This window comes from Nicotiana tomentosiformis, chromosome 2 (genome assembly GCF_000390325.3).
Source record: "Nicotiana tomentosiformis chromosome 2, ASM39032v3, whole genome shotgun sequence".
Taxonomy (NCBI): Eukaryota; Viridiplantae; Streptophyta; class Magnoliopsida; order Solanales; family Solanaceae; genus Nicotiana; species Nicotiana tomentosiformis.
In genome coordinates, this window is record NC_090813.1 from 25,011,835 (window position 1) to 25,083,923 (window position 72,089).

Here is a 72,089-nt window from a genome sequence, read left to right on the forward strand (position 1 = left end):
CTTGATGTCGAATTGCACATGATTATTGATTTTAGCAGGGTGGCTTGAGGTTTTTTCATATAGACCAGTATTTGGATAGGGTCGCGTATTGCAGCAGAGTGATGTGGAAATATGATCCTTCATGTAAGATTCGTGTGTTATGGTTCTGCGGTGTGTGATGGGTTTTTAGCATTGCGTCGAGATGGTACTCGTCGAGCTTGCGGAATGGTTCTCCTGTTTGGGTCATTGTTATGATTGGGTACATTTGGAATATTTTTATCTGGTGCACGGATTGCATGGGTTGTGGCTTTAGATTGTATTGATGTGTCATGTCATTAGAGTGGTCGTATTGGATGAGACGAGGTCATTGGGCCTAGAATGGATGCTATCAGATTTGATTGTGGTATAATTGGGAGGATAATATCGGAAGTCGCCTAGCTATAGTACTTGTAGAAGGAACGGGAGCTCCATAACCTGTTGGTCTAATGAATGGTTATGAATTCGGTATGTTTCTTTCATCATCGGCAGTGTACGAAGGTTTTAGAATAAGGTTTTGTCTGATATGATGCTTATTACCACCACTAGGTTGATTTGAATCGATACTGTGATTTGAAATCATTGCTTCGAGCATTCGAGCTATGCGGTATTTGAATTTAAGTATTTGAGTTATGGGTACGGCTTTTGGTACAACTTGTTCAGACTTATACGGTATGTAGATGCGAACTTCTGATTTTATAAGAAATTTCGGATGTCGGAAATTTAATTCGAAGGCTTGTGGGCTAGGTTGAATATAGGAATTTCAGTTTTGCTATGCTATCGGACCTGTATGGGATAGGGTGATGTGGGATCACCCCCGGGTATGTGCATGGGAAAGTTACACAGCCATTTCTTGGCTTTTTGGAAAACTCTCGGCACGTTCGAGGACGAACATATGTTTAAGTAAGGGAGGATGTAATGACCCGGACGGTCGTTTCGGGAGTTATAGCCCCGTTTTTCCCATTTCTACTTCTTTTGTGTTATTCAGCTATATTATATTATATCGGGTTAGTTGATTCGGGTATGGGAGGAACTCGGAGTGAAATGAGACACTTAGTCTCATAATTGAAAAATTGAGTTAGAAAAGTGGACCGGATATGGACCTATGTGTAAACGATCTTGTATTCGAATTCTGATAATTCCAATAGCTCCGTATGGTGATTTTGGGTTTAGAAGCGTGTTCGGAATATTATTTGGAAGTCCGTAGAGGAATTAGGCTTGAAATGCCGAAAGTTTTATTTTTGTGAAGTTTGACCGGGGGGTTGACTTTTTGATATCGGGGTCGGAATCCGATTTTGAAAATTAGAATACCTCTGTTATGTCATTTATGACTTGTGTGCAAAATTTGAGGTCAATCGAATGTGATTTGATAGGTTCCGGAGTTGTTTGTAGAAATTAGAAATTTCAAAGTTCATTAGGCTTGAATTGGGATATAACTCATGGTTTTAGTGTTGTTTGAGGTGATTTGAGGGTTCGACTAAGTCCGTAAGATGTTTTAGGACTTGTTGGTATATTTGGTTGAGGTCCCGAGGGGATTGGGTGAGTTTCAGATGGTTAACGGATTGGATTTTGGACTTGGAACTCTGCTGGAATTTTTCTGATGCACCATCTGGTTTCCTTCATCGCGTTCGCGAGTGGAGCCTCGCGTTCGCGAAGAGGAACTGAGAGGCTGGCATATTTGCTCTTCGCGTTCGCGAAGGGTGGACTGGGTGTGCATCGCGAACGCGAGAGGTGTTACGCGTTTGCGAAGAAGAGAGGAAGCAGCCGAAGACCCCCAAGCAATTGGTCTACGCGTTCGCGTAGGGGGTGTCGCGTTCGCGTAGTGAGAGGGAACGAAGCATCGCGTTCACGATGGGTTGAACGCGTTCGCGTAGAAGGCATTGAGGCAGAGGCATTTTTGTGCTTCGGAACGCGAGGGTGATGTCGCGTTCGCGAAGGAGGAATTTGGACGGGAGCTATTTTGTGCTTCGCGAACGCGAGGCACTGACCGCGTTCGCGAAGAAGAAAAGTCTGGGCAGTGAGTTTAAGTTCTGAAGTCCCATTTTCAGTTTTTGGCGATTTGGAGCTCGGAATTGAGGCGATTTTGGGTGATTTTTCAGAGAAAATAACGGGGTAAGTGTTCTTAACTCAATATTGATTAAATTACCCGAATCCGTGGTTGTTTTTATCATTTAATTGGTGAATTGAGTTGTGAAAATTTGAAAACCCTCTTGGTTTAAATTAATGATTTGAGGGTCGAGTTGGGGTCGGATTTTGGTAAAATTGGTATGGTTAGACTCGTGGTTGAATGTGCTTCCGGATTTTATAACTTTTGTCGAGTTCCGAGATGTGGTCCCCACGAGCGATTTTTGAGCTAATTTTTGGATTTTTATGGAAAATCATTTTTATCTTGTGAATTTAATTCCAATAAATTTTATTGACTGAAACGAATTATTTATGACCACATTCGAGGCGTTTGGAGACCAATTCACGAGGAAAGGACATTGCAGAATAAGAATTTCATGGTTTGAGGTAAGTAACGATTGTAAATCTGGTCCTGAGGTATGAAACCCCGGATTTCGTATCATTCTACTATTTTGAAGTGACGCACATGCTAGGTGACGGGCGTGTGGGCGTGCACTGTTGGAGAATTGTGACTTGGTCCGTCCCGTAGCAACTGTAAAGTTGCATACTTTGTTGAAACCATTTGATACTTATATGTTTTAGAAAGAATTTCTATAAATTAGGCCGAATGCCATGTTTGGGCCTTGCGCCAGTGCTGTTTGGACCCTTAGGGGTTGTTTCTTACCATCCTCTCACTATTTTTGATTGAAAATCTATACTCAGTCATGTTTATACTTGTTTACCGCATAACTCAGTTTTATGACTCTATTTTGATGCATATAAATGTTTTGGGTTGAATGCCCTGTTTTACTGAAATGCCCGAGTGGCTTGAGAGGTTTATGACTGAGTGAGGCCAAGGGCCTGATTTGTGAGGATGAGTGTGGATCGGGGCTGCCCGCCTGCAGTATATTTATGACTGAGTGAGGCCGAGGGCCTAATTTGTGAGGATGAGTGTGGATCGGGGCTGCCCGCCTGCAGCATATTTATGACTGAGTGAGGCCGATGGCCTGATTTGTGAGGATGAGTGTGGATCGGGGCTGCCCGCCTGCAGCATACTTTATTATTATAGCACGTGAGTTGTCCGTGCAGATTATAGCGCTTGGGCTAAAGGAGCCCCTCCAGAGTTTGTACACATCCCCAGTGAGCGCCGGTACCTACTGAGTGCGAGTGCCGAGTGACTGGGAGGCATGAGTGATTGTGAGGTATGCCTGAGTGGCAAGAGTGATTGTGAGGTATGCCCGAGTGGCACGAGTAACTGTGAGGTTTGCCCGAGGGGCTGTTATGAGTGATGTTTTGCCCGAGGGACTGTTTATGATTTCATCATTTCTTTTGCTCACCTTTGCATTGAGCCTTGGTTTGAAAAACTGTTAGAAAAATATCTTTAAATGATTTTTACTGGAACCGGGTTTAAACGAGATGATTCGATTCAAACACTGATTTTTAAAGCATGTTGTACTTTACTGAGATTTCATGATATGAATGTTGTATGCTTTATTGCTCGTCACTACTGCTCAGTCTTTATTTATTGTTGTTACTTACTGAGTTGGTGTACTCACGTTACTCCATGCACCTTGTGTGCAGATTCAGGTGTAGCTGGACACAGTAACGGTTATTGAGTGTTCTGGTTGCAGATTTTCTTGGAGATAGCAAGGTAGCTATTTGGCGATCGCAGCCCCTGCTCTTCTCCCTCTTATCTTCCTCTAGTTGTATTTAGCTATTTTCCAGGCTAAGTTAGCCTTGATATTGTTAGACAGATTGTAGTAGATGCTCATGACTAGTGACACCCTGATGTTGGGCTTTTCTTTTCTGCACTTCTATTTTTCTTTGATTTGAACTCTTTAAATGGAGGTTTTATGTTAAATAACCTTGAAATTATCTTTGAAATGAAAATATATCGGTTTGTTTTGGAAATGAGTCGGCTTGCCTAGTTCCATGATAGGCGCCATCACGATAGAGGTTAGTTTTGGGTCGTGATAGAGATAACCCACTTGCTTAGCCTCAAATTGGTATCTTGCTATACCCTTTCACATCCACAATTACCACGGAATCACTTAATATTTCTGAGTTTGAACTCATCAACACGACATGAAAATTTACTTCGCTCCATAATTAAACAGCATGACAGATCCCTCAACGCACTCACAAATCAAAACTGTACGTCACATAAAAATAGGAATCAAGTACCCATTAGCAGACTCTTGAGTGACAAGTAAACTTTATTCGGCTCATTCAACCCACCTGAACACATACCGCATTCACACCATACTCATCATATAGTCATTCAGCTGCCCATCGAGCCTCAAATTCCACTCATAGAGATATTACCGACGCATAAGTCCAAACGCACAAGTTCTTACATCCGAAACTACTGAGCTTAAGCTGCGGTGTAACCTTGGCCTCAAGTCCTCTAGAATGGCCCATAATCAAAACACATAATACTCATCTCGAATCTTGTTCATGAAATCACAAGCCTGTGATGCACAACTGATACCGAGCGCTCACATGCACACACGAATGCGTGGAAGGAATTCAAAGAGTTATGTTTCAAGCTGAATCAATTCCACACGATAGAATACAAGGAAATGAAATTTTTATTAAGGATTCGGTAGCCTCTCGAAGATAAGTACAGATGTCTCTGTACCGATCCGCAAGACTCTACTCAACCTGCTTATGACTCGTGAGACATATGTAACCTAGGCTCTGATACCAACTTGTCACGACCCAAAAATCCTAACCTGTCGTGATGGCACCTATCTCAATAGCAGGCAAGTTGAAAACATCAATAACCTACGATTTCCTTTAAGTTTGAAAACATGATGTTTAAATATAACACCAAAAATCTCGCAAATCCCAATACAAACACTCCCAAAATCTGGTGTCATTGAGTACATGAGCATCTATACATTACAAGTCTGGGAAACACGGTCTATAATAATCTGAGACTAAATACAATAAAGAAAAGGATAGGTAAGGAGAGACAAGGTTTGTGAAATATGACAGCTACCTCTGAATCTCGGAAAAATCAACTTTGTGAAAGAATCAATACCCACTGTGTCCGGGATCACCTGGATCTGCACACGAAGTGCAGGGTGTAGTATGAGTACAACCAACTCAGCAAGTAACAATAATAAATAAGGAACTGAAATTAGTGACGAGCTTCACAACTGAGTCCAGTTACAGTAATTTCCAACATAATAAAGTAGGCATGCTTTCAAGTTTAACAATTAAGGCCAAAACAAAATTTCATGTCAAGTTCAACTGAAACATAAGATAATATCTCTCAGATATTTCAAAAAAAAAACAATGATTTATGCCAGCTGAAGTGCAACAATAATGAAATCAAATGCATCATCTCAGGACCACAGTCACTCAGCCATTCCATTCTACTCAGCACTCAGCACTCGCACTCATGAGATACATGCGCTCACTAGGGAGTATACATACTCCGGAGGGGCTCCTACAGCCCAAGCGCTATAATCCGCACGGATAACTCACGTGTTGCACAGACAACTCACGTGCTATAGTATCAATATTTGGATCCGCATAAACAACTCACGTGTTACACGGACACCACCCATGATATAATATAATATCTGGATCCGCGCGAACAACTCACGTGCTATAGTATAATATATGGATCCGTACGGACAACTCACATGCTATAATATAATATATGGATCCGCACGGACAACTCACGTGCTATAATATAATATCTCACAATCAGGCCATCAGCCTCACTCAGTCATAAATCTCTCTAGTTTCTCGGGCTCTTAATAATCATGAAATCAACCCAAACAACAATGATATGATGCATCAATAATGAACAATAGAGACTGAGATAAAATAAATAAGTAAATTGTGACTGAGTACAAAACAACAGTCAAGTAGATAGTTCAATATGTACACGACCTTTGTGGGTCCCTACAATGCCAACACATAATCTAAACATGATTTGTGGTTCAATTTCTCTACTTACATGGAGAATGTACATATAACAACAAATTATTCAACTACACACGCCTGTCACCTAGTATATGTATCACCTCAAAATTAATCATATAACACATAATCTAGGGTTTCGTACCTATATGACCAAATTTAGAACTTTTACTTACCTCGAACCATGTAATTTTTTATTATGCTATGCCTTTGCCTCGCGAATCAGACTCCGAATGCCTCAAATCCAGCCACAGTTAATTCAATTCAGTCAATGCTAATTATAGGAATTAATTCAATATGAAAATAGTAATTTTCCAACAAAATCAGAAATTTAACTCAAAAATCGCACGTGAGGCCCACGTCTCGGAATCTGACGAAACTCACAAAATTCAACAACTCATTCAATTACGAGTCCAACCATACCAATTTTATCAAATTCCGATAAAAACTCGACCTCCAATTCTAAAATTTTCGTTCTTGAAAAGTTTTGCAAAAATCTTAATTTCTTCCATTTAAATCCGAAATAAATGATGAATCTAACCATGAATTTATGAAATATAATCACTTTTGGATATAGGACACTTACCCAAGTCGAAGTCGTGAAGAAATCCTCAAAATCGCCCAAGAGCCGTGCTCCAAAAATCCAAAATGAAATGAAGGAAATGACCATTTTTGATCCTTAAGTTTCTACCCATCCGTCACTAAAAGCCCATTTTGCGTCACTAAAAGTCCACACTAGAACTTGCTTGCACCAACAATTATTTTTTTACTAAAAAGGCTCTAACTCCATCATACGAACTCGGAATTCGACGACTTTTGTTCCTATGAGTCACAAATAATAATACGAACCTAGTCGTTCAATCAAAACTCAATTCAGAGCTCATTTGCTTAATGCGATACCAATTTTGCTCGTTAAACAATTAACTCATGTTTCGTGCTAAAACGTTAATCGCGACTTGATGAAATTAGACCAAACTTTCCAGATCACTCCTATAATTTATTATCAAAATCCTGGAAGTCTCGAAATCGAATTTCGATCTCTAGAACTAAAAATGGCCCTTTGGATAATGCTTATGCTCAAAACACCAAACTCTTCCAAAAACTCCTCCAAAACTCATCCGAGCCCATGAGACCCCAACCAAGTATACTAACAAGTCCCATAATATGACACAAACTTAGTCGATGCCTCAATTTATATTGAACAACACTGAAACATGAATCACACCCCAATTCAAGCCTAATGAAAAACTAACAATTTTTAACTTCTACCTTCAATGCCGAAACCTATTAAATCAAGACCAATTGACCTCCAATTTTGCACACAAGTCATAAATAACATATTGGAGGTCTTCAAATTTTCAAAATCAGATTCCGGCCCCGATATCAAAAAGTCAACTCCCCGGTCAAATTTCCAAACCTAAATTTCTATTTTAGCCATTTCAAGCCTAATTTAGTTACGAGCTTCCAAATAATTTTTCGGACACGCTCCTAATTTCAAAATCACCATAGAGAGCTATTGAAATCATCAAAACTCTATTTCAGGATTGTTTACACATAAGTCGACATCCGATCACTATTTTTGCATGTATTTATGTATCCCGAAGGTCTGTATTTTTTTAATACAACCAAATATCACAGTGTTTTGTAATTTTTTGTTGTTTGAATACATTCGAATTGAATACAATGTATAATAATGAATAATGAATATATGTGAATTGAATACCATGTATACAGTCGAAATGAATAGAACGGTATAGATCCTATTTCTTGATTACCTCACTGTATTTATAAATACAGTCGCGTAAATACATGGAATACATCACAGTAGCAGCGAAATTTATGTAGAATTGATTTTGTTGAGTTAAATTAGGAGTGGTACACGCTAATTGATCATCTTTCCGTTATTAAACAGCCAGACTCCCTATTTTTAGGCGAATTCTACTAATTGTATTCATGAATACAGTAAAGCGAATATAATGAATACAGTCGCACAGTTGGACTCCTCTATTTTTTAGGCGAATTCCGCTATTGTATTCATAAATATAGTAGCACGAATACATCCAATACAATCGCATAACAACTAAATAGTAGCTATAGAAAGTAATTATATATATAATAGTTATAGAAAGTTAATAACCACTAAACAATAGTGATTTATGAAAAATCCTCTTTAGAACGATTTTTTAGTCATAAAGTATAGTATAAAGGATTATCACCCTTTACTTTGGTTTGTTGTGCTTCTAAAAAGTAATGCGGATGTTCCGAAGAAGTCTTTTTCATTATAGAACAATACTCCCTCCGTTTTACTTTAAGTGATTTTTTGGCGTTTATTTTTTTATGGTCTATAATATTTAATTTTTTCAGATATCAAGAAGAAATTAACTTTTTCTTTTAACATCTGCCCTTAAAGTAAAGAGCCTAGGAGTAGTTTGTTATATTTCAAATGAGCAAATTAAGATTAATATTGTCAATTTTATTGTTAATTAATGCTAAAAGATAAATTTTTTAATGTATGTATAAAGAGCGAAAAAATCACTTAAAATGCACCGGAGAGAATAATATTTTTATTCTACCACAAAAACTTTGTGGAAACTTTGTCCTTGAATTTAAACTAGCTTGATTGGGCGTGCCAAAAAGCAAATTCTGAAAAGTGGAAACGTTTTTGTGGCGTTATCACGTTCTAGCAAATAAATGCCGAGCGAAATTGTGACTAATATTTGTATCTTGATAATATGTAAAGTAGAACTACGAAGTTCTAAAATTCATAATTTATGAAATGCGCAGAATAATTGTATCTAAAAATGAAAGGGTCGAGTGCATGAATATTAGAGAAGGTGCCGTGTGATAAGTACAGATGATCAAAAATTAAAAGCTATTTGCGAATCTCCTGATGAGAGCATCAAAAGAAAGTACGGAGAATTTTCGAAAATAACTATTGTTTGATGCCTTATTGCTGGGCATAACTATAATTTAGTTAATTATATTTCGTAACTACTAATTGCTCGTTATGCGATTTATGTTGTTGTATTCAATTCGATTGTATACACTATATTCAATTAGGATGTATTTATGTTTATATATTTATATTGTATTTAATTTCACTGTATTGAATTCTGTTATATTCGAACAATAAAAAATCAAGAAATAGGGTGTATACCACCACTCTATTCAGTTCGGTTGTATACATTGTATTCAATTTGGTAATATTCATTCTCAACAATTTTATATTGTATTCAATTCAACTGTATTCAAACAACAAAAAATTACAAAACAGTGATATTCGGTTGTATTTAATTCACTGTATTCATCTGTAGCTACTTTTACACTATATTTAATTCGGTTGTATTCGAACAACAAAAATTCAAAAAATACGGAGATATGCCAGAAACAATAACCTTCAGAATAGATAAATACATTCAAAAATATAAGAAAATTAATTGTATTTGCATTGAAAAATACATAATACACTCAAATTTGAGTATATTTGTACAGAATACAATATATTTGTACAAAATATTTCTATCAATGTATGTGACTAGGGGCGGCAAAATGATTAAAAGAAAACAGTTAACCACCCATATTATTCACTAAAAAATAGGTTGAATAATGAATTATTTAAAAACGGGTCAAATATAGATAAGAACAATATTATTCATTTATAAAATATATAACCAATGAATATCTAATTAGTTTAACTTTTATATGTGTAAAGTTTCAAATTGGAGGTCCCTTAAGTTTAATAAATTAGAAATTCTCCCAAAAGTAATCATATTGATGAAGTCATGGATAACTTGGTTACCTATATTATTCGTCGGTTAACCCGTTTTTTATCCGTATCACATATGGGTCGAGTCGGAGAATTTATCTGTTTTTTCATTGACCGCTTTTTATCCGTTCTATATCCGATCCGACCCGCCCATTTGGCACCCCTATATGTGACTCAATAGCAAATAAGAGAAAAAGTTCGCCGGAGATAACGTCTTCCGGCCAAACAAATCACCACCCTGTTCTCTCCACACATCACCAGCCTCCATCGTCTGGATCTAACGCCGGATCTGGATATTAAAACTCTTTCATTTTCAACTGAAAAGAAAAGGCTTCAACAAAAAGAAATTGGGCGTTGAGTACTCAAATAGCATTTGATGCCTGCAGATCTATCATGGCTTATTGCATTTGTAAAAAAAAGGTTCTTATATCCAATCAATCGGCTAAGGTTTCACAGATTTCGTTCTGTTCGGAAAACTTGTTTTAACGCCGGCCAAGCAAATCACCATCTGGATCTGGATCTGACACCGGATCCGGACAGCAGCCTTCGAGGGCGAAGAGAGAGGGAAATGGAGAGTAAGTTGAAGGAGAAGAGGGATAGGGTTGTGGGAAAAAATTGGGGATCAATTTTATATATTTGTGATTTGCTATAAAATATAAAAAATGACTATAATAAATGAAGTGTATTATTTAGCTATAGCACCTAGCCAATTCTACAGTCTTTATAAAAACAATTCTCCTACATAGTTTTTCAAAAAAAAGGTGAATTAACCGAGTGATCTCCCTCTACTAGGAGTTCGTCCACTACCCTATATGATTGATACTTTAGGCGTAAGTTCATTCCATTAGCTAATTGTTATTGCGACATGCACCATTCTGCACCTACAATTAATGTATTATATCCGGATTTGGCTGGATTCAATAAATTTTAATTAGATTCTGTATTTGTATTAAAAAATTAATTAAATATTTAATTATAAATTCAGTAATTAAAATGAACTATGAGTTCGTTGGCAAATATAAAACTCATGAATTATAAATGCCGACTCTGCCACCATAGAAAGTACTCCTTAATATTGTTTCCAGTAAACTGAATGCTTTATCCATTATGCCAATAGCATAAACATGATGAAATATGTAATTGCCCTTCTATGTGCTATCTATTTCAGAAAATAATGGGAACGGGCAATTATTACAAGTATTTTTTTTATATATATTAGAAAAGCTAGTGTTTCGACATGTGTGCTTAAAGTCCTTTAAGGAAAAGTTGAGGATATTGTTGTCTTTTCAGATAAACCGTTGCTCTGGTTCATCTCCCTTCTTCGTGGTCCTCTCCTCTCTTTCTTCATCGCCATGCTCGAACTTAATTAGCTAATCCATCTGTTTTCAACGTCTTTATCTAGAATCCCTCAATGCTTTCCTCGATTTCTTTTGCTAGCACGAATTCACCAGTGCATGGATTTGACGATCCCAACGATTGTAGTTCCGATAAATGGTGATCTTCTGTTTGTTTGCTTATTAGTGAATAATCTTAGGGTTTCGCTTCTTGATATTATTGATAAATAATTTGAAGTTTATAGTGCTGGAGTTTTTTCGGCCATTTTTAGGTAAACCCTACTGAAAAATTTCACCTCTATTAATCCATGCCTAGATCTGACCAAAAATTGGAAGAAAGTGATAAAACATGTGGAAGAGGAACAAAGTTGAGGACTCTTCTATGCCTTTTGTTTAAAGGTTGATATAGCAATCAAATTCGAACTTTTTTTGGTTGGATTTATTTTATTTTGTAAAATCACTGAAATTTGTAGTTACTGTTGAGGTTTTTGTTTTTTAAGATGAAATAGTCTTAAAATGAGGGTGAATGGGAAATGGAGGGAAAATAAAATTTTTGAGTAAAATTTTAAGTTTCCCCCTCTTGACAATGCGGCATTGTCCCATATTGGAATAGGAAGAGATTTTTGGTGGGTATATATATAATTGCTCTTCTTGTAGCTCTTAAAGAGTTAAGAAGAAAGCAAGCCTCGCGCCGTCGTCGTCGTCGCTCGCTCGGCTTCGGCTTCGGATTCGTTAAGATTATCCGCATTTGTAACGGATATTTTCCAATCCGTGTATTGACCATTTGGCAGCCGCCTAATGCTCTTCCCACCATGAATGTGTTTGCTCCACAAACAAGCTAATGCTTGCTCCACCATGGAGGGTGGACGTTTGGTCTTCTTCAACACTGGCTGCTATATATATGTGCAGCAGATGTTGAAGAAAGACACTCAACACTCAACACACAAACTGAAATCCTGAAATCGCTCAACAGATTTGGCTATACATTGCACTCCTTCCTCTCAGCATTTTCATACGATTTTCTGAGTTTCTACTCCTTCGTTCTGCATTATTTTAACTTCAAACAAAGCAACTGTAAGTGTGATTTGCTACCGAACTTTGTGTTCGCTGAAACACTGGGGTTTGAGTACTGCTACACCAGTGCGTGATTCGTTCTATCCTGGGAGGAAATAATCCATTACCTTGGGTACTAGGAGGGGATTAAATTCCTTAAGAAAACACTGTGAATTCAGTGGGCTCGAATTAATTATTGTTTCATTACCCTAACTTATATTTTGCAGAATTATTATTTACAAATACAGTAATATTGGCGGGAATAACAATCTTAAGGAATTTAATATTTATTTCTGTATTTGTGTTATTCTTATTATTCTGCAAACTAAAACCTTTGTGGTTTTGTGTACTCCCGTTTTGGAGAGTAAAGCCTTCGTGGCGTTTTGTTGGAGATTAAAATCTACGTGATTTTTATTCCAGTTTTAAAACGTTTATTTGTGTCATTCTTTTACAGAAAAAATGGCGACTGAAAGCGAAAACCAAGCTGTTCCGATGGTGACTGCCAACGCATCGACAAGCCGAACACCGGCATTGGCACCGGCAGAAAAACCCGAAAAATTTTTCGGGATTGATTTCAAGTGCTGGCAGTAGAAGATGTTCTTCTACTTAACTACGTTATGTCTACAGAAGTTCATCAAGGAAGATGTTCCTGATCTGCCAGATAAAACTCCAGAGAATGAACGCTTTCTCGTGATTGAAGCGTGGAAGCATTCTGATTTTTTATGCAAGAATTATATTCTTAGCGGACTGGATGATAATCTGTATAATGTATACAGTAGCGTGGAGACGTCAAAAGAATTGTGGAATGCGCTTGAAAAGAAATATAAAACTGAAGATGCCGGGATGAAGAAATTCGTTGCCGCAAAATTTTTGGACTACAAAATGGTAGATAGCAAGTCTGTTATTACCCAAGTCCAGGAATTGCAAGTGATTATTCATGATCTACTTGCTGAAGGTCTTGTCATCAATGAAGCATTCCAAGTAGCAGCAATGATTGAGAAGTTGCCTCCGTTGTGGAAGGACTTCAAAAATTATTTGAAACACAAACGAAAGGAAATGTCCCTTGAAGATCTCATTGTTCGGTTGAGAATCGAAGAGGACAATAAAGCTGCTGAAAGGAGAGGCCGTGGAAATTCAACAATAATGGGAGCAAATATTGTTGAAGCTAACAAAAAGAGGAAGAAGGCTTCTGGTCCGAAATACAACCCAAGCAAGAAGCGGTTCAGTGGAAACTGCTACAACTGTGGGAAAACCGGACACAAATCTACGGAGTGTCGTGCTCCGAAGAAAGACAAGAAAAGGGGTCAAGCAAACATGGTAGTAAACCATGATGATGTTGATAACTTGTGTGCCATGCTCTCTGAATGTAACTTGGTGGGAAATCCTAAACTGTGGTGGTTTGATTCAGGAGCCACTCGCCATATTTGTGCAGTTAGAGAAGCTTTTGCTACTTATGCTCCTGCTGGACCCGTAGAGACAGTTTATATGGGAAATGCTTCAACAGCAAAAGTTGAAGGATATGGGAAGATATTTCTGAAAATGACTTCTGGCAAGGTCATGACTTTGAACAATGTCCTTCATATTTCCGAAATGAGAAAGAATTTAGTCTCTACTGGACTTCTTGTTAAGCACGGTTTTAAGTGTGTTTTTTTGTCCAACAAGGTTGTCATTAGTAAGAATAAAATATTTGTAGGAAAAGGCTACATCACCGAGGGCCTTTTCAATCTGAATGTAATGGTTGTGGAAAACAATAATAATATTTCAGCTTCTTCTTACTTACTTGAGTCAAATGATTTATGGCATGTACGTTTGGGTCATGTCAATTATAAAACCTTGCGGAAAATGATTAACTTGGAAGTACTGCCCAAGTTTGAATGCGAAAAATCAAAATGTCAAACATGTGTGGAATCTAAGTATGTTAAACATCCTTATAAGTCAGTTGAAAGGAATTCAAATCCTTTAGACTTAATTCACACAGATATTTGTGACATGAAGTCAATACCATCTCGCGGTGGAAAGAAGTATTTCATAACTTTTATTGACGATGGTACTCGATATTGCTATGTTTACTTACTGAATAGTAAAGATGAAGCAATAGACGCATTCAGGCAATACAAAAATGAAGTTGAAACGCAACTTAACAAGAAAGTAAAAATGATAAGAAGTGATAGGGGTGGTGAATATGAATCTCCTTTTGAAGAAATATGTTTAGAATATGGAATTATTCATCAAACAACAGCCCCTTACACGCCCCAATCTAATGGGATTGCGGAAAGAAAGAATCGCACATTAAAGGAGATGATGAATGCGTTGTTGATAAGTTCTGGTTTGCCACAGAACTTGTGGGGGGAAGCCATTCTTACGGCTAATCGAATATTAAATCGAGTGCCCCATAGCAAAACACAATCCATTCCATATGAAAAATAGAAAGGAAGAAAGCCCAACTTGAATTATTTTAAAGTGTGGGGGTGTTTGGCAAAAGTGCAAGTTCCTAAACCCAAAAGAGTAAAGATATGACCGAAAACCATTGATTGTGTTTTCATAGAATATGCGACAAATAGTAAAGCATATCGATTTCTGATTCATAAATCAGAAAATCCCGACATTCATAATAATACGGTTATAGAATCAGATAATGCTGAGTTTTTAAAAAATATATATCCGTATAAAAAAGAATGTGAGTCATTTGGTAAAGGATCTAAACGACCTCGGGAAGAAACAAAAGAAAGTACATGTAATCAGGAGGATCCAAGACGTAGTAAACGTCAAAGAACGTCTACTTCATTTGGACCAGATTTTGTGACTTTCTTATTGGAGAATGAGCCTCAAACATTTAAAAAAGCTATGATTTCTTCGGAATCATTGTTTTGGAAAGAGGCAGTCAATAGTGAAATAGAATCCATATTGAACAACCATACATGGGAATTGGTTGATCTTCCTCCTGGAAATAAACCTTTGGGTTCTAAATGGATTTTTAAGAGAAAAATCAAAGATGATGGCACTATTGATAAATTCAAGGCAAGACTCGTAGTCAAAGGGTATAGACAACGAGAAGGTCTAGACTACTTTGATACATACTCTCCAGTTACAAGAATTACGTCCATACGGATATTAGTAGCATTAGCTGCAGTGTATGGTCTTGAAATTCATCAAATGGATGTTAAGACGGCCTTCTTAAATGGAGAGTTGGAGGAAAAAATTTACATGGAACAACCTGAAGGGTTTGTGGTTCCAGGTAAAGAAAAGAAGGTATGTAGACTTGTTAAGTCTCTTTACAGACTAAAACAAGCACCCAAACAATGGCATGCGAAATTTGACCAAACAATGTTGTCAAATGGTTTTAAGATAAATGAATGTGATAAATGTGTATACATTAAAAATGTTCCAAATCACATAGTCATTGTTTGCCTATATGTGGATGATATGCTAATAATGAGTAATGATATTGCCAACATAAATGCTACTAAGCGTATGCTCAATAGCAAGTTTGATATGAAAGACTTGGGAGTTGATGATTTAATTCTGGGAATGCTACTCCTCAAGGTCTGGCATTGTCACAATCTCATTATATTAAGACAGTACTTGAAAAATTCAAGCACTTGGGCTTTAAAGTTGCAAAGACTCCAATTGACGTAAATCTTGCATTAGCAAAGAACAAAGGCCAAAGTATATCACAATTGGATTATGCTCGTGTGTTGGGATGCTTAATGTATATCATGAATTGTACACGACCAGATATAGCTTGTGCTATAAGTAAACTGAGTCGATATACGAGCAATCCAGGCCAATCTCATTGGATGGCAATGAAACGAGTTTTGGGATATTTAGAACATACCCAGAACTTTGAATTGCACTACAGTAATTTCCCTGCGGTGATTGAGGGATACTGTGATGCAAATTGGATCACCGGTTCAACTGATTCTAAGTCCACGAGTGGATATGTATTCACTATTGGTGGAGGAGCGGTATCTTGGAAGTCGTCCAAACAAACATGTATTGCCCGCTCTACAATGGAGGCTGAATTCATAGCCTTAGATAAAGCCGGTGAAGAAGCTGAATGGCTCCGGAATTTCTTGAAAGACATTCCATTTTGGCCCAAACCGTTGGCACCAATATGCATACATTGTGATAGTCAAGCGGCAATTGGAAGGGCTGGGAGCGTTATGTATAACGGTAAATCTCATCATATACGACGAAGACATAAAACCGTTAGGCAATTACTCTCTAGAGGAATTATCATGATTGACTATGTAAAGTCAAGTGATAATGTGTCGGATCCACTTACAAAAGGCCTAACTAGAGAGGTAGTTGAGAAATCATCAAGGGGAATGGGGCTATGGCCGAGAACAAGTCATTGTGGCGGTAACTCTACCTAGAAGACTAGAGATCCCAAGATCTAGGTTCAAGGAGATCAAACAAAGTCATTAATGACGGTTCAACATTGTCAAATAAAATTTTAGTCCGTTCTCGTGATGAGACAATGTTCAGTACCAAGGATAAAACATTAAGGCTTTTTAATGATTTCTAAATTTGATACGGGGTATATCAAATAGTGTATCTACAGGATGACACGTTTAGAAATCACCTATGTAAGTGTGAAGTGTTAGCCGCTTCAAGGAGAACTTTGTAAGGCCAGTTCTCTACGCACTTATGAAACCAGGCGGTGTTCATGGCTGAAACGAACACAACAATGAGAACCAAAGACGGTTAAGGGTTGATTGTGTGACTTATGGTTGTCTAGGTATACACCAAAGATCGACGGTTCAAAGATATCAAATCTACCGATTGACCGAGTATATCCGACATAAGTTTACTACGGAAAGTTCAAGGGAAACCTACTTATCCAGATGCGATTAATCCTTGCTTGTAAATCACACAGTTTTTCCATGCATACTTCCGTGATATAGCCATTCCCCATTCATGTGGGGGATTATTGAGGTTTTTATTTTTTAAGATGAAATAGTCTTAAAATGAGGGTGAATGAAAAATGGAGGGAAAATAAAATTTTTGAGTAAAATTTTAAGTTTTCCCCTCTTGACAATGAGACATTGTCCTATATTGGAAGAGGAAGAGATTTTTGGTGGGTATATATATAATTGCTCTTCTTGTAGCTCTTAAAGAGTTAAGAAGAAAGCAAGCCTCGCGCCGTCGTCGTCGTCGCTCGCTCGGCTCGGCTTCGGCTACAGCTACGGCTACGGCTACGGCTTCGGCTTCGGATTTGGATTTGGATTTGGATTTGGATTTGGATTTGGATTTGGTCAAATGATCGATTGATTGATTAATTTTTTGGACCAAATTTATTTGTTAATAGTAAATATTAATGTAAGATTATTCGCATTTGTAACAGATATTTTTCAATCCGTGTATTTGACCATTTGGCAGCCGCCTAATGCTCTTCCCACCATGAATGTGCTTGCTCCACAAATATGAATGTGCTTGCTCCACAAACAAGCTAATGCTTGCTCCATCATGGAGGGTGGACGTTTGGTCTTCTTCAACACTGGCTGCTATATATATGTGCAGCAGATGTTGAAGAAAGACACTCAACACTCAACACTCAACACACAAACTGAAATCCTGAAATCGCTCAACAGATTTGGCTATACATTGCACTCCTTCCTCTCAGCATTTTCATACGATTTTTTGAGTTTCTACTCCTTCGTTCTGCATTGTTTTAACTTCAAACAAAGCAACTGTAAGTGTGATTTGCTACCGAACTTTGTGTTCGCTGAAACACTGGGGTTTAAAGTACCGCTACACCAGTGTGTGATTCGTTCTATCCTGGGAGGAAATAATCCATTACCTTGGGTACTAGGAGGGGATTAAATTCCTTAAGGAAACACTGTGAATTCAGTGGGCTCGAATTAATTATTGTTTCATTACGCTAACTTATATTTTGCAGAATTATTATTTACAAATACAGCAATATTGGCGGGAATAACAGTTACTACTTTGACATTTCAACTAATATGTTATTCAAAGAAATTAATTTTTTCAGTAGCATGTTTGCATGTTTTAAAAAGCCAAAAGTGCTCAATTTTTGTCGGTTTGATATTAGGAAATAGGAATATGTTATTCATAGACACACAGAGAGCATTAGTAGCTGGCCTTTATATACTCTTTAGGTGATAATATTTTTGGTTGCTTTAAATCTGTTTTAAAATTTTTTGAACCAATAAACATTCCGACTAATTTTCTGGGTGCTTGTTCAAGCTTAGTTATCAATGATTTGCCATTTGATAAAGCCGGCAGATTCTTTTATCTCGCAACGCTGAACATAAGAAGGCTACGACATAAAGTTCACATCTCTTTATTTCTTCTTTATAGTACTTTCCCCATCTATGGTAGTTTTAATTGCAAACTTGCATTCTGTCAACATATGATACATTGATTCTTTCTTATTTCGAAATTGATTAATATTTTTTTTTTTCTGGATGCTCTATAGTTTATCTCTTAAGTTATATTTCTCACGGATGTTTAGGTTCCCAGATCTTAGAGACTGTACGAGGACGACAAATATGTCTAATATTATAGCATTTTCAGTTGTGATGCCTACAATTACCTGAGGTGTATGAACAAGGCTTCAAGGTGAGTTTTCTCACCTATTTAAGTTCTTTCTTTCTCTTTCGTGGCTGGATTAATATATCATATGTGTAAGTGTATACTGTGGGATGAACCATTGATAGAACAAGGCCTCAAGCGTGATAATATCATGTGGTTCAATGATTCAAGATTTAAAATTTTGAATACAATCCAGAGACCCAATAAAGCGAGAAGCAAGAACTAGAAAAACTGCCAATAAAGATCTAGATACATTCACAAGTTCTCTCTTCAGTGACACTATACCTATTATAGGAGGTCATTTTTCTTTCTAACAATCTCTTGGCTGTTAAGTGTCTGTGTTATGATTATAGTGGTAATCTTCATCGGCCAATAAAGCTAAGATGGTATGACTGTTGTTGACTATACTTGACAGTATCAAAAGTTCTCCCTGCTCACAATGGAGATGACCCACTACTTCTCGAAGTCAACTAACAATTGGTTTTACCTTGGGCAGAGGTATGTCTTTTGATGCATTTCAAGCATGTTAAATGATTCTGGCGTTTATCTTAGTTTCCCTCTTTGGTTACAGGGAAGATATATACTGAAGAATTAGAAACCTTAGACATGATCTATAAGCAAGCACCCTACGAGTTATGTCAGTTGATGTCTCCACTAAACTATGCCTTCATAATGGAGGCATTTGTAATGTGTCTCGAGAAGAAATCTAGGTTCAGAATGCCCACCATTGTGACGCCTTTTATGTTATACTACATCATGCTTAAAGGGTTTCGACGTGTCTGTTTTTAGTCATTACATTCATAGCTGAGGGTATTTTGGCCATTTAATCTCTTAGCATTTCGGGGTACTTACGTGTCTAGCAATCTGCTAGCCACTGTCATAACGTGGCCTTAATCCCTGTCAGGGTATACTTACGTCCCCCCTTCTCTATAGTCTTCTCCGTCTCTCTCCTTTACTTACTACATCCACTTGTATTTTCTTAGATTCTTTCGCAATTTTGTACAAGATAATTGCTTTCGCTCTGGCTTCTTTTCCTCCTATCATGGATTTCATTGTTCCTGGGTTCTTTTATGGATGTGGGTAGTTGGCTTCAATTTGTTTATAGTTGTGTGTGTTTTTTCTTTCATTCCCTCCATAGCTCTTAATCACAGTAGGAGGAAAATCAAGTCTTACACTCCATTTAGTTAGATTTTCAGGGAATGAATTTCTCCTGCTGGTAGCATCCGGAGTAAGCTCCATTTTGGAAAAAACAAATTGAAGCTTCAATTTTGAGAAAGGTAACAATTTCAGATTCCTCTGAATTTTTTTTTATTCTCACTCTTTTGCTCAAATGTTTTGTTATTTTAGTTTTTTTGGGTTTTCATGTGGTAATTAATTCTTAGTTTTTAATTGTAGTTTATCTGATAGTATTGGTATTATTATCCTCCAGTTTCCTACTTCGTCTTCTTGACTATCCGAACCAAGTAAACGCTCAGAGTGATTTGTCCAAGGTGTAAGCATGTTTGGAGTTTTCAGACCGCTGATTGGCTATTTTGAGATATAATTCTTTCAATTATAGTAATGGGTGGAAGTTTACATGGGTAATACTGAGATGTAGTTTGGAGTTACCTTTTGTAATCTTAAATTATCTGAATTTAGGTAGATAAATAGTGTGTATAAGCTATAAATATGTTAATGGCACCAAATCGGACAATATCAGAAGCTTTGTGAATAAAATTCCTCGAAAGTTATGTTCAAGGCCCTGATACAGTAGAAGCCATGAACTATTTTCAATATATGCAGTGTGGAGCTGCCTCAGGTAAAAGAAAGGGAAAAAGAAGGGGATGTAAGTATACCCTGCACAGCAATATGACTACGTCAACTATTTTGCCTAGGAAATATTAAGAAGGCCATATAGAAAATAATGCCAACTTTATGCATGAACTAACAATCACGTTAAAGACTTCAGTACTAAAGTATTAACGAACAGAAAATTTAAGAAAAACAGTAATTTCTGAGAATGCGTGTATTGGCTGCTAATATCCATACGGCAATGAATAATGATAATGTTGCCAAATAGGATTAGGTGATTGATAAGTATTTTCAAGTGAGAAGTCTCAAAATTAAGAATATCATGCACTTAATTAGACACTGACAAAGTTGCAAATACAACCTGCAACAAGAAATCAAATGTTAACTCAAGACTATTCAACAAGAAGCAAATTGTGGAGTGTAGTATCTGTTCTTTATGTTTACTATCATATCATTTGAATTCAGAACAAAAGGCAGATATTTGCTTAAGAATGAGATTTGTTCTTCAAAGTTATAATATTGTTCTCATTCTGAGCAATTTAGGTGGATTTATATTATTAAACTGATTGTATCTCCATAGTTGGTTTAGGCTTCAAAGAACACATTGACACTTGATTAAAAGCTTACAGAATTTGCTCTGCATTGAGTTCTTGAGAAATCTACGCAGTATAAGTATTCTACAATATTCATTATTTATTTGCCCGACTGTGTAGGAGAATGGTGAGAATATAAGAAAATTAGGTATATGAAATAGATTTAACATCACCTGAACATTTAGTTTGAATATACAAACTTGTGCCTCAAAGCTTGGACCAGTGCTTGCTGAGATCTTACCAATTTTCGGGTTCCTCATAATTATTCATGAAAAATTCTATCCAAGCTTTTGACAGGGTGTTTTTTAGTTGTGTAGTCTGTTAAGTGAATTGTTCTCATGCTTAATACCTCTTCTGTGTTTTTATTTTGAACATTTGATTTGGTTATAATTATGATTATTAAGGAAGACAGTATTACTTATTTCATATCGAATTCGATTATCATTACAGGATAGATAGTGGATAGCAGTATGACTGGATTTGAATTACATGTCACATATGAAGCTCATGTATGCTTGACAAAATGGCTGGTCAATTGAACATATGTGAAAACATGTGAATGTGTTTCCTTATACGGCAAGAGCACAAATAGCGTCTTAAAGAGGTATGTCAGTTACAAGCATAATCTACAATAATTTTTTGAGATTTTCCCAAAATCCAATGTATCTGTCTTATTGGGTATGATACCTTCCTCGGTGATTACCAACTTATTGGGCAGCTTAAGAGACTGGTTTGAGCCTTGAAAGTTTCTTGGATAAAATTAAGTTTTACTTTTACTCTTAATTTTGTTTCACATAAGATGTTGCATATGCATTCTCAATAACTCGCACATTCTTTTTGAACCTCAAAGACACCTCAAGTTCTGGTTCTTCTATGTGCCAGTATCCGTGGTTTATTCTGTTAAGGTAAACACATAAGTGCTATCTAAAGTTTACCACAATAATTTTACAAGTTGCTATGTGCTTTTGATTCTTCAAATTGTATTATTTTTGAAGCATTATACTGGTACTTCGCACCTTTAAAATCCGAAGCAGCCAAATTAAAAAACAACACAGAGAACAAGTTAGCCAAAGAGATATGACTGTAAAATGAAAAGACCTACTAAAGTTAAGGTCGAACATGTTTAATATTTTAAATAACCAAAAGTGTACACGAAGAACTATTTGGTCCCTTTCTTTCTTCTACCTTGAAAACTTCAAAGTCCTGCTCTTTGTTCTTCAGTCATTACTTTGATTATGATTGAAAGCTATGTTACAGCCAACTTCAATGGCTATTTTCTTTCTGGCTTCTTTGACAGAGTTATTATTATTATTACTCTTTGATCTTAGTTGATTAAAGTTCAGGCACAATTAACCATATGCACAAAGATAGACAATATTTGAAAAGGTGTGTAATTGACAAATAAAATCTGCAGTTCCATTATAAAAAATTTAAATTGTCCAATTTAAGACATCTAATGTTTTTCTTATTATGTAATTGACAAGAACTATACCACTAAGACAAGTTTGCGCTTAGTCTAATATATGGATTAACATTTAATCATTACTTCACGATTTTGCAGGTGGTCTTTTTGGTCAAAGATTGCTAAGGAGGACACGAGACACAACGCAAAAAATGAATCACTTTTTGCCAATATGTAAATAGTACTCCTACATGTATGAAAAATGACAAACTTTAGCATCTAATAGTATGATGTTCTCGTGGATGTAAACGATGTATCATTTAGCAACCATGTAATATCCATGAGTGGATATTTTAATCCAAAATGTATGTAAATGATATCTAGCAATTAGTATGTGATATATCGTGTGTGTGTGTGTGTGTCTATATATATATATATATATATATATATACACACACACACGGTTTGATAAATGCTTACATGCATCCATTTCTCTTCTATGCAATTTCATATATATATATATATATATATATATATATATATATACACACACACACAATGCTAATCAAAAGTAGTATTTTCAACTTTTATAATATTGGGCCTGTGCTGGCACAGGCCATCACAACCTAGTATATATAGACAGCCAAGCAGGCTAGCACGGGAAAAAGGTGTCAATATTTGAGATTTCCAACTCCAAGCTTTGATCACATCCATTTACGCGTATCGCTGCTGGGGCTGGCAAATGGGCGGGTGGGGTCGGATAAGGACGAGTAATGTAAAAAACGGATAAATTATCCGATCCGATTCATATTTAATATAGATAAAAAATGTCAAAACAACACAAGCTAGCCAGTTTTTGGACTGGTCATTCAAAAATAGCCAGCGTTTGCCAAGTCATTGAAAATAGCCACTATTTTGCTGCAACAGAGACCGGTCCAGTATAATATATTGGAGTTCCAGCAAAGTATACTGGAACTCCAAACTCCAGTATAATATACTGGAGTTCCAGTATACTTATGCTGGAACTCCAGTATATTATGCTGGAGTATTTTTTTGAATTTTGAACAGTGTTTTCGTTCAGATTAATCTTTACATGAAAAATGGCTAAATTTCGATGACTTTTGAAACTGTGACTATTTTTGAATGACCACTCGTAAATCTGGTTATTTTTGAATTTCTCCCATAAAAAATGGGTTACTGGCGGATAATACGGACATGACTTCTTGAATACGATCACTTTTGGAAGAATTTTCAGCTAGTCTCCTAAACTTGAGGAACCCCCAATTTGAGGCTTTACAAATGTAAAAGCTAAACTAATTAGTTATCTATTTTCTAAGTAGATAATATGGTCTTATCCATTTGATCCGTTTTTAAAAGTTTCATTATCCAATCCATTTTCTAATAAATAATATGGGTGGATAACTATTTTTTTTAAATCCATTTTCCCACCACTAATCACTCATTGGAAATATGTTTATACATGAATGTTATATTTCATCCATCCAAGTAATTTATAGAAACAGATCAGAGAACTTTTAAGACCAATAAAAAAATGCTAATGAAATGCGACTATATATATTTCACAATAGACTATAGAATGATATTTTAATGTAGTCTACAGAAATATTACTATATGTATTGTAAACTCTATATTCATATCATAATATTTTATAGAGTATGTGCATTATAGGAGTAAAATATGATCTATATAGTCAAGTGTGGAAATATCGTTCCTTCAGTTGCATGAATATCAATGTAATACTTAGGTAGATTCCTGTCCCACTTTTTTTTCTTTTTTCTTTCTTCTCCACAAGAATATATGAGAAGATTGTCTTTTAACAATAATAAAGCAAATAGTCTGGCATACTAATAGTAAACATTAAGTATAATGTAGAGACTGAACCTTTAAAGAGCCCCAAGATTTTGGTCTAGACGGGTTTGAATTAGATTTGCACAAATAAAAATCTAATGTATATTTAAAGGAGAAGGATCGTACAAGTTGGACTAATCCATTATCTACCAAATTTAGAATAGTGTCTAAGATCAAAGAACGGATCGAAACTTTCTTATAAATTGCAAAGAAAAAAAAGAGAATTAACATGCATGGAGCATTTTTTCCACCCTCTAAATGGAGGGAATTATTTCAACCTCTCAAAAAAATATTTGTAGGAAAAGTAGTGTAGCTTATAAGCTAGCTTATGGCACTTGTATCTTCACTTCTAAGCTTGTTGAGAAGTGCAGTAATAAGGGCATTTCTCTTCTCAGCTCTTGCTTCTTCTCTCATTTTCCATTGCTCTTCTCTTTCTCTCCATCTCTTTTCCATCATTAGCCTCTCATTTTGTAATGCCTCCATTGTTTGTCTCCATTCCATCTCCTTTATTTTCCTCTCTTCTTCCCTTCTTTCATATTCTTTTTGCCATTGCATTTCCAATTCCATTTGTTTCTTCATAAACTCATCCAAAATTTCCTTTAAATTCCCACTAGCAACATTACTACTGCGACTACTACTTGTGTTTCCCTTAAGCTTTCTTTTCTTTTTATTACTACCTTTTTCTTCTTCACTATCCTCATCATTTTCCTCCTCTTCAGCCTCCATTCTTAGCATTCTCTCCATAAAAATCGCTAGCAACTCGTTGTAAAATGGAAATTGTTGTCTTAGAGCTTCCGCTTCCGTTGTTTCACAACCCTAGAAATACATATAGGACGAATAATAACTTTCATTTAAGAACTTTTAAAAAGTCGTAGAAACTCAACAACCCTATGAATTTATTGAAGTCTCTTTATCAAGATGAAAGTCAAAATGAAATACTAAAATTTAAACTACTTATACTAATGAACATTCTTAGAAAAGAAACATAGTAAAGAATCCATCAATTCTCTTCTTGTTTCTTAATGAAAATCGATCAATGCATACTCCTTTTCCATTCTATATGGAGTAACACTTTTTCATTTTTAGTCTGCCCACGACACTTTTTTATAATTTAATGTTATATAACTTTAACAAATTGTCATATTACTCTTATCACATGCTGTTTATAACCATAAAAATCTCATATCGTGTGCTCAAAATCATAAGTTCTAAAGATACTTTCGATATGTTTTAAAAAGGCCTTTTTTTTTTGTTAAAATTCGCGCAGAGTTAATGTTAAACACGATCATATAAAATGAATGAAAAGAATATCTTATAGCGAGTGACGAGATTCTTCCATTTGCACTTGCACTGCTCAGCACTGCGATTGTAACCCTTTTCTTTCATTTTAGTGGCTATAACTTCCCACAGAAGCTTGTTGCGTTTCGTCTCCATAAAATTCTGGTCCATCTCTCCTCGAATCATCAAAAAATCCTTTGTTTCTTGAATATTCCATTGTGGAAACCTATCTCCAACCCCAACTCCACTTGTATCAATATTCAGTAAATTTTGCTGACTTATAAACTGATACTGATTATAAAGATTAGGTTGACCCTCCATATTATTAACAACCCTAGATGTATAAATTATGTAGTATATGTTTGTTTGAATTAAAAATATGTAGAAAAATAAAAGAGGTAAGTTTTACTTAACAAAATGGCAAGGAAACGAAAAGAAAAGATTAGGGGATAGAGAAGAAAAAAGGTTTTATATGAAGGAGGAAGAAAAGAAAGGGTGATGTGAATCCAATGTGTGCATTTGTCAAACAAAAATAGTACTACTATATATAGTATTTCTTTGTGATGTTACTTCTTTTCAAGATTTCAAAAAGAGTATTTTTTTTTTCCTTCAAGGGACTAGTCTTGATATCCAGTCCTAATCTCTCTACGCGGAAATTTATTCTTTTTCTTTCCCTATTTGCCAAATTAATTAATTACAGTATCTACTAAATTAAGCGAAAACATTAATTAATTACCAAATGATATCCACATTTGTTCATATTGCGTTAAAGTATTGTCAAGCGGACGAAAGAAATAGAGCCCTTAATTCAGGTGGGGCTTTGTCTTTGACCAGTTGTACATACTTTTTCTACGTGCTTTCCATTGTTGATCTCATGCATTTTGGATCGTACTCGTGTATTATTTGGTTGGTATAAAATAAAATACGTAGAAAATTTGTAATGATACCGTGGTATCTTTTTATGTGGTATACAATACGAGTTGTTCGTTGGTTTAAACCTATGACCTAAAGCAATCTTTAATTTAACTCATGTAAAGCTTTAAATAAAACACTTGTACATATTTGGAGATTAAAATTTGTATTTAATTCCGAAAAATATTATGTTAGGATGAGGAGATTTTTTGTTGAGATTAAAAGAGTACCAACTAGAGGATGGACTAGTTTGAAACCCCGTTGCCACTTAATTACTACTAGAAGTTTCCCTCCTGCGTCAAACACTTTTTATCTTTTATCACATAAAACTGGAAAAAATATTTTTTGGGTCATTTTTATTTCTAACATCTAAATAAAAATGAATATGAGAAATGATATTATAGATATATAATAATCAATTGCTATAATAGACAAAAACAGAGCAGGAGAAAGGAAATTTTTATGGAGAAATTTTGATTATATTCCTTTTTTTTTTTCGTTGTGTTCACAATAGAGTAATACTACTAATAAATAGATAGTGTCAGTTGACATAACAACTTCTTTTTTCCATAAAAAATAACTGGATTGGTCACTTTTTGGCCGGCTATTAGAGTTTAGCCATATTTTAAATTGTAATAGCAAAATAGTTATTGGTCTGATTAAATTAACGTTTTTGCCCTCAATAAAAATACGAAATACAACTCCAGCAATCGGTACTAGAGTTGAAGTTTTAACAAGTGGAACCCCGGTAAACTGTGTTGAAATTAAGAAATTTGCTGAAATTTCAAACCCAGGAACGATTCCTAATCTTTGAATCATTACTCGTAAAAAAATCAGGAATGATTCTTAATTTTTGAACCTTTACTAGCGTAAAAATCTAGAAACGATTCCTAATTTTTGAATTCACGTTGTTGTCACGATCCCAATTTTTTTCCGTAGGATGTCGTGATGACACCTAGTCTCTAAGATTAGGTAAGCCTAACATTTATACAGAAATAACTGAATTAATGATTAAAGTCTCAAAAACTCAACAACTAATATAAAGAAACTCCGCAACTCAGTATATACAACTTCCCACAATCCGGTGAATACAAGTCACAAGCTCTATAAGATGGTACTGAACACCTTTATACATCACTGTCTATAAAAGGATAAGGAAATGAAATAGACTAGGTAGATGGGGACTCCAAGGTCTGCGGACGCCGACATGCATATCTTGAAGTCTCCTAAGCTGAGCTTTCGCTAGTGCCTGAATTGGTAAGAGGTACCTGGATCTGCACAAAAAAATGTGCAGAAGCGTAGCATGAGTACACCATAACGGTACCCAATAAGTGCCAAGCCTAACCTCGGTAGAGTAGTGACGAGGTCAGGTCAAGGCCCTACTGGAATAGATAAGAAAACTGAACGAGTAATTTAACAGTGTAATAATAATAACACTGGAAATGAAACAAGTAAGAAATATAATAAGATTGGCTACACTGAACAAGACAAATAATGCATCACGGAAGAAAACACGGAAGCAAGCAACAAAACACAAGTAAAGTAACAAAAGAGTATCAACAAGAATCACTACCGAGGTACTGCCTCGTAATCTCAAATCACAAATTATTTTACAATCTTTTCTTATATCAACCCGAGAGCCTTGCATATAATTTTAAAAATTATTTTTCCGAAATAGCTTCCCGTGTTTTAGCCCATCTTATCACACCCGTGGCTTCAAGTAGTTCCCCTACTAGCAACATGCATATCAAGCCCATCTTATCTCACCGCATGCGTTTCAATCCAAAAATCTTATACCACCGTATGCGTATCAATATCACAACGTATCACAAATCGCATCTCAAGTTTCCAATATCACAACTTGCCAAGAAACCAACAACAATAGAGTTTTCACAACAAGTAGCCTATGGCTCAACCATCATATGCACAAGAGTATCAACAATAACAACCGAAGGTGAATAACACAATAAGAATAGTATTTCACAACTTTACAACTTTGCCTCAAGTGGATTACGGCCTTCATAACTCAATACCAATTTCAATAACAAGATATTCCGAGAATAACAACTTCAGGTAAAGAGCTCAACAATTAAATAATAAATACGGAATAGAGGAGACAATACTTCAACTAAACAGGTAAGAACAATTTAACAAATAAGAGATAAGGCACGTAAGACATGTGAAGTTAGACTAATAATGATGAATATAACATGTTAAGGTAACTCAATTAAAGCATGAAAGGAATCTACATAGCAAAAATCGATAATTTTTACATTTAGCTCGTGTACACACTCGTCACCTTGCGTACACGGCTTTCACATATCACAATTATCACAAAATAATACCAATCCTAAGGGGAAATTCCCCCACACAAAGTTAGGCAAGACACTTACCTCGAAACATGCTAACTCAATCCACTAGTAAGCCTTTCCTTGATTATCCAACTCTGAACGGCTCGAATCTAGCCACAATAACTTCATACCATAAATATAAACTATTGAAAACTATTTCGAACAATAAAGTTACGATATTTACAAAGACACAAAAACTCAAGTCAAAAAGTCAATCCAAGCCTGCCTCTCGGAACCCGACCAAAATTATAAAATCCGAATTCCCATTCGATAACGAGTCCAACCATGCAAGAATTACTCAAATATGACCTCAAATCACCTTTTAATTCCCCAAAATTTAGCCTAAGGAGTTTCACAAATATTTCCCCAAATTTTTAACTCAAAACACTAATTAAATGATGAAAACAACAATAGATTCGTGCAATATAGCGAAAACCGAGTTAGAATTTCTTACCCCAATGATTTTTTTGAAAAACTCTCGAAAAATCGCCACAAACCTAGCTCTCTAAGTCAAAAAAATGAGAATGAGATCAAACCCTCAAAAAATCCCTATTTCTGCCCAGCGATTTCGCTTCTGCGGGCAAGGGGTCGCATCTGTGATGCCACACCTGCAGAAAAACCATCACAAGTGCGGTTCTAACTTAAATCATGACTTTCCTCTTCTGCGAACCAAACACGCTTCTGCGGAGAAAAGGCGCTTCTGCGCACACGCTTCTGAGGACGTTGTCCGCTTTTGTGATCCCAGGCCTTCCTGGCCATGTCCGCATCTGCGACCACAATCCTCACACCAGCGAGCTCGCAAATGCGGAAGGAACATCGCATCTGCGATTCCTGCATGGCCCAAAGCTCCTCACTTCTGTGATCAGCCTCTCGCTTTTGCGTGTCCGCACATGTGGCTAAACCCTCCGCAGGTGCGATGACACTAGAACAACAGTGCTTCAGCAATGCATTAAGTTCAACATTGTTCCGGATTCAATCCGAATTACACCCGGGCTCCCCGGGACCCTGTCCGAATATACCAACAAGTTCCAATATATATAACGGACCTACTCGAGGCCAAAAATTACATCAAACAACATCGATTCTACGAATCGCAACCCAATTCAAGCCTATTGAAACTATGAACTTTCGAATTCTAAAACTAATGCCGATTCATACCAAAACAACTCCGATTGACTTCAAATTTTGTACACAAGTCATAAATGACATGACGGACCTATTCCAACTTCCGAAATCAAAATACGACCCCGATATCATTAAAGTCAATTCGCAATCAAACTTTTCAACCTTCCAAACTTTCAACTTTCTAACTTCCGCCAATTCAAGCCAAAATGACCTACGGACCTCCAAATAAACATTCGGACACACTCCTAAGTTTAAAATACCATACGAAGATATTGGAATTGTCAAAACTCCATTCCAGAGTCGTCTACATAAAGGTCAAACTACAGTCAACTCTTTCAACTTACAGCTCTAACTTAGGGACCATATGTCCCATTTCACTCCGAAACCAAAACCAAAACCAAAACCAAACACCCTCGTAAAGTCACGTAACCATAATAAAACATAGAGGAGGCAGTAAATAGGGGATCAAGACTAAAATACTCCAAATGACCGGCCGAGTCATTACATCATCCCCCTCTTAAAATAAACGTTCGTCCTCGAATGAGTATATAGATATACTTGAAGTGGTGAAAATATGAGGGTAGCGGCTGCGCATATCATGCTTGGTTTCTCAAGTCACTTCTTCGACTGGTTAACCCCTCCACTGAACCTTCACTAAAGCAATGCTCTTCGACCTCAACTTTCGGACCTGCCTGTCCAAAATGGCCACCAGCTACTCAACATAAGACAAATCGTTGTCCAACTGGAATGAGCTGAAGTGTAACACATGAGACGGATCACCGTGATACTTCCAGAGCATAGAGCACATGGAATACTAGATGAACTGTAGCTAGACTAGGTGGCAGTGCAATCTTGTAGGCCACATCTCCAATCCTCTCAAGAATCTCAAAAGGTCTGATATACCTAGGGCTCAACTTGTCCTTCTTCCCGAACCACATAACACCCTTTATGGGCGAAACCCGGAGCAATACCCGCTCCCCAACCATGAAAGCAACGTCACAAACTTTCTGATTCGCATAACCTTTTTATCTAGATTGGGCTGTGCGAAGTCGATCTTGAATCAATTTAACCTTTTCCAAAGCATCCTAAACCAGGTCAGTACCCAATAGCCAAGCCTCGCCCGGCTCAAACCAACCCACTAGAGACCAACACCATCTCCCATACAAGGCCTCATATGGAGCCATCTGAATGCTCGACTGGTAGCTATTATTGTAGGAAAACTCTGCAAGCGGCAAGAACTAATCCCAAGAACCCCCGAACTCCATCACACAGGTACGAAGCATATCCTCTAATATCTGAATAGTGCGGTCGGACTATCCGTCCGTCTGAGGGTGGAATGCTGTACTCAACTCAACCCGTGTGCCTAACTCAAGCTGTACGACCCTATAGAATCACAATGTAAACTGCATACTGATCACTCCCAACTATGCGTTATAAAAAGGACTAAGCGGTAGTTACAAATATAATCCAGTTTACAAGTCCGGAGTCGAATCCCACAGAGAACTAAGGCTTAGCTAAAGCTGTTCAATATTGCTAAGAAACACAGTCCAAACAATTTCCTAATTATAGAGATTATAATATTTATTTCTAACTACTTAACTAACAACTATTATAAAGCAGTAAAATTATCAACTAACAAAGATGAAATTTGAGATAATACTAAGGAGGTCTAGAGTTATGATTTCTCCAATTGTCGGAATTCTTCCCGCTATGGTTTCTATAATTTTGCCTAAGTATTTTCTACCGATCGTGAGTACTTCGGGTGTCATAATTCTCTTCTGAGCAACTACTATAATTTACTAGACATATTCTTCTGAACTACGCTAGCTGGCACTAGTTTACTGCTCACTAAGATCGCACCAAGGTTTCGTTATTCCTAATCCCACCTTTAAACCCTCCGTATTGATTCCTCACATACATCAGGAGTGTTGTTTTTCAACAAATACCTAAATATGTATCCTTTTTCAAGCAATACATACTAAATAGGCACATTCAATTGATGGCCATTTAATCAACAACAATAAACACGTAGTTGAACAAGTAGAGAAATCCAACGACTCAATTATATAGAAATATAACAAGAATTTATCCTACAAAAGATTCTATCAAAACTCTAGATAACAAATTAGCTATTCATAATTGTATGCAAAACTACAATACTATATTTCATAACCAATAATGGAAATAGGAAGAAGGAAGTGAAAAACTCGTAGAAGCATTCCCCGACTTACTTCTAGTGTGTTCTTGACTCCTTAGGTCCAATCCCCCTAAAGTCGGTCTCCCTAAAAAATGGTGTTTAATATATATTTATATGTGTAGGGAAAAGGCCTAGACAAAATAACCAAGTCCAAAACCAATAAGGAGACAAAATAAGCTTTAAAAATCCGAAACACCCTCTCTACAGACCGTACCTCGCGACCTCTATAGCACGCTTCACCTTGCCTCAGGACTTGCCTCGCCAGCTCTGTAGTGAGCCACAAGGCTTTCGTCGCCTGCTCTCTCACGAGCAGAATGGCTCGTGTTGCCTGGAAGCTGCTTCGTTACTTTTCCATTTAATGTTCCTCAATCTGTTCCCTTTTCAATTTTTGATGCTGCCTAACTTTTGCAATTCTTTTCCTTTGCTTTCCAATTCTTCATTCTCTTTTCTTATTTTAATCATCAACCCATCACTATGTCTTCAATCATCAAATCATGACATCATAATATTTCCCATCATCAAATAATCACAAGCCATTCTTGTAGTGCATAAAATACACATAAAATCTCTACTTTGCTCCCAATTTCGTCTTCAACGTATCTACACATACAATAAGCTCAATTAAGCACAAATATAGTATAGTTTAACATTAAAGCCCCAAAATTCAAGGTAAGTAAAACACTAAAAATATGGAATTATAGCCAAACATCACGTACCCTAGTAAGAGATGATGGATAATGACACAACATGAAGTCGGACAATCTCGCTAATATAGACCTGAGCCAACTGCTCTAAAGAATAAGTAATCACCACTGGAATGAAATGTGCCGACTTGGTCAACCTATCCACAATCACCCATACTGCATCGAACATCCTCTGAGCTTGTGGGAGCCTAACAACAAAATCCATAGTAACTCGCTCCCATTTCCACTTTGGAATCTCTAGCCTTTGAAGTAATTCACCTGGCCGCTGATGCTCATACTTCACCTACTGACAATTTAGGAACCGAGCTACATACTCCACTATGTCTTTCTTCATTCTCCTCCACCAATTGTGTTGCCTCAAGTCCTGATACATCTTAGCGGCACACAGATGAATGGAGTACCGCAAACTGTGGGCCTCCTGAAGAATCAACTCACGCAACCCGTCTACATTGGGCACACATAGCCTGCCCTGCATCCATAACACACCGTCATACCCAATAGTGACCTCCTTAGTATCGCCGTGCTGAACCGTGTCCTTGAGGACAAGAAAATAAGGGTCGTCACACTAACGCTCTATCATACGATCATCTAGAGAAGACCGAGAAACCACAAAAGCCAAAACTCGACTCGGATCCGTAACATCCAACCTATCAAACTGGTTGGCCAAGGCCTGGACATCCAATGCTAATGGCCTCTCCATTGCCCGTAGATATTCTAAAATGCCAAGCTCTCCGCCTTTTGACTCAAGGCATCGGCCACCACATTGGCCTTCCCGAAATGATATAGAATGGTGATATCATAGTCCTTAAGCAACTCTAACCATCTCCGTTGATGCAAGTTAAGATCCTTTTGTTTGAACATATGTTGTAGACTCCGGTGGTCGGTATAAACCTCATAAGGGACACCGTACAAATAGTGCCGCCAAACTTTCAAGGCATGAACAATAGCTGCTAACTCAAGGTCATGGACAAGATAATTAGTCTCATGCATCTTCAGTTGTCTAGACGCGTAAGCAATTACCCTACCATCTTGCATCAACACTGCATTGAGGCCAACACGTGATGCATCACAGTAAACAGTGTAAGACCCTGAATCTGTAGGCAACACCAATTCTGGAGCTATAGTCAAAGCAGTCTTGAGCTTTTGAAATCTCTCCTCACACTCCTCGGTCCACCTGAACAGAGTACCCTTCTGGGTCAATCTGGTCATAGGTGTAGCAATAGATGAGAATCCCTCTACGAATCGATGGTAATACCCTACCAACCCAAGAAAACTCCGGATCTTATTGGCTGAAGATGGTCTGGGCCAACTCTGCACTGCTTCAATATTCTTTGGATATACCTTGATCACCTCACTCGACACTACATGACCCAAAAATGCCTCCGAAGTAAGCCAGAATTTACACTTCGAAAATTTTGCATACAACTTCTTTTCTCTCAAGGTCTGAAGCACGATCCTCAGGTGCTGCTCATGATCCTCCCGGCTCCGGGAGTACACCAAGATGTCGTTAATAACATAATAATGAATGAGTAAAGATAGGGCTGGAATACACTGTTCATCAAGTGCATAAATGCTGCTGGGGCGTTGGTCAGCCCAAATGACATCACAAGGAATTCATAATGACCATACCGAGTCTTGAAGGCAGTCTTCAGAGTATCCAGCTCCCGAATCTTCAACTGAAGATAGCCTGACCGCAAATAAATCTTTGAGAACACTCTGACACCTTGTAGCTGATCAAATAGGTCATCAATGCGTGGCAATGGATACCTGTTCTTTAATACAACTTTGTTCAACTGTCGATAATCAATACACATGCGCATAGAACCATCCTTCTTCTTTACAAATAAGACTGGAGCACCCCAAGGTGATACACTGGGCTGAATGAATCCCTTATCAAGCAACTCTTGCAACTGCTCCTTTAACTCCTTCAACTCCGCTGAGGCCATACGATATGGTAGAATAGAAATGGGTTGAGTGCCCAACAATAAATCAATACCAAAATCGATATCCCTATCGGGCGGCATGCCCTGAATATCGACCAAAAATACATCTGGATAATCCCTCACTACCAGAACTGACTCAACGGTAGGAGCAACACTACGTCTCTCACAAAGGTTAGATATGCCTCACATCCCTTCCCAACCATCCGCTGCGCCTTATGGAAGGACACTACCCTTCTAGGAACATAATCTAAAGTACATCTCCACTCCAACCGCAGTAAACCTGGCATAGCCAACGTCACCGTCTTGGCGTGACAATCAAGAATAGCACGATAGGGCGATAACCAGTCCTGCCCAAAATAATATCGAAATCTACCATATTGAGCAACAATAGGTCAGCTCTGGTCTCAAAACAACCAAGAACAACTAAACACGACCGATACACACGGTCAACAATAATGGAATCTCCTACTGGCGTGGACACATAGACAGGAGAACTCAAACAATCATGGGATATACCCAAATATGGAGCAAAGTAAGATAATACATAGGAATAAGTGGAGCCTGGATCAAATAAGATTGATGCATCTATATGACAAACTAGAACAATACTTGTGATAACTGAGTCGGATGCAACCGCCTCCGTCCTAGTAGGAAAAGCATAACCTTTGGCCTGGCCTACCCTTCTAGGGCAACCTCTACCCGCTCGACTTCCACCTCTAGCTGGCTGAGCAGCTGGAGTGGCAACTGGTGCGGTGACCACGACTTGAGAAGACTGAAGACCTTGTGGAATATGTGGGACTTGGGTAGTCTGTGGAGGTGCATCCCTCCTGAGTCTAGGGAAACCCCTCACTATATGACGAGTGTCACCACACTCAAAACAAGCTCTCGGAGGACGTGGCTGCTGGAACTGGCTCCTCTTTGTCTCCCTCTCCTCTCTCCCGACTCCACATACTCTCCAATCTCCTAGCGATCTCTATAATGTGTTGGTATTGGGTATCAGTCTCCAACTCTCAAGCCATGTTGAATCTAATATCGGGGTTGAGCCCCTCGATAAAGCAACGAACTCGCTCTCTGATAGTGGAAACTAATGCAGGTGCATGTATGGACAACTCGTTGAACCGAACTACATACTCTGATACGGTCATAGCACCCTAGCGCAACTGCTCAAACTCTGTGCGCCATGCATCCCGAATACTCTGGGGAACAAAATTCCTCATGAACATCTTTGAGAACTAAGCCTAGGTGAGTGAAGCTGCCTCGACCGAGCTACCCAAATCATACGCTCGCCACCATTAATAAGCCGCTCCCTTAAGCTGGAACGTAGTGAAAGAAATCCCACTCGACTCCACAATACCCATGGTACGGAGGATACAGTAGCACTCCTGAAGGAAACCCTTGCATCCTCTGAAGCCAAACCGCTGAAAGTAGGAGGGTGATACTTCTTGTACCTCTCGAGCCTGAGTTGCTCCCCCTCAGAAGCTGCTGCCCTAACCTCGGGCTGAGCTGGGGCAACCGGCTGCACTGGTATGACCTCTGGGACTTGGTCAACCTGGTCCCGACGCTCTGGGGTATGGGCGGCGGGAGTCTGTTCTCTTCCCCTGGCCTGAGATATGGCAGGAGCAAGTTGAATCAACCCTGCCTGAGCTAGAGAACCAAACATGCTCAAAACCTGGGCGAGAGTCTCCTGAAGTGCAGATGCAGTAACAGGCGTCTCAGGTGCATGCCCTCCAACTAGAGATACTGGTGGCTCCTCTGTAGCACCACGGAAAGGTGCTTTGTCTACACCACATGCATGTCCTTGTCCTCTTCCTCAGCCTCGGCCTCTCGCGGCTCTAGAAAGGGGCCCGAGTATCTGATCATCAGATCCAGCTGTACGTGTCCTCAATATCTGTGAGAGAATAGAAAGATAAAGATTTAGAATTTCGAAGTCAACAGATTCGCACGATAAGGAATCAAAGAAGTGAAGCTTTTCCTAACAGTTCCATAACCTTCCGAAGATAAGTAAAGACATCTCCGCACCGATCCGTGAGACTCTATTAAACCTGCTTGTGACTCATAACACCTATGAACCTAGAGCTCTGATACTAACTTTGTCACGACCCCAATTTTTCTCCGTAGGATATCGTGATGGCACCTAGTCTCTAAGACTAGGTAATCCTAACATTCATACAGAAATAACTGAATTAATGATTAAAGTCTCAAAGCTCAGCAACAAATATAAAGAAACTCTGCAACTTAGTTTATACAACTTCCCAAAACCCAGCGAAGAAAAGTCACAAGCTCTATAAGATGGTACTGAACACCTTTATAAATCACTGTCTATAAAATGATAAGTAAATGTCATAGACTAGGTAGAGGGGGACTCCAAGGCTTGCGGACGCGCGACAGGTATACCTTAAAGTCTCCGAAGCTGAGCTCTCGCTAGTGCCTGGACTGGTAAGAGGTACCTGAATCTGCACAAATAAATATGCTGAAGCGTAGCATGAGTATACCACAATGGTACCCAGTAAGTGCCAAGCCTAACCTCGGTAGAGTAGTGACGAGGTCAGGTCAAGGCCCTACTGGAATAAAAAAAACTGAACGAGTAATTTAATTGTGTAATAATAATAAAAATGGAAATTAAACAAGTAAGAAATATAATAAGATTGGCTACACTGAACAAGACAAATAATTCATCATGGAAAGAAAACACGGAAACAAGCAACAAAACATAAGTGAAGTAATAGAAGAGTATTAATAAGAATCACTACCGAGGTACCGCCTCGTAGTATCGAATCACAAATTATTTCACAATCTTTCCTTATATCACCGCGAGAGACTTGCATTTAGTTTTGAAAATCATGTTTTTGAAATAGCTTCCCGCGTTTTAGACCACCTTATCATACTGCGTGGCTTCAAGTAGTTTCACTACTAGTAACATGCGTATCAAGACCACCTTATCTCACCGCATGCGTTTCAAACCCTAAACCTTATACCAGCACATGCGTATCAATATCACAACGTATCACAAATTGCACCTCAAGTGCCCAATATCACAACTTGCCAATAGACCAACAACAATAGAGTTTTCACAACAAGTATCCTATGGCTCAACCATCATATGCACAAGAGTATCAACAATAACAACCGAAGGTGAATAACTCAACAAGAATGGTATTTTACAACTTTACAACTTTGCCTCAAGTGGATCACGACCTTCATAACTCAATACCAATTTCAACAACAAGATATTCCGAGAATAATAACTTCAGGTAAAGAACTCAACAATTAAATAATAAATACGGAATAGTGGAGACAATACTTCAACTAAACAGGTAAGGAAAATTTAACAAGAGATAAGGCACATAAGGCATATGAAGTTAGACTAATAATGATGAATATAACATGTTAAGGTAACTCAATTAAAGCATGAAAAGAATATATATAGCAAAAACCGATAATTTCTACATTTAACTCGTGTACACACTCGCCACCTTACGTACACGACTTTCACATATCACAATTATCACAAAACAACACCAATCCTAAGGGAAAATTCCTCCCCACAAAGTTAGGCAAGATACTTACCTCTAAACACGCTAACTCAATCCACTAGTAAGCCTTTCCTTGATTATCCAATTCTGAACGGCTCGAATCTAGCCAAAATAAATTCATACCATAAATATAAACTATTGGAAACTATTTCGAACAATAAAGTTACGATCTTTACAAAGACACAAAAACTCAAGTCAAAAAGTCAACCCGAGCCCGCATATCAGAACCCGACCAAAATTACAAAATCTGAATCCCCATTCGATAAGGAGTCCATCCATGAAAGAATTACTCAAATATGACCTCAAATCGCCTTTCAATTCCCCAAAATTTAGCCTAAGGAGTTTCACAAATTTCTCCCAATTTTTCAACTCAAAACACTAATTAAATGATGAAAACAACAATAGATTTGTGTAATATAGCCAAAACCGAATTAGAATTTCTTACCCCAATGATTTCCTTGAAAAACTCTCGAAAAATCACCACAAAATGAGCTTTCTAAGTCAAAAAAATGAGAATGAGATCCTACCCTCGAAAAATCGTTATTTCTTCCCAGCGATTTTGCTTCTGCGGGCAAGGGGTCGCATCTACGACGCCGCACCTGTGAAGAAACCATCGCATGTGCGGTTCTAACTTAAATCATGACTTTCCACTTATGCGAATCAAACGCGCTTCTGTGCAAGCACTTCTGCGGAGAAAAGGCACTTCTGCACACACGTTTCTGAGGACGTTGTCCGCTTCTGTGATCCCAGGCCTTCCTGGTCATGTCCGCATCTGCGGCCACAATCCTTGCATCTGCGAGCTCGCAGATGCGGAAGGAGCCTCACATCTACGATTCCTACATGGCCCAAATCCGATCACTTCTGCTATCTGCCTCTCTCTCTCTTTTTGCGTGTCCGCACCTGCAGCCAAACCCTCCGCAAGTGCGATGACACTCGAACAACAATGCTTCAACAATGCATTAAGTTCAACATTGTTTCAGATTCAATCTGAATCACACCCGGGCCCCCCGAGACCCTTTCTGAGTATACCAACAAGTTCCAATACACATAACGGACCTACTCGAGGACAAATATCACATCAAACAACATCGATTCTACGAATCGCAACCCAATTCAAGCCTATTGAAACTATGAACTTTCGAATTCTAAAACTAATGCCGATTCATACCAAAACAACTCTGATTGACTTTAAATTTTGCACACAAGTCATAAATGACATGACATACATATTCTAACTTCCGAAGTCAGAATCCGACCCAGACTCCGATATCATTAAAGTCAATTTTCGGTCAAACTTTTCAACCTTCCAAACCTTCAACTTTCTAACTTCCGCTAATTCAAGCCGAAACGACCTACAGACCTCCAAATCAACATCCAGACACGCTCCTAAGTGCGAAAATAACATACGTAACTATTGGAATCATCTACACAAAGGTCAAACTACACTCAACTCTTTCAACTTAAAGCTCTAACTTAGGGACCATATGTCATATTTCACTCCAAAACTCACCCGAAACCAAAACCAAACACCCCTTACAAGTCACTAACCATAATAAAATATAGAGGAGATAGTAAATAGGGGATCAAGACTAAAATATTCCAAACAATCGGCCGAGTCGTTACATCATCTCCCTCTTAATACAACCGTTCGTCCTCGAACGAGTATAAAGACATACATGAAGTGGTCAAAAGATGAGGGTAGCGGCTGCACATATCATGCTTGGTCTCTCAAGTCGCCTCCTCGACTGGTTGACCCCTCCACTGAACCTTTACTGAAGAAATTCTCTTCGACCTCAACTTTCGGACCTGCCTGTCTAAATTGGCCACCGGCTACTCAACATAAGACAAATCCTTGTTCAACAGGACTAAGCTGAAGTCTAACACATGAGATGGATCGCCGTGATACTTCTAGATCATAGAAACATGGAATACTAGATGAACGGTAGCTAGACTAGGTGGCAGGGCAATCTTGTAGGCCACTTCTCCAATCCTCTCAAGAATCTCAAAAGGTTCGATATACCTAGGGCTCAACTTGCCCTTCTTCCGAAACGTCATAACACCCTTCATGGGAGAAACTCGGAGCAAGGCCCACTCCCCAACAATGAATGCAACGTCGCGAATCTTCCGATCCGCATAACTCTTTTGTCTAGATTTTGATGTGCGAAGCCGATCTTGAATCAATTTAACCTTTTTCAAAGCATCCTAAACTAGGTCAGTACCCAATAGCCTAGCCTCGCCCGGCTCAAACCAATCTACCGAAGACCGACACCGCCTCCTATACATGGCCTCATATGGAGTCTTCGAATGCTCGACTGGTAGTTGTTGTTGTAGGCAAACTTTGTAAGCGGCAAGGACTAATCCCAAGAACCCCCGAACTCCATCACACAGGAATGAAGCATATCCTCTAATATCAGAATAGTGCGCTCGGACTGTCCGTCCGTCTGAGGGTGGAATGATGTACTCAACTCAACCCATGTGCCTAACTCACACTGTACGACCCTCTAGAATCACGATGTAAATTTAGTACCCTGCTCAGAGATGATGGATTCCGGCACGCCATGATGCCGAAAAATCTCGCGAATATAGACTTGAGCCAGCTGCTATGAAGAATAAGTAGTCACCACTGGAATGAAATGAGCTGACTTGGTCAACCTATCCACAATCACCCATCTCTAGCCTTTGAAGTAATTCACCTGGCCGCTGATGCTCATACTTCACCTACTGACAATTTAGGAACCAAGCTACATACTCCACTATGTCTTTCTTCATTCTCCTCCACTAATTGTGTTGCCTCAAGTCCTGATACATCTTAGCGGCACCCAGATGAATGGAGTACCGCAAACTGTGGGCCTCCTGAAGAATCAACTCACGCAACCCATCTACATTGGGCATACATAGCTTGCCCTGCATCCGTAACACACTGTCATACCCAATAGTGACCTCCTTGGCATTGCCGTGCTGAACCGTGTCCTTGAGGACAAGCAAATGGGGGTCATCATACTGACACTCTTTGATACGATCAGATAGAGAAGACCGAGAAACCACACAAGCCAAAACTCGACTTGGATCCGTAACATCCAACCTATCAAACTGGTTGGCCAAGTCCTGGACATCCAATGCAAATGGCCTCTCCACTGCCGGTAGATATGCTAAACTGCCCAACCTCTCCGACTTTCGACTCAAGGCATCGGCCACCAGATTGGTCTTCCCGGGATGATATAAAATAGTAATATCATAGTCCTTAAGCAACTCTAACCATCTCCGCTGACGCAAGTTAAGATCCTTTTGTTTAAACAGATGTTGTAGACTCCGGTGATCGGTATAGACCTCGTAAGGGACACCGTACAAATAGTGCCGCCAAATCTTCAAGGCATGAACAATAGCTTCTAACTCAAGGTCATGGACATGATAATTCTTCTCATGCATCTTCAGCTGTCTAGACACGTAGGCAATTACCCTATCGTATTGCATCAACACCGCGCCGAGGCCAACACGCGATGCATCATAGTACACAGTGTAAGACCCCGAACCCGTAGGAAACACCGAGACTGGATCTGTAGTCAAAGAAGTCTTGAGCTTTTGAAAGCTCTCCTCAAACTCCTCGGTCCACCTGAATGGAGCACCCTTCTAGGTCAATCTGGTCATAGGTGCATCAATAGATGAGAATTCTTCTACGAATCGATGGTAATACCCTATCAAGCCAAGAAAACTCCAGACCTCAGTGGTTGAAGACAGTCTAGGCCAACTCTACACTGCTTTAATCTTCTTTGGATCTACCTTGATCCCCTCACCGAATCAAGCCAGAATTCACACTTCGTGCATATAACTTCTTTTCTTTCAAGGTCTGAAGCACGATCCTCAGGTTCTGCTCATGATCCTCCCGGCTCCGGGAGTACACCAAGATGTAGTCAATAACATAATAATGAATGAGTCAAGATAGTGCGGGGATACACTGTTCATCAAGTGCATAAATGCTGCTGGGGCGTTGGTCAGCCCATATAACATCACAATGAACTCGTAATGACCATACCGAGTCCTGAAGGCAGTCTTCGGAATATCCGGCTCCCGAATCTTCAACTGAAGATAGCCTGACCGCAAATCAGTATTTGGGAACACTCTGACATCTTATAACTGATCAAATAGGTCATTAATGCGTGGCAATTGATACATGTTCTTCAATGTAACTTTGTTCAACTGTCAGTAATCAATAAACATGTGTATAGAACCATCCTTCTTCTTTACAAACAAGACCGGAGCACCCCAAGGTGATACATTAGGCTGAATGAATCCCTTATCAAACAACTCTTGTAACTGCTCCTTTAACTCCTACAAATCCGCTGAGGCCATACGATATGGTGGAATAAAAATGGGCTGAGTGCCCGGCAATAAATCAATACCAAAATCGATATCCCTATCAGGCGGCATGCTCGAAAGATCTACCGGAAATACATCTAGATTATCCCTCACTACCGAAACTGACTCAACAGTAGGCGCATTAACACTGACGTCTCTCACAAAGGCTAGATATCCTCACATCCCTTCCCAACCATCCACTGCTCCTTAAGGAAGGACACCACCCTTCTAGGCATAGTTATCGTCATCATCTTGGCATGATAATCAATAATAGCATGATAGGGCGACAACCAGTCCATGCCCAAAATAACATCAAAACCTACCATATTGAGCAACAATAGGCCAGCTCTGGTCTCAAAACCACCAAGAACAACTAAACACGACCGATATATACAGTCAACAACAATGGAATCTCCCACTGGCCTGGACACATAGACAGTAGAACTCAAGAAATCGTGGGATATATCCAAATAAGGAGCAAAGTAAGATGATACATAGGAATCAATGGAGCCTGGATCAAATACGATTGATGCATATCTATGACAAACTAGAACAATACATATGATAACTGAGTCGGATGCAATCGTCTTTCTCCTAGTAGGAAGAGCATAACATCTGGCCTGGCCTACCCCTCTAGGGTGACCTCTTCCCGCTCGACTTCCACCTCTAGCTGGATGAGCAGCTGGAGTGGCAACTGGTGCGGTGACCACGACCTGAGAAGCCTGAGGACCCTGTGGAATACGTGGGACCTGAGTAGTTTATGGAGGTGCACCCCTCCTGAGTCTGGGGTAGTCCGTCACCATATGACGAGTGTCACCACACTCAAAACAAGCTCTCGGAGGATGTCGCTGCTGGAACTGGCTTGGTCTTGGTCGGCTGGATTGACTAGTGAAAGCACCTCGTGCAGGAGGTGCACTAGACAATGGCGGTGCATAATGGGCGAATTGAGACCTGGGAGTGGCCGGAATACTGCTGGAAGCTAGAAGTGCTGAATGAACAGGGTAGCTCACATAGCCCCGACCATGACGTGCTACAACTGGGGCACGGGCACCACTATATGTGACAGAATCTCGAGGCCTCTTGGCCTTCCTCTCCTCTCTCTCCTGACTCCACATACCCTCCAATCTCCTAGCGATCTCCACAATGTGTTGGTATGGGGTATCAGTCTCTAACTCTCGAGCCATGTTGAATCTAATACCGGGGTTGAGCCCCTCGATAAAGCGACGAACTCGCTCTTTTATAGTGGAAACTAATGCAGGTGCATGTCTGGACAACTCGTTAAACCGGACTACATGCTTCGATACGGTCATAGCACCCTGGCACAACTGCTCAAACTCTGTGCACCATGCATCTCGAAGACTCTGGGGAATAAACTCCCTCATGAACATCTCTGAGAATTGAGCCCAGGTGAGTGAAGCTGCCTCGGCTGGGCTACCCAACGCATACACTCGCCACCACTAATAACCCGCTCCCTTAAGCTGGAACGTAGTGAAACCAACCCCACTCATCTCGACAATACCATAGTACGGAGGATACGGTGGCACTCCTCAAGGAAACCCTGTACATCCTCTGAAGCCAAATCGCTGAAAGTAGGAGGGTGATACTTCTTGTACCTCTCGAGCCTGAGCTGCTCCCCCTCAAAAGCTGATGCCCTAACCTCGGGCTGAACTAGGGCAACTGACTGCACTGGTATGACCTCTGGTACCTAGTCAACCTGGGCCCACTGCTCTGGGGTACGGGTGGTGGGAGTCTGTACTCCTCCCCCGTCCTGAGATGTGGTAGGAGCAAGTGGACTGGTAAGAGGTCCTTGGATCAGCACAAAACAATATGCAGAAGCGTAGCATTAGTACACCACAACGGTACCCAATAAGTGCCAAGCCTGAGCTCGGTAGAGTAGTGACGACGTCAGGTCAAGACCCTACTGAATAAATAAGAAAACTGAACGATTAATTTAATAGTGTAACAATAATAAAAACGGAAATGAAATAAGTAAGAAATATAATAAGATTGGCTACACTGAACAAGAAAAATAATGCATCATGGCTACACTGAACAAGAAAAATAATGCATCACGGAAGAAAACACGGAAACAAGCAACAAAACACAAGTGAAGAAATAGAAGAGTATCAACAAGAATCACTACCGAGGTACCGCCTCGTAGTCTCAAATCACAAATTATTTCACAATCTTTGCTTATATCACCGCGAGAGCCTTGCATTTAGTTTTGAAAATCATTTTTTTGAAATAGCTTCCCGCGTTTTAGCCCACCTTATCATACCGTGTGGCTTCAAGTAGTTTCACTACTAGCAACACGCGTATCAAGACCACCTTATCTCACCGCATGCATTTCAAATCCAAAATCTTATACCACCGCATGCGTATCAATATCACAACATATCGCAAATCATACCTCAAGTTCCTAAAATCCCAACTTACCAAGAAACCAACAATAATAGAGTTTTCATAACAAGTAGCCCATAGCTCAACCATCATATGAACAAGAGTATCAACAATAACAACTGAAGGTGAATAACTCAACAAGAATAGTATTTCACAACTTTACAACTTTGCCTCAAGTGGATCACGACCTTCATAACTCAATACCAATTTCAACAATAAGATATTCTGAGAATAACAACTTCAGGTAAAGAGCTCAACAATTAAATAATAAATACCGAATAGAGGAGACAATACTTCAACTAAACATGTAAGGACAATTTAACAAGTAAGAGATAAGGCACGTAGGGCATGTGAAGTTAGACTAATAATGATGAATATAACATATTAAGGTAACTCAATTAAAGCATGAAAGGAATTTACATAGCAAAAACCGATAATTTTCACATTTTGCTCGTGTACACACTCGTCACCTTGCGTACACGGCTTTCACATATCACAATTATCACAAAACAACACCAATCCTAAGAAAAAATTCCCCCCTCCCCCCTCACAAAGTTAGGCAAGAGACTTACCTCAAAACACGCTAACTCAATCCACTAGTAAGCCTTCCCCTTAATTATCTAACTCTGAACGGCTCGAATCTAGCCAAAATAACTTCATACCATAAATTACAAAGACATAAAAAGTCAACTCAAAAGTCAACCCGGTCCGTATCTCGAAACCTGACCAAAATTATAAAATTCGAATACCCATTCGATAACGAGTCCATCTATACAAGAATAACTCAAATCCGATATCAAATCGTCTTTCAAATCCCCAAAATTTAGCCTAAGGAGTTTCACAAATGTTTCCCCAAATTTTCAATTCAAAATACTAATTAAATGATGAAAACAATAATAGATTCATGTAATATAGCCAAAATCGAGTTAGAATTTCTTACCCCAATAATTTCTTTGAAAAACGCTCGAAATATCGCTACTAACCGAGCTCTCTAAGTCAAAAAATAATGAGAATGAGATCAAACCCTCGAAAAATCCCTATTTCTGCCTAGCAATTTCGCTTCTGGGGGCAAGGAGTCGCATCTGCGACGTCATACCTGTGGAAAAATCATTGCATGTGCAGTTACAACTTAAATCAGTACTTTCCACTTATGCGAACCAAACACGCTTCTGTGCAAGCACTTCTGCAGAGAAAAGGTGCTTCTGCGCACACGCTTTTGCGGACGTTGTTCGCTTCTGCGATCCCAGGCCTTCCTAGCCATGTCCGTATCTGCAACCACAATCCTCGCACCTACGAGCTCTCAGATGTAGAAGGAGACTCGCATCTGTTATTCCTGCCTGGGCCAAAGCCCCTCGCTTCTGCGATCAGTCTCTCGCTTCTGCGTGTCCGCACTTGCGGCCAAACCCTTCGCATGTGCGATGAGACCAGAATAGTAGTGCTCCGCAATGCATTAAGTTCAACATTGTTTCGGGTTCAATACGAAACACACCCGGGCCTTGGGACCCCATCCGAGTATAACAGCAAGTTCCAATACACATAACGTACCTACTCGGGGCCAAAAATCGCATCAAACAACATCGATTCTACGAATCGCAACCCAATTTAAGCCTGTTAAAACTATGAACTTCCGAATTCCAAAACTAATGCCGATTCATATCAGAACAACTCCGATTGACTTTAAATTTTGCACACAAGTTATAAATGATATGACATACTTATTTCAACTTCCGAAATCAGAATTCGACCCCGATATCAATAAAGTCAACTCCCGGTCAAACTTTCCAACCTTCCAAACCTTCAGTTTTCTAACTTTCGTCAATTCAAGCTAAAATGACCTACGGACCTCCAAATCAACATCCAGACACGCTCCTAAGTCCAAAAATCACCATATGGAGATATTGAAACCGTCAAAACTCTATTTCAGAGTCGTCTACATAAAGGTCAAAGTACGGTAAACTCTTTTAACTTAAAGCTCCAACTTAGGGACTATATGTCCCATTTCACTCTGAAACTCACCCGAAACCAAAACCAAATACCCCCGGCAAGTCACGTAACCATAATACAACATAGAGGAGGCAATAAATAGGGGATCTGGACTAAACTACTCAAAACGACCGGTAGGATCGTTACAGTTGTACTTCAGCATTTTTGAATCTTTACTAATGCAAAATTTAAAATTCAATAATGATTCCTAATTTTTGAACCTTTACTAGCATAAACTCCTTGAAAGATTTTTGATTTTTACATTCACATTGTACTTCAGCAATTTTAAATCTTTACTAGTGCAAAATTTAAAATTAGAGAATGATTCTTGGCTTTTAAACATATACTATTATAAAATCCATGAAAGATTTCTAGTATTTGAATCCACATTGTGCCTCAGCCATTTTGAAAATTTACTAGTGCAAAATCTAAAATCCAGGATAAATTACTATTTTTTAAACCTTTATTAGTGCAAAAATTCAGGAACGACTTATGATTTTTGATTACATATTATGCTTCACTAAATTTTAATCTTTAAACACAAAACCAAGATAGATTATTGATTTTTGAACTTTTACCAGTGCAAAATCCAAAACAATCTAGGAATGATTTATGATTTTTTGAATTCCCATTATACTTCAATAATTCAAAGCTATTGCTTCAGATCATTCAAACTCTAGAAACAATTTTTGAATTTTGAACTTATAAATATTCAAAGTCAAGTAGTCGTTCTTGGAGTTCTTCCGTGTTGTTAAATAGGTGTATTTTTATTCAGACTCGTATTTTCGCATTTGTCAATACAATTTAAAATATGACTAAACTCTAATTCCACACCTAAAAAGTGACAATTTACCAATTTTTAACTTTTTTCTTTTCTTTTTTTCTAGGGAGTGGCTGAAGTATAAAGCATTCGCTACGAGATTGCTCTTTAAATTCTGTTTCCTGTTAACCCATTGTCTGAAAAAAAAGAAAAAAAAAATGTTCAACACCTACTTTTGGCGACAAAATATAGCCCATATGTCTAATAAGGAACATAGTTTAAAGGATGGTCTCAGAAAAGGTCATATGAAACAAATAATCCCAATTCCTTCGGTGACCCAATTTGCTAGTTTGTCAACTCAATGGCCACTTTCTTAGTTGAGAAACATTTCTAATCGCTAATGTGTTTTTGGTCTTCATTTGTTTTATTCTAGGAAACTTTACATAACTCTCCTAATTTAAAAAAAATATAACAAATTCTTAACGGAAAACTCAATATTACAGTTATGGCGGAAAAATATTTATATTTGTAGCATACAATTTCATTAAAATAGAAATATTAATTATTAATCCCTAAACATAATCAATTTGAATGGAAAGTTAATAATTATTTGTACAAAAATCATGCCTTTTTTTTTTCTCTTTATCTATTAGCTTTCCTTCTTTTTCTTCATCTTCTTAATTTTGTTTTCTACCGAAACCAATATATTATCTAAATTTGTTCCATTTATTTTCTTTATAATTATCTTTCTTAAGTTTTTCTCTTCCTTCTTTTTTCCTTTCTTAATATAAAGATCTTACTTTGATTATAATATATGTTAATATATACAAAACGTATATATAAAAAATATACATTGAATTAAAACATATAAAGTATAGAAAAAATATACATAACAAATACATCTTCAATTAAGATGACACTTAAACATGTGAAATATACATAAATATATATATATATTAAATTTAATTAAGATAGAATATAAATATACATAAAAAATATACCCTGAATTAAAATGGCACTTGACATATAAAATATATTTGAAATATACATTAAAAATACATCTTAAAATAAGATGGCACTTCACAAATAAATATACAACAATTATATACATAAAAATATATTTTGAATTAAAGTGATAATTGATATACAAAGTATAAAAGATAATACATCTTGAATTTAGATGGCATTCACATATGCATCAGATTTTCAGAAATGGAGTGAAGGAGATGAATGTTGGAAAGGGAGAATGGAGATAGATAAAAAAAGTACTTCCTGTGATTAGTGAGTCAGTTAACTTATTAAATGTTGAGCTTAATTTTTATAATATGCTAATAATGAAAAAAGTGCTCTTTATGGAATAAATAATAAATGAAGCTATTTTTTAAATAATAGTTAAAAAAGGATGAAGCTTGTAAAAAACCCTTTATTTATTCTATATCCAATTTAGTAACCTCCTGACAAGCACCGATCCAATTAGATCTCTTTTCCTATTGACTCTAAAAAGAAAATGGCAATGTGCTTCCTCAAAATTAATTTCAATATCATTTTGGTGACACAAATTAATGTAGTTAGTAAGTATTTTGAGTATGTTAGCACCAAAATTTGAGTTTCAATTGAGTCGGACATGCAACAAATTTGGGTCGGGTAAATCTTTACCGAATTATTAAAGTTTAATAACCTATGAATGAGTTGGAGAAGTTACACTTTTGGGTCAAATTTGCAGTATAATCTCACAAATGGGGTCTAGGGAAGGTAGTGTTGTATATGGTAAAATTGGTTTATATTAAATGCTCGAATGATTGCGTAACACGTGGAACCGAAGGCGGACGGAAGATAAATCGAGTAAAAACCAATACCGAGGATAACAGCTTCGGTTGGCACCGGGTAGATCCCGAAGGGAACGCGGTCAACGGGGGCAAACGAACGTTTGCTATCAGATGACATTTAATGAAGAATATTCCTCTGTATTAAATATGCAGCAGTTGTAGAGAATTTTGGCATTCATGGCCTGCCGTTACATATTAATCAATGCCCCCCTTTATTGTCATTTAAGAGGAGCATGATCCAAGGATCTTGTTTGCTAGGTATAGTTATAAATAGTGGCTTCAACAACAATTGTAGGACACGAAAATCTCTGATAAAATTTATGCTTCATTACTCTCAAGCTAAATAAAATAACTTTATTTTCTGTCTAATATTGTTCTTATCGTTGTCTTTGGAAGACTCTCTCCCAGAACCAGACTGCTCGCTATTTTTTCGATTCCAACGATAAGTCTTATTTTTTATTTAATTTATTTACCATTTTGGGATCAAATCAGTTCGCGTGTCTATAAACCACGTAACAAATTCAACTGTACCGTTTTACGGATAATTATTTTGGCGCCCACCGAGGGGCTTAGAGAGTTGCGTAATTGAGTTGATCCTTGCATCTATTACTAACTTGTTTGATTCTTTGTTTTGTAGCAAAAATTGAAAAAGATGGCAGCTAACGATGTTAACATCACACACAACGTTGAGGCACATGAAAATCTGCCTCAATATGAGGATTTGATCAGTGATACCCGCAACGAGGGGAACATAACAACTCCAGTCCATGTCGAACAATATCCTCGACATATGCGGGAGACAACTCGTGATGACGCTGAGCACGAGCACGTTGTGAAAACGGTAAGGATCTTGAGGGAACAGTAAAAGGCCATCATGGGTCATCTTTCAAGGCAAGACTAGGCCATGATGGAACTAAAGCAGGCATTGTCAGGCGCTTCCAACAATGCGAATGGAAGAGGCCTTGTTCCTCCCGGTGCTCCTGCAAATCAAACAGATCAAAGAGTTGATAACAATACCCCGAGGGGTGAAGTCGTCTTTGACTGAGCCGGGGGATCGACATTGGATCCTGTAACGAAAATGACAATGATCCCTTCAAAACCGAACGCATGAGATTTATGAGGGCAATGAACGAGCGGATGGATTAAAACGCGAAAGAATTCCACGCTCGAATAAACCAAATTCCGGGCGCACCACCAGTGTTGAAGGGCCCAGACTCGAAGAATTACACCCAATTGCCGTTCAAACAGAGCGCAATACTAGAATTGAATCCGAAATGGTTCTAAATGCCGGACATACCGAAGTATGATAGAACTTTAGACCCCCAGGAACATATCACAACTTATACGACGATAGTGAAAGGAAACGACTTGGCCCAACATGAGATTGAGACAGTCTTACTGAAAAATTCAGAGAAACTCTCAAAGGGGGCCTTGACATGGTATTCACTCCTACACAAACGCTCAATAGATTGCTTTGAGATGCTAGCAGATTCTTTCATCAAGGCCCATGTCAGGGCCAGGAGGGTCCAGCCCCAGAAGGCGGACATATTCAAAATTTTGCAAGGAGAGTCCGAATTGCTGCATGAGTTCGTGATCAGGTTCCAGAAGGAAAGGATGTTGTTACCGGCCGTGCCATATGAATGGGCAGCTGAGGCATTTACTAAGGGGTTGAACTCAAAAATCTCCGACGCCTCCCGAAAGTTGAAAGAAAGCCTGCTTGAGTTCCAAGCAACCACATGGGCGGACGTTCATAACCGTTATGAATCAAAAATAAGGATAGAATGTGATCAACTCGGGTTCTCGGCATTAACCAAGGTTCGGGATCGAGAAAAGAACAAGGAAAAATCAAAAGATAATTTTGATGTAGATCGACGATCTTCTAAGGGCCGATTCTTCCCCTAGGAGAGGGCCAAAGGGCACGACAACAAAGGGTTCTATTCAGTGGATAGGTTCGCCCCCCATAGAAGAGCAGATCGCAACCGAAATAACAGGTCGTTGCCGGACAAAGAGGTATTAGTTCTCGAGATTCCACTTATCCCACTATATCAGAGTATAATTTACATGTTAGCATAGTAGAGCTGGTATAAGCAATGAGAAATATCAAGGAAGCACGGTTCCCGAGGCCAATGAGATACGACCTCAGCTAAAGGGATCCTAATTTATGGTGTGAATATCATAGAACTTATGGCCACCAAACTGGGGACTGTCAGCATCTGCGTGAGGAGGTGGCAATGCTGTTAAAGAATGGCCATCTTAGGGAATTCTTAAGCGAACAGGCCAAGAACAATTACGGCCGCAACCGGGACGACACTGAACCCTCGAAGGTAGGGGAAGACCCTCCTCAGCTAACTATCAACATGATTTTCAGTTGGAACGAGATCAACAGTATAACTTTCTCGGCGGCCAAGAAAACAAATGTATCAGTGACTCATAGCAAGAGACTCTGGGAAGTCGCCGAAGATGACATCACTTTCACGGAAGAAGATGCCGATGGACTTCTTCTGTGGCACAACGATGCCCTGGTAATTTATCTTAACATCTACATCTCAAGATTAAACGTGTTTTGGTTGACCCAGGAAGTTCAACCAACATCATGCAATAGAGGGTGTTGGAAAAAGCCAAACTTACCGGAAGCATCATTCCGATAACAAAGCTCCTCAGCGGTTCAACTTAGCAAGTGTGACAACCCAGGGGGAGATCTTGATGCCTACGGATGCCGAAGGGGTCACGAAAACCACATTATTTGAAGCATGGGCTACAACATAATTCTTGGCAGAGGCTCATGAACAAGATGTTTGAAAAGGAAATAGGTAAAATAATGGAAGTATACATAGATGATATGCTGGTCAAGTCTTTGAATGCAGGTGACCATTTAAAACACCTCCAGGAAATCTTCGATATCCTAAAGAAGCACAACATGAAGCTTAACCCAGAAAAATGCGCGTTCGGAGTTAACTCTGGTAAATTCTTGGGTTTTCTGGTGTCATAATGAGGGATCGAGGTAAATCCTGATAATATCAAAGCCATCGAGGACATCCCAGTCCAGTTGACAAGCGTGAAAGAAGTCCAAAGTCTAACTGGAAGATTGGCTGCTCTAAGCAGGTTCATTTCTCAATCTTCAGAAAAATGTCATCACTTCTTCTCACTAATGAAGAAGAAGAACAAATTCAAATAGACTATAGAATGCCAACAAGCCTTAAGAGACCTAAAATGTTATCTATCAATTCCTTTGCTACTATCAAAACCGGAGGAAGGCGAACAATTGTTGATATACTTACCGGTCTCGGAGGTAGCAGTAAGTGTCGTTCTAGTCCGAGAGGGCGAAGGTACACAATCTTCTATCTATAATGTTAGAAAATTTTGTTTGGAGCGAAAACTCATTATCCACACCTCGAAAAACTGGCCTTAGCACTCGTAGTCGCCTCTCGAAAGCTTAAGCCTTATTTTCAGTGCCACACGATAGCCGCGGTGACAAATTTTCCCTTGCGAAATGTCCTTTACAAACCTGAGTTATCAGGTTAGTTGGTCAAATAGGCAGTTGAAATTAGTGAATTTGATATTGAGTATAAGCCTAGGATTGTGATCAAGTCATAGGTTTTGGCCGACATTTTGGCCGATTTCAATCCCGGGCTATTGACTTTGGCTGCAAAAGAAGTGGTGATGGTGTCAGAAATGATATCGAAAGTTTGGACCTTGTTCACAGATGGAGCTTATAATACGAAGAGGTCCGGTCTCGGGGCATTCTTGATCACGCCCTTGAGAGAAACCCTGAGGCAGACTATCAAAACTGTTCCTTTGACTAACAATGAAGCCGAATATAAGACATTGATTATAGGACTCGAATTGGCCCAAGGGACTTGGCTCCAAAGGCTGAGAGATCAAATGTGATTTGCAGCTGGTGGTAAACTAAGTTTATGGGAATTTTGAGACAAATGAGGAACACATGCAATAATATGTGATTAAAATTCAAACTTTATTCACATAGTTCAAGGAGCGGTCGATCACCCACATCTAGAGAGAAGAAAACGTAGAAGCAGATGCATTGGCCAATTTGGGATCATCCACAGAGATGAAGGGATCAGTTTCCGGTACCATCGTGCAGCTCATGCATTCGTACTGGATGTGGACGGTTTTTGTGAACTAAACACAACCAACCTATTCTGGGACTAGAGGAATGAGTTCATTGATTACCTTCAACATGGCAAGTTTCCTAAAGATCCAAAGGCATCCCGGGCACTCCGCACCAAAGCAGCTCGGTAGAAGGTCATTCCAAGGCCCGTTGGCCCGATATTTAGGAGCCTCGAAGGCAGATTATGTCATGAGAGAGGTTCATAAAGGGATCTGTTGGAATCATTCCTGTGCAGATTCATTGGTGCTAAAATTAGTTAGAGCATGATACTATTGGCCTCGGATGAAGCAAGACACGAAGGCATTCATTCAGAATTGTGACAAGTGTCAGTGCCATGCACCGTTGGGGCATTAAACGGTAGAACTACTACAGGCAGTGCTGCCCCAATGGCCATTCATAAAATGAGGGATGCATATAGTTGGGCTGCTGCCACAGGGTCCCGGGAAGGTAAGATTTCTTTTAATTTTAACTGATTATTTCACTAAATGGGTTAAGGCGGGTCCCTACCAAAAGATCGGTGAGCGCGAAGTTAATTTTCTGTGGGAAAACATAATTTTCCAGTTTGGAATACCGAAGGAGATTGCCTGTGACAACAGACCATAGTTCATAGGATCCAAGGTCACAAAATTTCTTGAAGGCCTGAAAATTAAAAGAATCACATCTTCGCCATACCATCCGAGCGCAAATGGGCAGGCTGAATCAACCAATAAGGTAATTATTCAAAACCTCAAAAAGAGATTAGGAGCAACTGATCCACTCCCAATCCACACAAAATTGAGTAGAAGAGGTCGTTGGAAGAATAGTACCCAACTGTTAGTTGGGGTCTATTTCCACAGGGAGCTAAGAATGGGTGTTAGAGTGTACACTTGATGAGTGTAGAAGAAACAACTTAAATACACTTCCAAACAAGTTTGTGTTACAAATTACTTCTATGAACTACACTATTAATGATTAACTAGAGAGATGAAACTAGAAATTGACTAATTGATTTTGGTTGTTTTCAAAAAAGTAAAAAGCCTAGGAATGTAAACTTCGCCTAGGTGTTCGCCTAATGGGTTAATTACGTTAACACTTGTTTTAGTGATTGGGGTGTATTATAGCTCTCGACTCTAAGTTATCCACTAAATACATATCCGCCATATAGTGATTTTGACCAATTTGGCTTTCTCAAGCCCAAATGGGTATTATGCTAAGTGGTTGATATGAGCTCAATTCGGGTTTTTCCTATCTCTAGTTCAAACCCTTTAACTAGGCTAGTCAAATTCTTAACTAGCCCAATTTCTTGTTAGCCAAGCTTTCCTAGACTAGGTCCCTCTTAAGTCTTTGCTTGTCCTCAAGCAAATAGATTAGTTCCCACATACTCAGAGTGAAATGTCATTTCAGCGAGTCAATGGCAAGCCATTCATACTCAGTTGGGACCAACAATTACCCACACTACTCATGCATTATCAACAGGGTGACAAGTCAAGTATCATGCACATGTAGTTCTAATGTGACATTTAAGCTTTAAGAATTGACTTTACTCATTAAGGACTCTTGTTCTATCATGTAGATCATGGTGGAGTCCAAACTCTTCCTCCTCTACCTTCCATTTGCCAAGCTCACTTCAAAAGTTAGCACTCAATGTTAAGATTCATGAAAGGTTCACTCTTCTCTCACAAGAGAATGTCACAAGTACGGCTTCAAGTACCATAGGCTTGCCCCTCATATAGATCACCACTAATGTAAGCTCACTCAGTTCGAAATCAAGTAGGACTTCTTTTGGGTTGTAATGAAGGCTTTTGGATTGGGGTAAGATACCATATGGGTAAGTGGTTGCACCTTTCCTTAAGCACTCCACATTTTTATTTCTTGGCTCACAATTACTAATTCATAGAGGTATTCTCTTTTTCTTGGGGGCTAGAGAGACTTGGCATCACTCTTTCTTGGTCATTTCATTCTTTTTCTCCCTTGATGTTCATGTTAGGGATAATTACCTCTTTTTGATTCCATCAACCCTTCCTTTTATTTTCCTTGTTGCATTTTCTTTTTGTTCCTTTTCTTTTCTTGCCTTATCTTTTCATAGAGATCATTTCTTTCTCTTTTTGGTGCCTTGATACCTCTTTCAAATTTCTCAACTCTTCCCCCAAACTTATGCTTTAAGCCACTTATTTCACAAGAGTATTAAGGAAGGTCCGGGTGCCAAGAGAGGATCATAACAAAACGGGTAAAGGCTTATATCATGGTTATCAAACGAGAAAGGTTAAAGGCTCAAGGGGGTTAACTAGGGATAACTACATTGGTAGGCCAAAGAAGCTCAAACGAACCAAGGAAAGCCTATAATCACTTCTCAAACCAAGAAACTAGACCGTAAAAGAGGATAGATTCGAGAGACTACAACAACCACAATCAGGTTAAAGATCACTATGGTCCAATAAACCACTCGATGATTACCAAAGTCAACCAAAGAGTCTAAAAGTCACTAACTAGAGCTATTTTTCTTTCTAAAACCTTGTTTCAAACCATAAGCACATAGTTAAGTGTGTTGGTACCAAATGAAGCATAAATAACTCTTTTTCGATAATGACTTGATTAGGCCTTTTATTCATTACTACTTTATTATTATTACCTAGACACAAAAATTGACTCATTCCCTTAAGAAGGTTGTCACTCCATCCATCGTTGGGACGAGCCACCCGGTTCACACAAAAAAAACTACCTTTGGAAAGAACCATGGCATTAAGAAAACCAAAGGCTTATTATCCAACTACTACAAAAAACATAACAAGAAACTACTAACAAACACAAAAACTAAAGTGAAAAATTAATGAATCTAATGAACAATAACTACTAAAGATAGATAAACTACAAATAAGAAAAGGAACATAATTATCCAATTATTACAGTCCAAATGTATCAAATCCCTAAGGATCCTTAGACATCTCAGTGTCCCCAGCAACATCATCTCCCGTTGAGTCAGCCAGCTGTATCTCATCATCATCATATTTGGTTGTGGCGGGAGTGGCAAACATCGCACACACTGCCTCAGCAGTGTCGACAGCAAGGCTTGGCTCATCAAACTGGCCAGCTGGTGCAACCAGTACAGATGGATCTGGGACGGACTTCTGGGTCGAGTAAAATATCAAAAGGTAGATCTCCAGCCGTCGCAAGTCTAGTCACCTCCTTCCTGAGCTTGTCAACCAATCTCTTGCTTGCCTGAGACTTCCTCATCTTCTTTACTTCTTTGGCTAACTCCTCAATAACCGATCCGTATTGTCCATGATCATCATTTGGTTGTCTAGAATATTCTTCAACTTATTATCAAGATCAGTGGAGACCTGTGGTGCCTGCGTAGGTGAGTGCGCTGCAATAGTACTAGATATGTGAGACAGCTTTGAAGTATCTGTCTGCATCAAGTTGTTGAGACTCGCAGAGCAGATAATGGAGCTGTAGGCATGGGCACCGGCCTCGAGGATGTAGTAGGGGATGCCTTGGGGGCTGTGATAGAATATGACAGTGGTGGCGAAGGCATAGTAGCATCACTAGAAGAGGGCTCAGCAGAGGTCGATGGAATGTCAGCTGTCTCAGAGACTACCACTGCCGGCTCATCAGACTGGCCTGTGGTGGTAGAAGGCTGAACTCTCTTCTTTGGATTGGTCGCATCCATCAAGGAGTACCAGTCAAACGGCTTCTTTGGCTTCACCTTAGTGTCATAAGTTCTCGGCTCTACCTTTGCATCAGTAAGGTACTCTGTAATGGTGTTGGGATAAGGTTAGGCCATGTTGGTCTGCTGAGCTACCAATGAAATATTGGCCGACATCACGGCACCCACATTAATTGGGTACCCGGCCATGATAGAAGCCACAAGAACAACACGTGGAAGGGGCAAATGAGTCTCGTTCTAGCACGGATCAAGTCTGTTGCATACAAAAGTCTGCCATCTCTCCGCCTCAAAACTCAATGTGCTCCGATGGATGGGAACTCCAGTAGTGATCCATGGTGGTGGTAGCCATGGTGGTGCTAAGATCTCCGCTAGCCAAGGGCGTACTTCTTCTTTCATATCACATTTCTCCAGATACTCCTTCGGCTCCAAGTCCTCAAACCCCAAGTACACATTTAGTGTGTGTTGATCAAACCACACCTTGAAGTTGCGTACTTTAGTCACCTTCGTCCCCTTCTTGATGTGAGAAACATTGGCGTAGAACTCTCGGATGAGGTACTCCTTGGAATTTTCAACTCTCTTAGTAAACCGAATCCAATCCTTTCTTACTCTAAACTGCCTCAACACTGCCAGGTTGTATCTATCCAAATCCTTCAAGAGAAACTGCCGCTCAAGTGTCAAGGATCTTACCGGCCACCATATACGAAAGTCAGTGGAGGCAGCCAAGCTAACGAACCTATCCTCCTATATATCCTTTTCTTAGATCTCTCCACACCCGTGGATGTACCATCTCCCCCTCTACCATCATCGGGGATGTCCTGTACAATCTGTGCATATGTGTTTGGGACAGCCGCTGGCTTAGAGGTTTGGCTAGCACTTTCTGACCCCTCAGAAGTGCTGTGAGAAGAAGAGGACTCATTTATGGCCTAGACTGTGTGGCTGCCTACTTCTCCTGAATAGAGGCTGAGTTGCCCTCGGAAGATTCCCTAGACGGGACATCGGAACTAGACTTGGAGAGGTTTGCACCTCTCCCTCTGCCAGCTGTGGACTTCTTCCGGATAGTTTTAGGCTGGCTAAGGGGCAAGGTATCTCTACCTCGACCCCTAGAAAATTTACCTCATCATTTTGTAGTTTTGTCACAGCCGCACAATTGAACCATTAACTGTATCAAAGCAAAGAGGATTGTTAGTTGCAATTCATCATTTAACACATTCAAGACTTATGTAGGTAAGGGAGAACATTGGGGACACAGTGAAGTTATGGCAAAACATCAGGCTACTGGAGTTGATTTCTGCGGTCCGCATATTTTTAATGTGCGGCCGCAGAATAGAAGTGCGAATCGCACAATTTCAAGTGCGGCCAAACTTCATACAATGAAACTTCAGAGGCTCAGAAGCCTCTCTCTAACACAGTGCGAGGGCTGTTTTGCAGCCGCATAATAAATCTGCGGTCCGCACATAGGGGTCTCAAAAAGGGTAGACCTCTGATGGCTTAAGTGCAGCCGCTCTTAGAATTCTATGATCCACACATTTTAAGTGCGGCCGCAGAAGCACAAGCCTTCAACAATTCGTTCAAAACACCAAATGGCGGACCGCACAATTTCAAGTGCATCCGTAGATTTCAAACATTACATACATGCTATTTTTTTCTACTTAGATTTTGCAATTACTTGTACAAATCGGTATGGCAACATGGTATAAACATGAAATTTCACTAACCTAACCCCACAAAGCATGGAATATAAACTTTCTGGTACAAATCTACCCCACTTGGATACATGTATGAACTCTAATAACAGATGGCCTAAAAAGAAACTATAATTTTAAAAATTAAACTAACACAAACAAATTTACATGAAATGAAGCATACCAGATAAAGTGAGTGCACTGGGTGTATAAGCACAGTTAAGTCTGTGTGTGGGACAGTGAAATTCTCTTAGGAAACTTGCAGAGTAACAGTGATCGTGAAGAGAGTGAAAAGTGAAAAATGAACTCAAAACTTCTATTTATACTAAAAGCTTTAAGAGAGAAAATGGGTCGAGTGCGGCCACAGATTTCCATGTGCAGTCCGCACTCTATCATCTGGTCTGCCTCCTTTGAACTTAATGTGTGGCCGTAAAAATAATCTTGCGGTCGCAGGTTAGCCCCGCACTGACAGGCTCAAACTTCAAAGAGTTGACATTTTTACACTTTGTCAAGATTCCAATTGTGCGGTCCGCATGAGAAATATGCGACCGTGAATGTACTTCTGCTATGGCACATAGAGTTGTGCGGTCCACACAAATAAAGTACGGTCCGCAGATCCTTGAGCACTTAGCCATTTTTTAGTTCACTCTTACTGCATGTCACACTCAACCCTGTAGTACACTTCAAATCAAGTTATAACACAAATAACTTCTAACTACAAAAGAAAAAGGAAAAGAACATGGGCTGCCTCCCAAAAAGCGTCTGATTTAACATCGCGACATGACGCAGAATCCCTCAAGTGAAGTAAATGACTGCCACTACATTGCTATCTCCAACCTTGCCCAAGTAGTGCTTCACCCGATGACCATTGACTCGGAATACTTCATTATTTTTGTTCTTCAAGTCTAATGCATCAAAAGATGTCACACCAATAATTTCAAATGTACCACTCCACTTGGATTTTAGCTTCCCGTGAACATTCTCAACCTTGAGTTAAACAACAATGCAAGATCGCCCACCTTGAACTCTTTGTTTCAAATGTATTTATCATGAAGATATTTCATATTTTCTTTGTACAAGGACAAACTCGCATAAGCATGGTATCAGAACTCATCCAACTCATTCAAATGTGTCACCCGCAAGTTAGCGGCTACATCCCAATCAAGATTCAACTTCTTTAGAGTCCATATTTCTTTGTGCTCTAGTTCCATCGGAAGATGCCAAGATTTTCCGAACACCAACTGGTATGGATGAATTCCGATAGATGTTTTGTTAATCGTCCGATAAGCCCATAATACATCATCAAGCTTCTTGGACCAATCCGTTCGATTAGCATTCACTGTTTTAGACAAGACACTCTTTATCTACCGGTTGGAGACTTCCACTTGCCTACTAGCTTGTGGGTGATAGGGAGTCGTGACCTTGTGAGTAACACCATACTTGCTAATTAAAGTGTCAAATGCTTTCTTGAAAAAGTGTGACCCCCCATTGCTTATGATTGCACGTGGAGTACCAAATATTGTGAAAATATTCTTCTTCAAGAAAGCCACTACACTTCTCGCCTCGTTGTTGGGTAAAGCGACGGCCTCAACCCATTTGGACACATAATCCACCATGACCAAGATATAGGTGTTTCCACAAGAGCTTACAAAAGGGCCCATGAAGTCAATTCCCCAAACATTAAAAATATTAATCTCCAAGATGGTTGCGAGAGGCATTTCATTTTTATTTGAGATTCTACCAGCCCGTTGACATTCATCACATCTTTTCACCAACTCACTAGCATCAGTGTAAAGAGTAGGCTAATAGAAACCACAACTAAGCGCTTTGGTCGCCGTTCTTGCTCCACCATGATGACCACCATATGGCGAAGAATGACAAGCTCCAAGAATATTACCTTGCTCTTCTTCCGGTACACACCTCCTAATCACCCCATCCATACAAATTCGAAAAAGGTATGGTTCATCCCAATAATAATCTAGACAATCTCTTTTGAGCTTCTTCCTTTAGCTTGAAGAGAACTCATCCGGTATGATTCTACACACAAGAAAATTTGCCAAGTCTGCAAACCAGGCACCTCTTTCATTGAAATGGCCAAAAATTGCTCATCAGAGAAGGAGTCATTGATTTCTAGGCCATCATGCGGCCTCCCCTCCTCCTCCAATCGAGATAAGTGATCTGCCACTTGGCTCTCACTACCTTTCCTATCTTGGATTTCAATATCAACTTCTTGCAACAAGAGCACCCATATCATCAACTTTTTGCTCGTAAGACAACGAAGCGCCGCATGGTCCATGTGGACAATAACTTTGGCACCCATCAAGTACGGGCAGAACTTCTCAATTGTAAACATAATAGCAAGGAGATATTTCTCCGTAACTGTATAGTTGACTTGGGCACTATTCATGGTCTTCCTAGCATAGTAGACCGGATGTAAAGTCTTGTTGATACATTTCCCCAAAACAACCCCAACCGCTACATCACTTGCATCACACATGAGTTCAAAAGGCACACTCCAATTTAGAGCGGTAATGATAGGAGTAGTTGTCAACTTGAGCTTCAACAATTTAAACGCTCTCATGCAATCATCATTGAAATTGAACTTGGCATCCTTCTCAAGGAGCTTGCACAATGGGTTCACCACTTTAGAGATTCTTTGATAAAGCACCGTTAAAAACCCGCGTGGCCTAGAAAACTTTGGACACCCTTCACCGAAGTTGGGGGTGGAAGCTTAGAAATCACCTCAATCTTTGCCTTGTCAACTTCAAATATATTCTTTGAGATTTATGGACAAGGACTATAGCTTCCTCAACCATGAAATGAAATTTCTCCCAATTAAGTACCAAGTTGGTTTCTTCACATCTAGCCAACATTTTGTCCAAATTTGCAAGACAGTCATCAAAAGAATCTCCAACCACCGATAAGTCGCACATGAAGACTTCAAGGGATTCCTCCACCATGTCCGTGAAAATAGCCATCATACACCGTTGAAATATTGCCGGTGCATTGCACAAACCAAATGGCATCTGATTGAAAGCAAAAGTACCATAGGGACATGTAAAGGTTATTTTCTCTTGATCTTCTAGAGCAATGAGAATTTGGTTGTATCCCGAGTACTTATCAAGAAAATAATAGAATGCACAGACGACCAATCTATCGAGCATTTGATCTAAGAACAGAAGTGGAAAGTGATCCTTCCTTTTCACTTTGTTGAGCTTGCAATAATCCATACAAACCCTCCAACCGGTAACCACCGTCATGCCCCCTTATTTGGTATACATTGAACCAGAGAGGTCCATGAACTATCGGACATGGGGTAGCCAACTTCGGCATCCAACCACTTGATAATCTCCTTCTTGACAACTTCTTGCATAGCCTCATTAAGTCTTCTTTGATGTTCAATGGATGGTTTGGCACCATCATCTAATTTGATCTTATGCATGAAAAAGGCAGGGGCTTATACTCCGAATGTCCGCCAAGGTCTACCCAATAGCCTTCTTCCTCTTTTGTAACACCGCCAATGTGAAATCAACCTGTACGTTAGTCAAACAAGAGGAAAGAATAACCGGTAAAGTAAAACAAGGGCCAAGAAATTCATGCCGAAGATGTGGAGGAAATGGATTCAATTCCAAGGTAGGTGGCTCTTCAATAGAAGGCTTTGTAGGAGGAGTCTTCTTATTTTTAAGATCCAAAGACAATTTCGGGGGTGCATAATTGTACGACCCCTTTCCTTGCAAAGAGTTCACACACTCCATGAAACCATCCATCTCGTCATCATCAAAGTTGAGCTAGACAGCCTCTAACATATCACCAACATTGATAGTAGCACTTGTATCATCAACAATAACATTGGCCACCAAGTCCATAAAAGAACATACCGCATTGCTATTTGGTTATCGCATGGAATACCACTTTTTCATCACCAACCCGGAAAGTGAGTTCTCTGTCTTCTACATCATAAAGAGCCTTACTGTAGCAAGGAAAGATCTCCCAAAAATAATTGGCACTTCATAATCAATTTTACAATCTAGAATGACACAGTCCGCCGGAAGAATGAATTTATCAACCGGACCAAAACATCATCAATCACACCCAACGACCTTTTCATGGTACGATCGACCATTTGCAATCTCATAGAAGTGGGTATTAGTTTCCCAATCCCCAAAGTCTTGAAAACCGAATAGGGCATTGAATTTATACTTGCCCCAAGATCACAAAGAGCTTTAACTCGGCACTTCCAATTGTACAAGGAATCATGAAAGCACCAGGATCCTCCGACTTAGGAGCCATCGAATGGACAATCGCACTCACTTGATGAGTGACTTTGATAGTATCAAAATTCATCGACCACTTCTTTATCACAAGATCTTTCATAAACTTTGCATAACCGGGAATTTGTTTTAAAGTTTCTACCAATGGCACATTGATTGAAAGACTCTTCATCATTTGAAAGAACTTCTTGAATTGATTCTCACCATTTTTAGTCTTTGAGGTTATGGAGGTGGAGGCTTAGGCAATGGTGCCTTTTTCTTTTCTACTACCGGTTCTGGTATGTCAATTATGTGTTCCCTAGACGGGTTCACCTCCTCTTGAGTCTCTTCTACACTATCATCAATATCAATCCAAAACCTTCTCATTTTCTTAAACCACATTGTTTGGGATCTCTTCTACTTGCATCACTTGGTCATCATAAACACGTCTCCTTTCACTTGAGGTGGGTGCATTCCCACCGCTTTCACTTGTGATAACCGCTATAGCGTACCCAGTATTGTTATTACCCTTCGAGTTCACCATTGTGTCACTTGGTAGTGCACCCTTAGGACGAGAATTTAGATCTTGAGAGATTTTCCCCATTTGAACTTCTAGATTTTGGATTGATGTGTTGTGTGAGGTAAGTTGGGCATCCGAATCGGCATTCTTTTCCATCATTTGCATGAACATATTCTCAATATGTCCCATCTTATTGTTTGAAGAACTTGAACCATGGGAAGGATAAGGAGGTGAGTTGCTCGGTTTTTGATACATTAGGTGCCTTTGAAAACCCGACCCTCGGTTGCCTTGAGTTTTACCCCAACCTCCTTGATTGTTGCCTTCCCAATTTCCTTGGTTGTTTCCACTCGAATTTCCTTGATTGTTGTTGTTATACCAAATTCCCTTGATTGTTAGAACTCCAATTTCCATAATTATTTTGTGGCCACCATTGTTGTTGGTTTGGACCTTGGAAGTTGTTTCTTTGCCCTTGAAATTTGTTCATATATTGCACTTATTCCTCTTACTCATTATAAGAATCATCTTGATCAAAACTGCTATCATCTTGCACGTAGTTCTCCACTCGAGTTTGTACTTGTGAACCTTTGGCCCTCCTCTTGTTCACCAAAACATTCACTCCCTCCATAGCATGAACTTGCTTAGGGGCTTGTACTTGATTTAGTTGGGCCTTTGCTAATTGAGTTATGGTAGTGGTCAATTCGGCAATGGCTTGCCCATAGTCTTGCAATGCTTTATGGAGGTGGATCATATTCGCATCACCTTGTGGAACATTGGCCCGGGATTGCCAAGTCGATGATGTCTCCACCATTTCATCTAGAATATCACACGCCTCCTCATAAGGCATAGTCATAAAGTTCCCACCGGCTAGTTGATTCACTACACATTGGTTGGTTGTGTTAATCCCATGATAAAAGGTTTTTTGCAACATGTTTTCCGTCATATCGTTGTTGGGACATTCCTTGATCATTATTCTATAGAGCTCCCAAATTTCGTGTAGTAGTTCATTCGGCTCTTATTTGAATGCCAAGATCTCATCTCTAACTGTAGCCATGTGCCCGAAAGAGAAAAATCTAGAATTGAACTTGGCCATCAACTCATCCCAAGTATGAATCGAATGGTTCAGCAATAGTTCCAACCAATCCAAGGCTTTCCCCCATAGATAGAAGGGAAAAAGCCTTAGCCTCAATACATCCTCAGAAATATTCCTTTGCTTGCTCCCCCAACATGTATCCATGAAACCCTTCAAATGTTTATAGGCACTTTGAGTTGGTGCACCGGTAAAGAAACCCCGTTGCTAAAGTAATGTGAGCATCACGTTGGTGATTTAAAAGTTGCCCGCTCTAATACGGGGACGGACTATTGCACTAGCATAACCTTCGTTGGACAATATCCGGTATTGAGCCGCTTGTGGTAGAGGTAAGGGTGGAATGGGCTCATTGTCATGTGGTACCCGGCCTCTCCGATTGGATTGTGGCTCTTGAGGTACCTCATCTACTTGTTCCTCCTCACCGTCTAAGTCCCCCAAAGGCAAATTTCCGAGCTCATTGTTCGCCATGTTTGTACCTATGATTTCTTAAATAAATTAGTAACATGAAAGGGAAAGAAGATATTCCATAAATACACTCAATATATAGCTAACACTGTTTTAACTCCCTAGCAACGATGCCAAAAATTGATCCACTCCTAATCCACACTCAACAATGAGTGGAAGAGGTCGTTGGAAGGATAGTACCCAACTATGAGTCGGGGCCGATTTCCACATGGAGATAAGAATGGGTGCTGGAGTGTACACTTGATGCGTGTAAAGGAAACAACTTAAATACACTTCCAAATAAGTTTGTGTTGCAAATTACTTCTATGAACTACACTATTAATGATTAACTAGAGAGATGAAACTATAATTGACTAATTATTTTTGGTTGTTTTCAAATAGGTAAAAAGCCTAGGGATGTAACCTTCGCCTAGGTGTTCGCCTAATGGGTTAATTACGTTAACACATTTTAGTGATTGGGGTGTATTATAGATCTCAACTCTAAGTTACCCACTTAATACCTCTCGGTCATAGAGTGATTTTGCCCAATTTGGCTTTCTCAAGCCCAAATGGGTATTATGCTAACTGATTGATATGAGCTCAAGTCGGGTTTTTCCTATCTATAGTTCAAACCATTTAACTAGGCGAGTCAAATCCTTAACTAGCCTAATTTCTTGTTAGCCAAGCTTTCCTAGACTAGGTCCCTCTTTCTCAAGTAAAGACCAAGTCAAAAAGGCATGAATCAATGTTTGCAACCATTAATTATAAAATTAAAGCATGAACAAGGCTAAATAACAAACAATCATAAACAAGAATTAAATTAAATACCCATTAGGTTTACACACTAGAGTTGAGTCACAACCCAAGTAAATGTCTAGCTTCTCTTAGTAGAAAATGAAGAAAACAAAGAAGAAACACTAATTAAAGCCATAATATCAAATTAAAATGATAAACTATGATGTTTTTGTCCCAAAATGATTGCAAATTTCATAAAATGGTAAACTACAACGGCTACAGCTAAGAAAAATTTAAAACTTGACCTAAAAAAAATGATTCTCCTATATTTATAGTGGCCCAAAATTCACTGACAAAAATGCACTTCGGGAGGTTCTGCGGCCGCACAATTCCATGTGCGGTTCACACTTTGCTTTAGCTTGTAGGTTGAGGGATTCTGCAGCCGCATAATTCATGTGCGGTCAGCACTTCAGGTAAGGCTTCAGTCTTGGTCATTTTGCATGCTCTCTGAACTTTTTGAATTCTTGTCAGTGCGACCATGTTTTGCGGCCCCAAAAAATTATGTGCGGTCCGCACTTCTTTTCATTCCACCTCTGAGCTTCAACAACAGATCTTCGGCCGCATGGAGAATTCTATGGTCCGCTCTTTCTTCTACGGCCACATAAATACTTCTGCGGACTGCACTTTTGGTCTGTTGCTCTCTTTCTTTCCTTATGAGCTGGAACACTCCTTTTTGAGTTGGATTTCTTCATTTGAATCCAAATCACCAACATTCCCGCAGTTTGCAAACTTTCATTAATTTTGGAAACATAAATCAACACTTTCAGACTAAAACAAAAATAAAAAGGTACTAATAATTAGTTAAAATCCACACTTATCAGCAGCCAAGGGCAAGTGGCCTGAAGAGTTAGGGGAGTGATATAGGCATAACGGACGATGACCAAGTCGAGCACGGGGGAGACACCTTTATCTCTCGTATATGGCACAGAAGCTCTAAATTCCGGTAAAAGTAGGAGAACCGACCTTGCGGTACTTCTGGGCGGACAAAGAAGCAAATAATGAGGCATTACTAGTTAAACTGGAGCTGCTTGACGAATGCATGGACTTGGCGCATATAAGAATGGTGGCTCAGAAATAAATGATGGAAAGATACTATAACCGGAGGGCCAATCTTCGCTATTTTAAAGTGAGAGACTTGGTTTTGAGGAAAGTGACTCAAAACAGCCGAGTGCTCAATGCGGAAAAGATGGGTCCGACATGGGAAGGCCCTTTCGAGTTTCAGCTGTCACCGAAAAAGGGGTCATACGAACTAGAGAACCAAGACGAAGATAAATTACCGAGTAACTGGAATGTGACTCACCTCAAAAGGTATTACTACTGATGGATCCTGCTTATACTGAAAGTATGTGCTGCACTCTTTTTCCCTTCGCCCAGTTTTTATCCCAATTAGGTTTTTCTGGCAAGGTTTTTAATGAGACAACAACGAAAAACTTACTATGAAGGAAACATCATCAGCAGAGTTAAGACCTTTAAATAACGAGGCATTGAGACAACAAACCACTGCAGGATGGTTATATAGTCTTTGGCTTGATGGAAAATTCCTAATGGGAAGTAAAACTTGCGATCGGACCAAAGGTTATTCAACCGTTCACAAGAATGTTTCCTAAAAAGAGCAAGACCTCTAGTGTTCCAATTCGCATACTTCGCATTCGAACATTGGGGGGGGGGAATAGTACGAGAATACGATAACATGATTGCCACGGAAACCGGGACTATAAGACCCGAGAATAATAAAGTCTCATCGGGATCGGGGACTGCACAGCTAGCCCCGTAGAAATAAGTTATACATGTTAGCCACTGGTATTGGAAATCTTCTTCTTTTCAGCAAATGAATACTTATGTACTTTGAAGATAAAGGTAACAAAATGAAGTCCTTTTGTATTTTTATCTTGCTTCTTGTCCAAAATGATAAACTGATTTTATCATTTGAAAGTTAACTGAAAACTTCAAATACTAGTGCCTGAATGAATAGGAGACGTCCTCTTTAAGAGCACCGTAAACATAAGAGGGCCCTCTCTTATAAAACCCTCATACTAAAGGGGTGGTTACAGAAGATTTTATGCTCGGAACCCAAAAGATATCGGAAGAAAAGACATCTGAAGCCTTACTTAATTCGACACAAAAAGAAAGAACTTTGCGCAATGCTTAAGCAAAAAGGTCCTTTTTATTTGTCAAACATGTCAAGTGGAATAAGTACAAAAATATAAAAGGAAAACAACAAAAGAAAAGAAAATAGAAAGGCTAAAATTTGTCGCCACCGGAACTCGGGGAAAGAGAGACATCTACGCCCCCGAGAGAAGCAGGCGGATCTGCCGCCGTGTCATGCCCTGAACCTAGGCCTGGACGTAACACAACACTCGGTGCCTGACTATATGTGACCGAGCGAACCAACTGGCTGGCTGAATCAACATGTGATATCATAGCATACTGAATACGGAAGATAAACTAACACATGCTGATATACTGAAAGTCTGAATGATATAAATCAAGTGCGGAAATACTAACATAAGTCTGAAACGTATCTGTAGCCAACATTGCTTAACATGAAAAGCTTGTGACTCTGTCTAACTGTTACTCTAGTCTATGAATCCTCTAATGAAGTACTGAAAACACTGATTGTTTGTAAATACATAAAGACTGTAACGTAATGGTAATGCCCCGAAAGAACTGGGGCTCACCAAATAGCTAGTACGAAGATCCTAGCACTCTGAATCGTCAACCTGTAAATTATTACCTATATCGTGAGATGTAGGCCCTGGGCAAAAGGGATGTCAGTACATTTAAATTGCACTAGTATATAAAGCAACTAAAAGAATGAAATATAAATGGTGAAGATGATACTGAGCTGATAGCTGAGAATTGATAATTGATAACTGGAATGGTAACTGTTGAAACTAAAACAGAAATGATAACTGTTAACTGATAAAGGAAGTAAGGATATGAATACTCCCTCTTCTGAATGATGAACAATCTGTTTATCTGAATAAATAAACTATGGCCTCAGGCCCAATATATATGTGTACAAACTACGGCCTCGGGCTCAAGTATACGTATACATAACTGCAACCTCAGGCCCAAAGATGCTTAAAGCATTAACTGCGGCCCCAGGCCCAAACATGCATAAAGCATAAACTGCAGCCTCAGGCCCAAACATGCATAAAGCATAAACTGCGGCCTCGGTCCAAAGTACTGGTGTTCAACATTAAATGATTAAAAAATAGGAACTGAGAATGCTGAAATACTGAAATACTGAACCATACTGAGTTACGTGATACTTGAATGCTGAATAGAACTGGACTGAGACATGTATTCATGAACTGATTATGAGAACTTATGCTCTAACTATTTATGACATGCTGGTAATCTAGACTGAAACTCATAGGAATTAAACACAAGTCTATATTGATTACGCACCGAGCTCACAACGTTCAGAATAAAAGTCATGAACGAATTATGAAGCTAGAGAATAGAAGTTCTGCAACTATTCAAAGAACTAAACTTAACTATATGTTTTTAGGCAATTAGTAACGTTATAAAGAAACGTAGTGTAGGGAGAATCATTAAAATTCCAAAACATAGAGAGTTCTCCTCCCATACCTTAACTTCCTTCTTTTGAGCATAATACAACATTAGCCAACCCTTTCAACTCTAATTTATATCAATACAAGTCAAAGGGATTCCATATTAGCAATAATACACATGTTTTGGTCACTTAGGCATTTTATCAAACACTTGGTGGGTATAAAGATTTGCCCTCATTAATGGTGTTTATGCACCCAACATCCCATTCTCTTACTCCTAGAAAATTCTAAAATCTCAACTTACTATAATCAATATCATTCTTCATCATCCATAAGATAAACAACACCCTTAATCAATAATCAACAATGAAAAACCCAAACCTATAATCACTCATGATTTTCTATCAAACCCATCAAATCATATCTCAACTTAGTGTCTATAATCATTAATCTAATGCTACAATCAATTAGAGGGTGAAGATATTACCTTTTGATGTTCAATCCTCTTGAATTCAAGTTCTAGGGTTTCTTCTCTCAACAATGATGTCTCAATCGAATATCTAATGATTTGAAGGGTTTACCCATATTAATAAGGTATTGGAGAATTAAAATCAACTTAGAATCTTCATTAGAACCTAACTTGGATGGTTGAGGGACCTTTGAGGAGTTAGGTTCTTGAGAGCATCCCTTTCTAGTGCAAGTTTTATTGTTTTGGGGTGTGGGGGATGAAGTAGGGCTTTAAAAATGACCTTCGGGTGTGACCTCGTGAACTTGAAGGCCCAACCATGCACCTGAACGTGCAGAAGGGAAGTAGCACTGCCACAAGTGCGCATCCGTGCACGAGCGCAATTGGGCGCGTATATTGTGCATTGTTTAGTAAAACGCACATAACGTTTTACTCAGAAATTCGTTCAGGCTCCACAATATATTGTTGGAAAGCTATTTAAAAGGGATACAACTTGCATGCTTTAGATTTTCCTAAATGCCCAACGTATTATCACGAAATCCTTCTACAATACAAAACTTCTATAAACTTAGTCGATTTTATTGAATCTCATACACCTCACTCTCCATCTTGATTCTAAAACAACTATTTCCACCCATACTCACACCAATAGAACCTCACATGTCCAAAATATAACATTGCTACTCATTTAATACATTCACACCCAAGCTAATTTTTTGGGGTGTTACATTATCTCCCCCTTGGGATCATTCGTCCTCGAATGATTGTCCTGGCTATAACTACGACTAACTCTGGACCTTAAACGGTTCTGATGGAAACATGAGAATATTGAATTGTCATGAACACATGTATACTAAACTGAATGAATACATGATTATTGAACTGCTGAGATACTGAACCGAATAGGTACTGAACTGAATGATTACTGAACCGACTGAATACTGAGCTGACTGAAACACCCGCCAGCTAACATAACATAACACAAGCCTCACAGGGCATCATAATGAGCATAACATGAAGTATATAATTAAATACTGGTCTGCCATGGATACGTGAATACTAAACTAACATGGATATATGAATATTGAATTGGCACGAATATTTGAGTACTGAACTGACATCCATATCTAAGCACTAAGCTGGTATGAATATCTGAGTATTGGACTGACATGTGTAGCTGAGTATTGAACTGACATAAGTATCTGAGTACTAAACTGACGTGAGTATCTGAGTACTGGAAACTTGAATGTCATAACATGACATGTGAAGTACTGGATGTACAACCGCTAATTCTGGTGGAAACTCCAACTCATAAGCTAATTGACCGATCCTTCGTAGGATCCTATACGGCCCGATGTATCTGAGAATGAGCTTTCCTTACTTCCCAAATATTATAACACCTTACATAAGCGAAACTTTCAGAAACACCCAATCATCAACTTGAAACTCTAGATCTCCATGCCGCACGTCCGAATAGGACTTTTGATGGCTCTGAGCCGTCTTCAAATGCTCTTGAATCAACTTGACTTTATCCAAAGTTTGATAGACCAAATTTGGTCCCAACAAATCTTCTTCACCAAATTTGAACCAACTAATTGGCGATCTACACCTTCGCCCATACAGAGTCTCGCACGATGCCATCTTGATACTAGAATGGTAGGTGTTATTATTAAAAAACTCAATGGGAGGTATGTGATCATCCCAATTACCTTTAAAATTAAGGATATATCCTCAAGTGTCTGAATAGTGTGTTCGGCCTG

The 72,089-nt window shown here is 39.0% G+C and overlaps 2 protein-coding genes and 1 long non-coding RNA gene across 8 annotated transcripts; 1 reads left to right on the forward strand and 2 right to left on the reverse strand.

The window, feature by feature from the left end:
* The first annotated feature begins 9,776 nt into the window (after window positions 1-9,776).
* On the forward strand, window positions 9,777-22,965 carry LOC104120381 (uncharacterized). 6 transcript variants are annotated; one of them, XR_011413736.1, is made up of 6 exons: window positions 10,759-11,317; window positions 11,474-11,556; window positions 18,692-18,798; window positions 19,187-20,048; window positions 21,606-21,759; window positions 22,717-22,965. It is a non-coding gene; the product is annotated as an uncharacterized lncRNA (long non-coding RNA). The 6 variants fall into 6 exon arrangements; XR_011413737.1 differs by lacking the exons at window positions 10,759-11,317; window positions 11,474-11,556 and adding an exon at window positions 9,777-10,398; XR_011413735.1 differs by lacking the exon at window positions 11,474-11,556 and having other exon boundaries at window positions 10,762-11,429.
* Window positions 22,966-24,635: 1,670 nt separating this feature from the next.
* On the reverse strand, window positions 24,636-26,064 carry LOC104120510 (trihelix transcription factor GT-3b-like). The gene is made up of 2 exons (XM_070192845.1): window positions 25,738-26,064; window positions 24,636-25,242 (listed from the first exon to the last, which is right to left on the reverse strand). The coding sequence occupies exons 1-2, from the start codon at window positions 26,024-26,026 to the stop codon at window positions 24,749-24,751; spliced, it is 783 nt and encodes a 260-aa protein (XP_070048946.1). The 5' UTR covers window positions 26,027-26,064; the 3' UTR covers window positions 24,636-24,748.
* Window positions 26,065-33,007: 6,943 nt separating this feature from the next.
* LOC138904497 (uncharacterized) lies at window positions 33,008-44,211 on the reverse strand. Its single transcript, XM_070192996.1, has 6 exons — window positions 43,722-44,211; window positions 36,607-36,689; window positions 36,292-36,540; window positions 35,547-35,910; window positions 33,922-34,088; window positions 33,008-33,277 (listed from the first exon to the last, which is right to left on the reverse strand). Exons 1-6 carry the CDS (start codon window positions 44,209-44,211, stop codon window positions 33,008-33,010), a joined length of 1,623 nt encoding a protein of 540 aa, XP_070049097.1.
* Between the last annotated feature and the right edge of the window lie 27,878 nt (window positions 44,212-72,089).

What these genes read in the sequence shown, in the direction of transcription:
- LOC104120510 (XM_070192845.1), bottom strand. Translation starts at nt 26,026, where the DNA reads ATGGAGGGTCAACCTAATCTTTATAATCAGTATCAGTTTATAAGTCAG. An exon ending in TCTCGTCACTCGCTATAAGA is followed by an intron (nt 25,243 to 25,737) that starts TATTCTTTTCAT and finishes TGTATTTCTAGG; the next exon opens with GTTGTGAAACAACGGAAGCG.
- LOC138904497 (XM_070192996.1), bottom strand. Translation starts at nt 44,211, where the DNA reads ATGTTCATGAGGGAGTTTATTCCCCAGAGTCTTCGAGATGCATGGTGC. An exon ending in CTGTATCCTCCGTACCATGG is followed by an intron (nt 35,911 to 36,291) that starts GTATTGTGGAGT and finishes AACACATTATAG; the next exon opens with AGATCGCTAGGAGATTGGAG. An exon ending in CTATTGTTCATGCCTTGAAA is followed by an intron (nt 33,278 to 33,921) that starts GTTTGGCGGCAC and finishes AATTGTCAGTAG; the next exon opens with GTGAAGTATGAGCATCAGCG.